The sequence below is a fragment of the Bos grunniens genome, chromosome 21 (assembly GCF_055505025.1).
Source record: "Bos grunniens cultivar Pamir isolate PY7600 chromosome 21, Bosgru_T2T1.0, whole genome shotgun sequence".
Lineage (NCBI taxonomy): Eukaryota > Metazoa > Chordata > Mammalia > Artiodactyla > Bovidae > Bos > Bos grunniens.
In genome coordinates, this window is record NC_141185.1 from 31662980 (window position 1) to 31723927 (window position 60948).

General features: G+C 37.1%; 1 long non-coding RNA gene across 1 annotated transcript; it reads left to right on the top strand.

The window, feature by feature from the left end:
* The first annotated feature begins 13083 nt into the window (after positions 1–13083).
* LOC147349335 (uncharacterized) lies at positions 13084–60721 on the top strand. The gene is made up of 3 exons (XR_015150198.1): positions 13084–13123; positions 59230–59344; positions 60502–60721. It is a non-coding gene; the product is annotated as an uncharacterized LOC147349335 (long non-coding RNA).
* The last annotated feature ends 227 nt before the right edge of the window (positions 60722–60948 follow it).

Genomic DNA, 60948 nt, shown 5'->3' on the forward strand with positions numbered 1-60948 from the left:
GATGGTTGGATGGCATCACCGACTCAATGAGTTTGAGTAAACTCTGGGAGTTGGTGATGGACAGGGAGGCCAGGTATGCTGGAGTCATGGGGTCATAAAGAGTCAGACATGACTGAGCTACTGAACTGACTGAAGTAAATATTAAATATGAACAATTTAATATTTTCAGTCAGAAACTATGGTGCATTGTATGTATTAATGATAGCACATTTATCTATAATACAGTATGCCAGGTTTTCTTCTATTAGCTTTATATATATTCATTAAATTATCTTCAACTACTCTTAAGGAAATTACTATAAGTCTTCTGTTTTACATATGGGAAATTGTTATACAGAGAAGTTTGGTAACTATCCCTATCATATAAATTGTAAGTGCAGATGGAATCAGAATCTCTTTGTTTAACCATGATCAAGATTGCCTTCCTATTCTCACACAACAATGGGGCAAAATAAAAGGAAACAAGGATTAAGTTATGGGAAAGAATAATGAGGCCAAAAATGCAGAAACAAACTTGTGGCAGTAAAAGGCAAACTAAGAATACACAATAAACTTGGAAACACTTCTAAAATACATAGGAATTGAAGAATAGTGAAAAGAGTAGAGTGGAGATAGAGGACAAGAGAGAACAAATCTTGAAGATGTAAATATTAGCTATTACATAATAAGCAAAAGTAAAATCCAATGCTGTAAGGAACAATACTACATAGAAACCTGGAATTTTAGGTCTGTGCTGCTGTTGCTAAGTTTTTCAGTTATGTCCAACTCTTTGAGATCCTATGAATCATAGCCTGCCAGGTTCCTCTGTCCTTGGGGTTCTCAAGGTAAGAATACTGCAGTGAATTGCCATGCCCTCTTCCAGGGGATCTTCCCAATGCAGGGATGGAATCTGTATCTCTTACATCTCCTGCATTAATAGGCAGGTTCTTTACCACTAGCACCACATGGGAAACCCCATTAGGTCCATGAATCACGGTTAATTGAATGTTGTCAAGCAGGAGATGACAAGATTAAACATTGACATCTTAGGAATCAGTAAACTAATATGGATGGTAATGGGTAAATTTAACTCAGATGACCATTATATCTACTACTACAGTCAAGAATCCCTTAGAAGAAATGGAGTAGCCCTCACCATCAACAAAAGAGTCTGAAATGCAGTACTTGGGTGCAGTCTCAAAAACGATAGAATGATCTTGGTTCATTTCCAGGCAAACTATTCAGCATCACAGCAATCCAAGTCTATTCCCCAACCACTGATGCCAAAGAAGTTTGAGTTGACCAGTTTTATGAAGACCTATAAGACCATCTAGAACTAATACCAAGAAAAGATGCCCTTTTCATCTTAGGGGATTGGAGTGCAAAAGTAGGAATTCAAGATATACCCAGAATAACATGCAAGTTTAGCCTAGGAGTGAAAAATGATGCAGGGCAAAGGCTAACAGAATTTTGTCCAGAGAGCACAATGGTCATAGCAAACACCTGTTTCCAACAACCCAAAAGAGGCTCTACCCAAGGGCATCAAAATATCATCAATGCCCAAATCATATTGATTATGTTCTTTGCAGCCAAAGATAGAGAAGCTCTGTACAGTCAGTAAAAACAAGACCTGGAGCTGACTGTAGCTCATATCATGAACTCTTTATTGTAAAATTCAGGCTTAAATTAAATAGGGAAAACCACTAATCCATTCAGGTATGACCTAAATAAAATTCCTTATGATTATGCAATGGAGGTGATGAACAGATTCAAGGGAACAGACCTCATAGACAGAGTGTCTGAAGAACTATGGATAGAGGTTTGTAACATTGGCGGCAGTGACCAAAACCATTTCAAAGAAAAAGAAATAGAAGAAAGCAAAGTAGTTGTCTGAGGAGGCCTTACAAATAGCTGAGGAAAGAAGAGAAGTGAAAGGCAAGGGAGAAAGGGAAAACTATACCCAACTAAATGCAGAGTTCCAGAGAAAAGCAAGGAGAGATAAGGCCTTCTTAAATTAAAAATTCCAAAGAAATCAAGGAAAACAATACAATGGGAGAGACTAGAGGTCTCTTCAAGAAAATTGGTGATATCAACGGAACGTTTCATCCAAGGATAGGCATGATAAAGGACAGAAAGGGTAAGGACCTAACAGAAGCAGAAGAGATTAAGAATTGGTGGCAAGAATAGACAGAAGAATTATACAAGAAAGATCTTAACGACCCCGATAGCCACAATTATGTGGCCACTCATCTAGAGTTGGATATCCTTACGTGTGAGGTCAAGTGGGCCTTAGGAAGCATTACTATGAACAAAACTAGTGGAAATTATGGAATTTCTGCTAAAGTATTTCAAATCCAGAAGATGATGCTGTTAAAGAGCTGCACTCAGTATGTTAGTAAACTTGGAAAGCTTAGCAATGACCACAGGACTGGAAAAGGCCAGTTTTTCATTCCAACCCTAAAGAAGGGCAATGCCAGAGTATTCAAACTACCGCACAATTGCACTCATTTCAAATGCGAGCAAGGTAATTCTCAAAATTCTTCAAGCTAGGTTTCAGCAGTACATGAACCGGCAACTTCCACATGTACAAGCTGGTTTTAGAAGAGTCATAGGAACCAGAGATTAAATTGCTACCATTCTGTGGATCACAATAAACTGTTAAAAATTCTTCAAGAGATGGGAATACCAAACCACCATACTTATTTCCTGAAAAACATGAATGCAGGACAAGAAGCAGCAGTTTGAAACAGACATGGAACAACAGACTGGTTCAAAATTGGGAAAGGAGTATGACAAAGCTGTATACTGTCATCCTGCTTGTTTAAATTATACACAGAGTACATCATGCAAAATGCTAGGCTGAATGAATCCCAAGCTGGAATCAGGATTGCCAAGAGAAATTTCGACAAACTCAGATACCACACTAAAGTCACAAAGTGAAGAGGAACTAAATGACCTCTTGTTGAGGGTGAAAGAGGAGAGTGAAAGCTGGCTTAAAATTCAGCATTGAAATAAATAAGATAATGGCAGCCAGTCCCATCACGTCATGGCAAATAGAAGGGGGAAAAGTGGAAGCAGTGGCAGATTTTATTTTCTTGGACTCCAAAATCACTGTGGATGTTGACTGCAGCTGTGGAATTAAGACATTTGCTCCTTGGAATGAAACCTATTACAAATTAGACAGTGTATTAAAAAGCAGAGACATCACTTTGCCAACAAACTTTTGTATAGTCAAAGCTATGGTTTCCCCATTAGTCATGTATGGATGTGAGAGTTGGACAGTAAAGAAGGCTGAACATGGAACAATTGATGCTTTCAAATTGTGCTTGGAGAAGGAGATCCAACCAGTCACTCCTAAAGAAAATCAACCCTGAATATTCATTAGAAGGACTGATGCTGAAACTGATTTTGGCCACCTGATGTGAAGAGCTAAGTCAGAAAAGACCCTGATATTGGGTAAGATTGATGCAAGGAGGAGAATAGGGCAACAGACACTAGAGGGTTAGATAACATCACTGACTCAATGGACATGAATTTGAGCAAATTCTGGGAGATAGTGGCTGAAGAGAGGAGCCTGACAGGGTGAAGTTCACGGGGTTGCAAAGAGTCAGACATGATTTAGCAACCGAACAATAACAACAATAAAGAAAATGAGAATATGGAATAGAAATTTTAATTAAAAATATTAATAGGAGAAAACAGCAGCACTTAAACATATTCCAAATCTCACAAAGACCAGACAGATTCTGAGCAGGTTTCACTATGTAACAAACTAATTAAAAGAAAAAGAATGCAACACACAGATGTATACACACACAGACACTCAAAATACAGACTAGTAAAAAATTGTGAATAAAAACTAAGTTTATTAAAAGGAAAGTAAAATAAAGGTAGAACTTTTTAAAAACAGCCAATTATGGACAAAAATGAAATACTGCTTTTATAGCTTTGAGTGAAAAATGATTGTGATCCAAGAATTTTTTCCATCCAGCTCAGTTACCATCCAGAAATTACATTTAAAAAAAAGGCTCAAAGGCCATTTATGATGCGATTACTGATCTGCATGTCAAAATAAGTTAATGAAAGTATCAAAGATATAAGAAAACTGATGATATGCATTGAAATTAATTAAAAATGTAGGTATTCATACTTCTTTAATACCATTCAGTTCAGTTCAGTTGTTCAGTTGTGTCTGACTCTTTGTGACCCCAGTAAGCTCTGCTTAAAATATATGGGTGCTAATTAGCATAAGTAATCAAGATTGCCAGGAGAAATATCAATAACTTCAGATATGCAGATACACCACCCTTATGGCAGAAAGTGAAGAACTAAAGAGCCTCTTGATGAAAGTGAAAGAGTAGAGTGAAAAAGTTGGCTTAAAGCTCAACATTCAGAAAACTAAGATCATGGCATCTGGTCCCATCACTTCATGGGAAATACATGGGGAAACAGTGGAAACAGCAGTTGACTTTATTTTTCTGGGCTCCAAAATCACTGCAGATGGTGGTTGCAGCCATGAAATTAAAAGACGCTTACTCCTTGGAAGGAAAGTTATGACCAACCTAGACAGCATATTCAAAGCAGATACATTACTTTGTCAACAAAGGTCTGTCTAGTCAAGGTTATGGTGTTTTCCAGTGGTCATGTATGGATGTGAGAGTTGGACTGTGAAGAAAGCTGAGCGCCGAAGAATTGATGCTTTTGAACTGTGGTGTTGGAGAAGACTCTTGAGAGTCCCTTGGACTGCAAGGAGATCCAACCAGTTCATCCTAAGGGAGATCAGTCCTCCTGGGTGTTCATTGGAAAGACTGATGTTGAAGCTGAAACTCAATACTTTGGGCACCTGATGCAAAGAACTGACTCACTAGAAAAGACCCTGATGCTGGGAGAGATTGGGGGCAGGAGGAGAAGGGGACGACAGAGGATGAGAAGGTTGTATGGCATCACCGACTCAATGGATATGGGTTTGGGTGGACTCCAGGAGTTGGTGATGACAGGGAGGCCTGGCATGCTGAGGTTCATGGGGTTGCAATGAGTCGGACACCACTAAGCAACTGAACTGAACCAACTGAATACCTATAACTTTGTAAGATATTTACTATGAACAAATTAAAAAAATACATTGTTCAAATGTGTTCAAATATATTTCCATTTATGGTTTGGAAGTATTATTATTTAATAATTAGACTTAATATTTCCTCAGATGTCATGAAATTTATAATAAAAACTGCTTTGTCTTGAATTTTCTAAATTGTACATTTTACCCTGTGCAATATAAATATAATAGACTTTGTCTACAGGTATTTTCATATATTTTAGCATACTGCTAATAATAAGATAAAGCAGTATGGCCTAGAGAATAATTATTTGTTCCTGTTTCTCTTGAAACCTGGAGATAGTGGTTCTAGAATTGGAAAGTGAAAGTGAAACTGTTAGTCACTCAGTCCTGTCTCTTTGTGGCCCCATGGACTGTAGCCTACCAGGTTTCTCTGTCCGTGGAATTTTTCAGGAAAGAATACTGGAGTGGGTAGCTGTCTCCTTCTCCAGGTGATCTTCCCAACTCAGGGATCAAACCCTGGGTCTCCCACATTGCAGGAAGATTCTTTACCACTGAGTCACCAGGGAAGCTCAAGAGTAGGGGTTAAATGCCATCAGGACTTAGGAAAGTTATGTGGTGTTTAAGGGAATAGGTCCTCCTGTATTCAGAATTTAGCCCCAGTTCTATGTAGAAGTGTGGCCCTGGGCAGATAACCTAACTTCTCTAACCTTAAATGTCTTCATTTATATAATTAGGACAATAATAGTGATGGGCTACAGTCCATGGGATTGCAAAGAGTTGGACATGACTGAGCAACTAAGCACAGTACTCTTAAGGTTTTTATAAAGACTAATGATAAAATGTCTAGCTGACAGTAAGGGAGCAATAAATGATAGCTAATGCTGTTATTATTAATATTTTGGCTACTGTTATTATTAGATAAATATACTGCTGAGCTAATCATGGCTTAAATATTACCTCCTCAGATAGGTTTTCTGTTTTCTCTTATTTCTGCATTTAAGTAGATTTATTTTGCTGTGCCCTGTCCTCATGTACCATGTACATTTCCTTCATGGTACACATTATTTCAGGGCTTCCCAGGTCGCTCCATGATAAAGAATACACCTACCAATCCAGAAGATGCAAGAGATTGGAGTTTGATCCCTGGGTTGGGAGGATCCCCCATATGAGGAAATGGCAACCCACTCCAGTATTCTTACCTGGAAAATTCTGTGGACAGAGGAGCCTACATAGCTACAGTCCATTGGGTCACAAAGAGTCTGATATGACTGAGCACACTTGCATTGCTAATGGTTAATAAGTGCATAACATAAATGATCAAACAAGGAAACAAAACTTTTGAGTTATTGAATCAAGTTCTAGAAATATTGATGTTATAGCCTGGTTTGAAATACATATTGTTAGAAATTAATAAATAATTGAATTGTGATGGTATGGAATAATGAAAATCAGAGTGAACTTTATTATCTAATTCTGTAATTATAAGTGGAGGGTGAAACATTTTTTATTAATTATCAGATAAGGTTAATTAAATGAAAGTTAATGAAGTTTTCCTGTCAATTTCATTAAAGATGCTTAAATGGTGGAGAATAATAAATCACAGTAATGGAAAGAAGTCTAAATCAATAAAGTGTGGTACCTGACTTGGCTGATTGGGGTGATAGTCCATATTCTTTCCCTTAATACTAGTTGATGGAAGTTTCTTATGTCACTATTGCGAGCTCTGTAATATGTTGCATTTCCAGTAAATAAGCATCAATCCTCAGAGACAGTCATCTCGCCTTTACAATAACAAGTTTACATTTTTTCCTCTCAATAGGATTCTGGTATGATCTGGGAAGCAATGTACTCAGTTAAATGATAATTTTCCATCTTCCTATGTAATTCAAAGTGGACAGTAAAGTATGATAAGAAATTATTGGGTAATAGTCTAATGAAAGGATGTTAAGATTGTTCATGTACTGTGCTGGCATCTTCCCGAAACCACCTGTGCTCAGAATTCAGACAGGATTTCTCAACAGTCATCTGAGACTATAATACTGCATTAGAAAGAAACTTCCAGGGCTAAAAATGGTAAGATAGCTAAAGACTGTATTTCTGATAACTCATGGAGACTCCATACCAATCCAGAAACATCTACTTGTTGTTTAAGTAGAAAGACCATTAAACATTTAAGTCCTAAAGTGTAGAACTAACAGACACAATGGCAGATGTTCTCTTTGACAAAGTACCACATCTTTATATAGTAGCACTTTATACCCATTGCCTCTTTCTCATTCATTTCACTGTCAGGTGTTTTCTCTTATTAAATCTTTGAATTTTGATTTCTTTATCTTGTAGTTAAATATATATTTCACAGTGCTATGATATTGTAATGACAAATTTATGTGTAAAAGTACTTACAACTATTAAGTTTACTGTGAAAACTATAAGATTATGTGAATTGGAAATGGTAGTAGTCAAGATGAATGTGGGAAAGGTAAACTATTCTTAGCCGCATATTTTGTTTTATTCTTATTTCACCCTAAAGACAATGTTACTAAAATAACTTCAAAACTAACCATTAATATACAGTTAAAATTTGAAATAAAATGTTAAAACAGAATGAGATAGTGAATTAGAGGGAAAGGAAAGGAATATTTGTGGATGACTTCTACAGGACAGTTACAATGATAGGTGCATTTACACATACTTCCTTATCTAATCTATAGAAACTCCCTGCAAAATAGGTATCATTATGCTTACACTAAGAATATTAGGATGCTAAGTTTCAAATATATCAGTTAATTTGCTTAGGCTCATACAGATAGGATTTGAAAGCAAAGTTCTTCTCTCCACTGTTTGACCGTAAATATGAAATCAATTTGGATATAATTATAAATAATTTCATGTCCTAGCAGATGGATATTCTAGCTAGTTGTGTTTTATTTGGTTATAATAAATTCTTCACAACAAAAATTCTGTAAATAATAAATTGTACATCTAGTTTCTAGTCTCATGCAGTGTACTCTGTAAATCAGTGGGTAACATTTTTTTTTCACAGAATATTTCTGACTAGCTAATTCTTTATGAAAATTTTACACTAGTCAGAAAAAGATAAATCTGAGTTAGATTATTTTGCAATATCAAGAAATGTGGTAGCATTGAGTTTTCTGGACCACTATTCTACTTACTGTGATATTACATGTAGTTACAAGACTATTACAAGACTTTCTGAATAAGTCAAGTTTTGGTTAACTGATCACGATAATGTCATTGTGAAAACCAAAGAACTAGATTTTTCTGTGCAAAAAGCTATGTCAGGATACTGAGAATATTTTGTAAAAGGGAACTAAATAAATCTTATGGCTTGTAAAACTAATAAAAGGAAATGTCTTAAAATTTTACGTTATGAAACATGATATTTTAAAATTTACAAGAATTAAGACATACAAATATCTCATTTAATTCTCACAATTGCATGAAGAGTACATTCTAATTACAGAGTTTGGAGAAATGACTTTTTGAAGATCACATAGTAAGTAACCGACATGCAACTTGAATTTAAGCCTTTTGACCTAACTAGCGGAGAAGGCAATGGCACCCCACTCCAGTACTTTTGCCTGGAAAATTCCATGGACAAAGGAGCCTGGTAGGCTGCAGTCCATGGGGTCGCTAAGAGTTGGACACAACTGAGCGACTTCACTTTCATGCATTGGAGGAAATGGCAACCCACTCCAGTGTTCTTGCCTTGAGAATCCCAGGGACGGGGGAGCCTGGTGGGCTGCTGTCTATGGGGTCACATGGAGTCGGACATGACTGAAGCGACTTAGCAGCAGTAGCAGCAGACCTAACTAGATCCTGAACATTAAGATATTATGAAAACTTCCAGAAGCAATGGTACCCTGTCAAATATTTTTAGCTCTAGAGTATTTTATTTCTATTAATTCATCTTAGAATGTCATTGCAAGACTGTCGACTTATGCATCGATTTATTGATTCTTTCACTGAATATTGATTGAACACCTACTATGTGTCAAGCACTTATATAGGTTTTGAGGTTATAGAATCAGACAAAAATGAATGAATCAGACAAAAGAATGAATCAGACAAAGAATGAATCAGACAAAAATGCCTGCCCTCATGGAACATACATTTAGTGCAGAGAATACAGAGTAATTAATAAGAAAAAGAGTGTTATGCTTTATAATATAGCCATTCAGAGCTCAGTCTCACTAGTCTTGCTGTCTGGATTCAAGTCCCAATGGTTGCAGCATTGCAAGGCATATAGTTTGCTTCATAATTTCTAATCTGTATAACATGGAAAAAGAGTAGTAATTACCTCCTTATTTTCAAGAGAAATTACACTCAGGCATCTTTGGAGATTGAGTTAAATAGTGGAAGTAAAGTTATAGAAGAATCAAAACAACCCCTTGATAATGTCAATTATTATTTAAGAGACTTATTGAAGATTTTTTTCCTTTCCTTTTCTTTTTTCCTTTGATGTTGCAGTCATGCACCTGGCACGGAAAAGAAAGTCTACAAAAATGCCTAGAATGTTACTTCTACTATGATATACTCTGGTGGGGGTAATTTTAGACAGTCAAATGGTAATGAAGTGTCATAATACAGGTAATCTACAAGGCCCTAAGAGATATGACTAAGAGACTCCTAAATGCTTGGACTGGTGTTGGTTTCTCAGTTGTTATAACACAAACTGGATGGCTTAAGACAACAAAGACAACAGAAATTCATTTTCTCAATAGTTTTGGAGGCTAGAAGTCCAAAATCAAAATGTTTATAGTGCCATGCTTATAGGGCTCTGGAATTGCATCTAAAATGTTATCACCACATCCAAGATCATTTACATTTTCTCCTAATTTACTTTTTAGAAGTTTTATAATTTTTCATCTTACATTTAAGTCTGTGATCTATTTTGAGTTTATTTTTGTGGGTGCAACATCTGTGTCTACACTTTTTTTTTTGCATTTGAATAGGCAGTTGTTCCAGCATCCTTTGTTGATTAGACTATCTTTGCTACCTAGTATTGCATTTGTTTTTTGTCAGAGAAAAGTTGACTATATTTATATGAGTCTATTTCTGAACTCTATCCTGTTCCATTGATTTATTTATCTATTCTTTTACCCATGTCACAGTCTTGATTAATGTGTAGTACATGTTGAAACTGTATAGCATCAGTCCTCTTTCAATATTGTGCTGGGTCTTATGGGTCATTTGACTCTACATACAAACTTTAGAATCACTTTGTCAATATTTTTTAAAAAATTACTTGCTGGGATTCTGATTGGGATTGTATTGGAAACCCCTATCAAACTGGAAAAACAGACATCTTGATAAAGTTGAATCGTTGCATTCATGAATGTAAACTCTCTCATTTATTTAATTCTCCTTTCATTTCTTTATCAGGATATTGTTGTTAACTTTGTATAGACCACGTATGTATTTTGTTAGATTTATACCTAAGTATTTCATTTTTTTGGTATACTGTTCTTAATTTCAATTTGCACTTGTTTCCTGCCGATGTATAGGAAAAGAATCAACTTTTGTTTATTAACCTCACATCCAGCAACTTGGCTATAAAGTTCTAGTTTTTTTAGGAGTGTTTTTGGTTGATTCTTTGGCTTTTCTGCATTGATAATGATGTCATCATGTAATCTATAAACAAAAACACATTTTTTATTCCCAGCATGTATACATTTTAATTATTTTTATTATCTTATTATATTAGTTAGAACTTCCAGCACAATGTTGAAAAGCAGTAGTGAGAAGGGACATCCTGCTTTATTTGTGATACTAGTGGGAAAGCTTATTGTTTCTTACCATGAACTGTAATGTTAGACTAGGTTTTTCATAGGCGTTTCTTATCAAGTTGAGGAAGTTTATTTCTTTTTACTGAGAATTTTTATCATGGACAGTTGTTGGATTTTGTAAAATGTTTTTTCTGTATTGACCCATATCATCATGTGTTTGTTCTTCAGCTTTTTAATAAGAATTATGTTAATGGATATTTTAATGTTGAACCAGTCTTGCATACCTAGGATAAACCACTTGTTGGTAGTATTATATTCCTATTTATATGTTGCTGAAATCAGTATTCTAATATTTTGTTAAGGACTTATTTTTATTTTATGTTACATGAGAGATTTTAACCTATGGTTTTGTTTTCTTGTTACATTTTGTCCCAAGTTTTGGTTTTAGGGTAATGCTGACTGCATAGAATGAGTTGGGTAATATTCTTTCTGCTTCTATATTCTGAAGCAGAGAATTGTATCTGTAGGTTCTGCACCCATGGATTCAAGTAACTGCAGATCCAAATTATTTTTAAAAATTCCAGAAAGCTTCCCCAAACAAAACTTGAACTTTCTGCATACTGGTAACTATTTAATAGCATTTGTACTGGGTTTAAAGCTATTTAAAAGTATACCTCAAAGATATAGTGGATTTGCTTCAAGACCACTGCCATAAAGTGCAATGTAGTAAGTCCTATAAATTTTTGGTTTCCCAGTACATATAAAAGTTATGTTTATGCTGTAGTCTATTAAATGTGCAAAAGCATTTTATCATAAAAAGTATTTGCCTTATTTTAAAAATACTCTATTACTAAAAAACATTAACCATCATCTGAGCGTTCAGCAAGTCAAAATCTTTTTGCAGTAGTAGAGACCACCTGACCTGCCTCTTGAGAAACCTATATGCAGGTCAGGAAGCAACAGTTAGAACTGGACATGGAACAACAGACTGGTTCCAAATAGGAAAAGGAGTACGTCAAGGCTGTATATTGTCACCCTGCTTATTTAACTTCTATGCAGAGTACATCATGAGAAACGCTGGGCTGGAAGAAGCACAAGCGGGAATCAAGATTGCTGGGAGAAATATCAATAACCTCAGATATGCAGATGACACCACCCTTATGGCAGAAAGTGAAGAGGACCTAAAAAGCCTCTTGTTGAAAAGTGAAAGAGGAGAGTGAAAAAGTTGGCTTAAAGCTCAACATTTAGAAAATGAAGATCATGGCATCTGGTCCCATCACTTCATGGCATATAGATGGGCAAACAGTGGAAACAGTGTCAGACTTTATTTTGGGGGGCTCCAAAATCACTGCAGATGGTGACTGCAGCCATGAAATTAAAAGACACTTACTCCTTGGAAGAAAAGTTATGACCAACCTAGATAGCATATTCAAAAACAGAGATATTACTTTGCCAACAAAGGTCCATCTAGTCAAGGCTATGATGTTTCCAGTGGTCCTATATGGATCTGAGAGTTGTATTGTGAAGAAAGCTCAGTGCCGAAGATTGATGCTTTTGAACTGTGGTGTTGGAGAAGACTCTTGAGAGTCCCTTGGACTGCAAGAAGACCCAACCAGTCCATTCTGAAGGAGATCAGTCCTGGGTGTATATTGGAGGGACTGATGCTGAAGCTGAAACTCCAATGCTTTGGCCACCTCATGCGAAGAGTTGACTCATTGGAAAAGACTCTGAGGCTCGGAGGGATTGGGGGCAGGAGGAGAAGAGGACGACAGAGGATGAGATGGCTGGATGGCATCACTGACTTGATGGACATGAGTTTGAGTGTACTGTGGGAGTTGGTGATGGACAGGGAGGCCTGGCGTGCTGTGATTCATGGGGTCACAAAGAATTGGACACAACTGAGCGACTGAACTGAACTGAACTGAAACAACAAAGATGAATTATCACACATCATCATAACACATAAAGTAAAAATGCAAATGTTTGAAAAATTATTGACAGTTACCAAAATGTGCAACAGAGATATAAAGTGAGCAGATACTGCTGAAAAAATGCTATTAATAGTCTTGTTTAATGTATGGTGTCCCAAACTTTCAATTTGTAAAAAATGCAATACCTGCAAAGTACAATAAAGTGAAGCACAAATAAAACAAGGTATATGCATTCATAGCATTTACATTGTATTAGGTATTATAATCTAGAAATGAGTTAATATATACCGGACGATGTGTGTAAGTTATATGAAAATACAATGTTTTAAATAAAGGACTTTAACATCTCATTTTAATATTTTCCAGAGTCCTGAAACAAATCTCCTGGATACATAAGGATGACAGTAAGTGTTGAGAATTTCTATAATTCTTTCTTAAAAGTTTGGTAGAATTCACCTGTGAACCATTGGGGCCTAATATATTTTTGTTTCTAAAGATACTAAGTTTTTTCATAGATAGAGTCCTATTCAGATTATCTGTTTCCTTATGTGTGAGTTTTGGAACATTGTATCATTGAACAAATTGATACATTTCATTGCTTTGCTATTGCTAAGTCGCTTCAGTCGTGTCCGACTCTGTGCAACCCCATGGACTGCAGCCTACCAGGCTCTTCCATCCATGGGGTTTTCCAGGCAACAGTACTGCAGTGGGGTGCCATTGCCTTGTGGGTATAGAGTTTTTCATAGAATTTGCTATTATCCTTCTAATGTTTATGGAATCTGTAGTGGTGTTTCTTCTTTTATTACGAATATTAGTAATTTGTACAGAGAAGGCAATGGCAACCCACTCCAGTACTCTTGCCTGGAAAATCCCATGGACAGAGGAGCCTGGTAGGCTGCTGTCTATGGGGTCGCATAGAGTCGGACACGACTGAGCGACTTCACTTTCACTTTTCATTTTTCACGCATTGGAGAAGGAAATGGCAACCCACTCCAGTGTTCTTGCCTGGAGAATCCCAGGGAGGGCAGAGCCTGGTGGTCTGTCGTCTATGGGTTCGCACAGGGTCGGACACGACTGAAGCGCCTTAGCAGCAGTAGCAGTAGTAATTTTTACCCTCTATCTCTTTTTTTTTTTTCTTAGTTAACTTGATAGAGCCTTATTTCTTTATTGATGTTTTCAAGGGACCAGCTTTTGGTTTCATTGATTTCCTCCACTGCTTTCCTGTTTTCAGCTTCAATGACTGTCGCCTCTAATTTTTACTATTTCTTTTCTTCTATTTACTTTGGATTTATTTTTTTTTCTTTTACTTTCTAGTTTTCTAAGGTAGAAAGTTAGATTACTGATTTTAGATATTTCTTATTCTTTAATACATACTTTCAATGGTATAAAATTTTCTTTCTGCACTACTTTCACTGCATCCTGCAAATTTTGATGTCTGTTTTCATTTGGTTTATGATATATAGTATTTTTAAGAAAATCTCTTGTGATTTCTCTTTTTGACCCATACGTTGTTTGAAGTGTATGTTTTAATTTCCAAGTATTTGGAGATTTTCCAAGCTATCTTCAATGTTTAGTTTAATTCTATTGTACTCTGAGAACAAACATTATACAATTTCTTTTTTTTTTAAGTTTTTTTTTTTTTTTTTAATGTGGGCCATTGTTAAAGTACTTATTGCAGTTGTTACAATAGTGATTATGTTTTATGGCTTGACTTTCTAGCCTTGAGGCATGTGGTATCTTAGCTCCCTGACCAGGGATCAAACCCATGTCCCCTGCATTGAAAGGCAGAGTCTTAACCACTGTACCATTAGGGAAGTCCCTGATTTCTATTATTTTAAATAAGTAAGAGTTGCTTGTATATTTTTGAGATTAGTTGTTTGTCAGTTGCTTCATTTGCTATTATTTTCTCCCATTCTGAAGGCTGCCTTTCACCTTGCTAATAGTTTCCTTTGTTGTGCAGAAGCTTTTGAGTTTAATTAGGTCCCATTTGTTTATTTTTGCTTTTATTTCCAATATTCTGGGAGGTGGGTCATAGAGGATCCTGCTGTGATGTATGTCAGAGAGTGTTTTGCCTATGTTCTCCTCTAGGAGTTTTATAGTTTCTGGTCTTATGTTTAGATCTTTAATCCATTTTGAGTTTATTTTTGTGTAAGGTGTTAGAAAATGTTCTAGTTTCATTCTTTTACAAGTGGTTGACCAGATTTCCCAGCACCACTTGTTAAAGAGATTGTCTTTAATCCATTGTATATTCTTGCCTCCTTTGTCAAAGATAAGGTGTCCATATGTGCGTGGATTTATCTCTGGGCTTTCTATTTTGTTCCATTGATCTATATTTCTGTCTTTGTGCCAGTACCATACTGTCTTGATAACTGTGGCTTTGTAATAGAGTCTGAAGTCAGGTAGGTTGGTTCCTCCAGTTCCATTCTTCTTTCTCAAGATAGCTTTGGCTATTTGAGGTTTTTTGTATTTCCATACAAATTGTGAAATTATTTGTGAAATAATTTCTAGCTCTGTGAAAAATACCTTTGGTAGCTTGATAGGGATTGCATTGAATCTATAAATTGCTTTCGGTAGTATACTCATTTTCAAAAATATACAAGCAACTCCTACAGCTCAATTCCAGAAAAATAAATGACCCAATCAAAAAATGGGCCAAAGAACTAAATAGACATTTCTCCAAAGAAGACATACAGATGGCTAACAAACACATGAAAAGATGCTCAACATCACTCATTATCAGAGAAATGCAAATCAAAACCACTATGAGATACCATTTCATGCCAGTCAGAATGGCTGCAATCCAAAAGTCTACAAGCAATAAATGCTGGAGAGCGTGTGGAGAAAAGGGAACTCTCTTACACTGTTGGTGGGAATGCAAACTAGTACAGCCACTATGGAGAACAGTGTGGAGAGTCCTTAAAAAACTGGAAATAGAACTGCCTTATGATCCAGCAATCCCACTGCTGGGCATACACACTGAGGAAACCAGAAGGGAAAGAGACACATGTACCCCAATGTTCATCGCAGCACTGTTTATAATAGCCAGGACATGGAAGCAACCTAGATGCCCATCAGCAGATGAATGGATAAGAAAGCTATGGTACATATACACAATGGAGTATTACTCAGCCATTAAAAAGAATACATTTGAATCAGTTCTGATGAGATGGATAAAACTGGAACCTATTATACAGAGTGAAGTAAGCCAGAAAGAAAAACACCAATACAGTATACTAACACATATATATGGAATTTAGAAAGATGGTAACAATAACCCTGTGTACGAGACAGCAAAAGAGACACCGATGTATAGATCAGTCTTATGGACTCTGTGGGAGAGGGAGAGGGTGGGGAGATTTGGGAGAATAGCATTGAAACATGTATAATATCATGTATGAAACGAGTCGCCAGTCCAGGTTCGATGCACAGTACTGGATGCTTGGGGCTGGTGCACTGGGACGACCCAGAAGGAGGGGAGGGGAGGGAGGAAGGAGGAGGGTTCAGGATGGGGAACGCGGGTATACCTGTGGTGGATTCATTTCGATATTTGGCAAAACTAATACAATATTGTAAAGTTTAAAAATAAAATAAAATTTAAAAAAATAAATAAATAAATAAGTAAGGCCTGCCTGTGGCCCAGGATGTCCCATGTGAGCTTGAGAAGAATGTATATTCTGTTACTGTTGGATGAAATACTCTATAGATGTCCACTATATCCAGTCAACTAGTGATATTGTTGAGCTTAACTATGACTTTATTGATTTTTCTGCCTTCTGACTCTGTCCATTTCTGACAGAAGTGTGTTGAAATCTCCAACTCTAATAGAGGATTCATTTGTGTTTCCTTGTAATTTTATTAATTTTTATCTTAATGTTTTGATGCTTTGTTGTTAGTTGTGTACACATTAAGTATTATTATGTCTTCTTGGAGAACTGACCTCTTTATCATTATGCAATGCCACTCTTTACCCCTGATAACTTTCCTTGGTGTGAAGCCTGCTCAGTCTAAAATTAATATAACTGTTCCACTGTCTTTTAATTAGTGTTAATATGGTATATCTCTCTTCATATGTTTACTTTTAATTTACAGAAGTATTTATAGTTAAAGTGGGTTTCTTGTAGATAACACAAAGTTGGGTCTTGTTTTTAATCCACTCTGACAATCTCTTTTAATTGGTGCATTAAGCTGGTGATATTCAAAGGATTTCTATATATTGCAATTAATATTTCCCATATTTATTTTTATTTTTTATTTGTTGCTTTTCTTCTTTATATTTTTGCCTTCTACTTTTATTCTTCCTTTGTGGTTGTATCTGAGCAATTTATATGTTTCTGTTTTTCTCTCCTTTCTTAAAACATTAGTTGTTGTACTTCCCAGCCCACCTCCACTTTTGGTGGTCTCTGCTGCTGCTGCTGCTGCTGCTAAGTCGATTCAGTCGTGTCCAACTCTGTGCGACCCCACAGATGGCAGCCCACCAGGCTCCCCCATCCCTGGGATTCTCCAGGCAAGAACACTGGAGTGGGTTGCCGTTTCCTTCTCCAATGCATGAAAGTGAAAAGTGAAAGTGAAGTCGCTCAGTCGTGTCAGACTCTCTAGAGGATTCATAATGTATATTTTCAATTAATATCTCCTACTTTCTAAAATTCATAGCACTTTATGGGTAAGAACCTTAAAATAACAAAAAAATTCTAATACCCCCTTTCCAGGACTTGTATTACTTTATTCATTTCACTTATACATAAGCATATAGGTATCTATAAGCATATATATATATATTCAGATGTATTATGCTATTATATTTTGAACAAAATTTTATCAGTTAGACCAAGTAAGAATATTTTTTTAAAAAGGTATATTTAATCTTCATTTATTCTGAGAATTCTCTGGTGGTCCAATGGTTCGGACTCAGCATTTTTACTGCCAGGACCTGGGTTTGATAAAGCGGTGCAGCAGGTCAAAAAAAAAAAAAACAAAAACCCACTTTATTCCATGTTTGATGCTCTTCCTTACTTTACATAGATCAGGTTTCTGACTCATCATTTTCTTTCTCTCTAAAAATTTCCTTTTCTGTTTCATACAAGGCAGATCTACTGGTAACAAATTACTTTTTTATTTTTCTGAGAAAGTCTTTATGCATCACTTATTCCTTTTTGTTTCACTTATGTCTCAAAATAGCACAGTTTATTCATCCATTCATCTATGGAAGACTGACTGTCTTGGTTGCTTTCAAATTTTGGTAATTATGAATAAAGCTGCTGTAAACATCCATGTACAGGTTTTGGGGGTAAAAATATATTTTCAGTTTATGTGGGTAAATACAAAGGAGTGCAATTGCTGAATCATATAGTAAGAAAACGTTAAGTTTATAAGAAATTGCCAACCTGTCTTCCAAAGTAGCAGTGTCATTTTCATTCTCATCAGCAATGAATGGGAGTTCTTGTTGCTCACATCCTCACCAGCATACAATGTAGTCAGTGTTCTGGATTTTTGCCATTCTAATACATGTGTAGTGGTATCTCATTGTTGTTTTAACTTACAATTCCTAATGTAGTGTTGAATACCTCTTCATATGATTTCTTGCCATCCTTATATCTTCTGAGGTGAGGTATATTTTCAAGCTTTTTGCCCATTTTTAAAAATTCAGTTGTTCTTTTTCTTATTGTTGAGTTTTTAGCATTCTTTGTATATTTTGGATAGCAGTCTTTTATCAGATGCTTCATTTGCAACTATTTTGTCTCAGTCTGGTTTTCTTCTCATTTTCTTGATGTAATGCTTTACTTACAATGCATATTCTAAAACTTTGCCTAAAGTTATGTAGTAAATATAATTTTATACGATTTAATTTTGGATAAATAATCATTACAATCTATAAAGTACTCTCATAGAATTAGATTTTATTTATTTTATTTTTATGTATTCATGCATCAATTATAGGGTAAGTGCAACATAAATTATATTTACAGTGTTTTCTTTAATCCTGAAAACTTAAATATTTCAAGTTCAAGGAGTTAGAATTGCTAAGTATACAAATTATAGTGGCTATTAAATTCATAATTAAACAGAAATAAACATAATTTAAATTTATTTTACAATAAAAAATTATCATTTGAAGTAAGAGGAGAAAGCTTTTGGATCATAAATAGACATATATTTCATAACTGTCAAACCTTCTTTTCCACAGATAATTATTTCCACACTCACCAAAACTTATCAATGTTTCCAGTGAATTGTATTAGATAAGCAGGAGTTTCAGTCTTTATCTTGCTCACCTTCTAAAGGCACCAAGTTTCAGAGAACTAAAAGGAAAGATACTAGATGAAGAAAGGAAGAATCCATATTAGATCATCATAACTCATGGAAACTTGTCTATATTGACAAAACTGTGTAACAGAATATTAACCCAATTTATATACTTAAAACAGCATTGTGAAATGAAAGGGAAACTTTTAATCAAGGATTATACTCAGAATTATGATTAGAAATACAATGTAACTTCCATGCAAGTTCTGGAGTAATAAAATTATAGTTGTTCCCACAAGTATTATTGGCATATCATAAAATGCACATCTTGATATCTCTTTGAAAAGGTGAAAATCCCCTGATAATATGTTAGCAGTGAATAAGTGCAGTCAACCCTTAAGGAATTAAGATAGATGAGAAAAATATAAGAATAGATCTCTTGAGCCCAGCTGAGAAACTAAATTCATTTACTGAGTGCAAGAAGCTTATAGGAATAAGCAAAGCAATCTGAAAAGCAGAATAAAGAATCTGGACACATAAAAGTCAAGATGACACAGAAATTCTCTGAGCTATGAAATAAATTTTCCACACATTCTGTCATTGATGGGTACAAAGGATTCCATTTGAAGAACTATACTAGCTTGTTTATATTGATGGTGTCAAAGTTAGTTTTCTGTAGGGAGTCTTATCAACAATGATGAGAAAGAAGGTGAATCTGTTTATTAAAAAAATAACTACACTGAATGTGCACAAAGATAGTCTCCTACATTTTGGGGATATGTAACCATTACAAGTAAAATGTATATATGCTATGTAAACATACAATCACCACATATGAAGAGCTCATACCTTATGTATACATGTATGCACATACACAGTATTACTTCCTACTGTCTGGAAAATGTATTTCTGTTTTCTTCAGTAATCTATCATATAAAAATGGTATGCGGTATTGGAATCCAGGACTAAGACTATGGAGTCAAATAGATCAGGAGTGTAATGAAAAGTGAAAAAATATTCAAACAGACCATCCAGTGAGTTATTCTCTGCCACTGAGTAAATAAGAGGTAAGCAAAGAGTTTTGTATGTGAGGAAGTTTGAAGATTGATTTTTCTGTGGAAAAATCACCCTATCCTCAGCAATTACTTAATAATATTCAATATAGTAATGTTCTGAATTTGTCCATCAGACAACTACTTAGAAAGGCAGTTAAGTCCAATAGTAACAGAGCAGTACCCCAAGTTGGGATCCCTTTACTTGTGAAAATTATACAAGTCCAGAGATATTCTTTGAAATGTAATTTACTCATAAATATTTTAAAAGACTGGATTCCTGTGTGACCTAAGTGAAAATTCAAAAGCATCTCACATTGCATAATTCACATGTTCTTTAAAATGTGGATTTAAATTGATGTTTTCTAAATTGACCTATTGAGTTGTATTTTCAATCTGAGACTGATTTTTGTGTATAGAAATACAATTTAAAGTGGCAATCTATTCAGTCAAAAAAATAATAATAATAGGAACATTTTTGCAGAGAGTTATCACACCTTTTCTTTGTGTCTAAATGTTCATGAAAATTAAAGAAATAATTTAGTATGCTAAATATTCTGCTACATAATCTTCATTTTGTTTCCAAACTCTGTTGAGTTTTCTAATTATGTGTGACAGACCCTTGCAGCACTCTAGTGGTCATGGGACTTTTTCTTTTGAATATAGAAAAAGCTCAGTGATAGTTTCTTGACTCAAATAGTATGAAATGCTTTGTGAAGGGAGCCTGTGACTATAATTTTGTTCATAATGATGATGATTATTAATATTAGACTCTGTCTTATTTCTAGAGTTTATAATAAATAAATACTTCTAACAACTTAGATCACTTCAGTTTTCAGAATAGCATCAAGTTATTCTGAAAGGACAGATCAGCATCAACACATTTATGAAAAGTTTAGTAATGTGGGATTTGGCTTTAAACCCTCTGGTGTCTGTTTGTCTTTGTGTCATAGTCATGGAGTCCTGTATTTTTCTATTTGTTTTCACTTCGCCTAAAAGCCAGTCTGGTGAACTAAGAATTGAGAACCCTTCCTTGTCCTTTTCAGAATATTTTATAAGAATAGAGTCAATTCTTGAACATCAGTGTAACTGAAGTCAACATTTTATGTTTATATTAATACATATTTGGCAATAAGGAGTTCATGATCTGAACCACAGTCAGCTCCTGGTCTTGTTTTTGTTGACTGTATAGAGCTTCTCCATCTTTGGCTGCAAAGAATATAATCAATCTGATTTCGGTGTTGACCATCTGGTGATGTCCATGTGTAGAGTCTTCTCTGGTGTTGTTGAAAGAGGGTGTTTGCAAAATCACTGCAGATGGTGACTTCAGCCATGAAATTAAAAGACGTTTACTCCTTGGAAGAAAAGTTATGACCAACCTAGATTGCATATTGAAAAGCAGAGATGTTACTTTGCTAACAAAGGTCCATCTAGTCAAGGCTATGGTTTTTCCAGTGTCATGTATGGATGTGAGAGTTGGACTGTGAAGAAGGCTGAGCACCAAAGAATTGAGCTTTTGAACTGTGCTGTTGGAGAAGACTCTGAGAGTCCCTTGGACTGCAAGGAGATCCAACCTGTCCATTCTGAAGGAGATCAGTCCTGGTTGTTCTTTGGAAGGAATGATGCTAAAGCTGAAACTCCAGCACTTTACCCACCTCATGCGAAGAGTTGACTCATTGGAAAAGACTCTGATGCTGGGAGGGATTGGGGGCAGGAGGAGAAGGGGACGAGAGAGGATGAGATGGCTGGATGGCATCATGACTCAATGGACGTGAGTCTGAGTGAACTCTGGGAGTTAGTGATGGACAGGGAGGCCTGGCGTGCTGCAATTCATGGGATCGCAAAGAGTCAGACACGACTGAGCGACTGAACTGAACTGAACTGAATACATATTTGAATCTCTAAATAAGATGCTTTCTTAAATTTTTCATGCCCCCATATAAGACTCTCCCATCAGGTTCTTTTTAAAATTCTCTCAGGCCAAATGCTTCTCTGTTGTAATAACCCTAGAATACTATGTTCTTCTTAATGGGCAGATGATCTTGAATTATGCCTGAACTTGTTAGCTCAGAGCTTGGCTGCCCTAGGTTGTAAGTTTAATTTCAGATTTTTGTACCACCTGATCTGTCCTTTCTTCAACTGTTAAGTAGAGAGTTATAACTGATTCTATTCTGAGACAGGTCCCTCAATTCCAAAATAATTGGGGGCTGGATTAACTTAACTCATCATTCTTATCTACCCAGATTTCTGTCATAATTCCCGAGTCTCCTACCTAGAATTTAAAGCCGTCCAGCTAGTTTCTGAGTATAAATTTTGAAGAAGCTGACCATTTGCTAAACAGCATTTCGCATGACCGTGTGAAATATCTGCCCTTGAAATGGCTGCCATTTTGTACCAACTATGCTATTAGTAGGCTTTCACAGTCCTAGCTGTCTGGATCTTCTGTGAATCTCGCCTTTCTTCCTCTCAAATAATAATTGGAGGTCTCTCATGGATTGTAGGTGGATTCTTTATCTGCTAAGCCACTGGGGAAGTGCCTGAAAGTCTCTAGGAACTGCTAGCTACTGGATGTTCTAGTTCCTCCACTTTGAAAAGCAGGCATTATAGGCTTCCGTGATGGCTCAGATGGTAAAGAATCTGCCTACAATGCAGGAGACCCAGGTCCATCCCCGGGTCGAGAAAATCTCCTGGAGAAGGGAATGGCGACCCACTTCAGTATTCTTGCCTGAAGAACATGGACAGAGGAGCCTTTGTGGGATTCACAAAGAGTCGGACATGACTAAGTGACTAACACTTTCACTTTCAGCTCAGTTCAGTTTAGTCCCTCAATCGTGTCCAACTCTTTGCGATCCCATGAATCGCAGCATGCCAGGCCTCCCTGTCCATCACTAACTCCCAGAGTTCACTCAGACTCATGTTCATCGAGTCAGTGATGCCATCCAGCCATCTCATCCTCTGTCGTCCCCTTCTCCTCCTGCCCCCAATCCCTCCCAGCATCAGAGTCTTTTCCAATGAGTCAACTCTTCACATGAGGTGGCCAAAGTACTGGAGTTTCAGCTTTAGCATCATTCCTTCCAAAGAAATCCCAGGGCTGATCTCCTTCAGAATGGACAGGTTGGATCTCCTTGCAGTCCAAGGGACTCTTAAGAGTCTTCTCCAACACCACAGTTCAAAAGCATCAATTCTTCGGCACTCAGCCTTCTTCACAGTCCAACTCTCACATCCATACACGACCACAGGAAAAACCATAGCCTTGACTAGACGAACCTTTGTTGGCAAAGTGATGTCTCTGCTTTTGAATATGCAATCTAGGTTGGTCATAACTTTCCTTCCAAGGAGTAAGCATCTTTTAATTTCATGGCTGCAGTCACCAACTGTAGTGATTTTGGAGCCCCCCAAAATAAAGTCTGACACTGTTTCCCCATCTATTTCCCATGAAGTGATGGGACCGGATGCCATGATCTTCATTTTCTAAATGTTGAGCTTTAAGCCAACTTTTTCACTCTCCTCTTTCACTTTCATCAAGAGGCTTTTGAGTTCCTCTTCACTTTCTGCCATAAGGGTGGTGTCATCTGCATATCTGAGGTTATTGATATTTCTCCCTGCAATCTTGATTCCAGCTTGTGTTTCTTCCAGACCAGCATTTCTCATGATGTACTCTGCATAGAAGTTAAATAAGCAGGGTGACAATATACAGCCTTGATGTACTCCTTTTTCTATTTGGAACCAGTCTGTTGTTCCATGTCCAGTTCTAACTGTTGATTCCTGACCTGCATACAGATTTCTCAAGAGGCAGGTCAGGTGGTCTGGTATTCCCATCTCTTTCAGAATTTTCCACAGTCTATTGTGATCCACACAGTCAAATGCTTTGGCATAGTCAATAAAGCAGAAATAGATGTTTTTCTGGAACTTTCTTGATTTTTCGATGATCCATCAGATGTTGGCAATTTGGTCTCTGGTTCCTCTGCCTTTTCTAAAACCAGCTTGAACATCAAGACGTTCACGGTTCACATATTGCTGAAGCCTGGCTTGGAGAATTTTGAGCATTACTTTACTAGCATGTGAGAATGAGTGCAATTGTGCAGCAGTTTGAGCATTCTTTGGCATTGCCTTTCTTTGGGATTAGAATGAAAACTGACCTTTTCCAGTCCTGTGGCCACTGCTGAGTTTTCCAAATTTGCTGGCATATTGAGCGCAGCACTTTCACAGCATCATCTTTCAGGATTTGAAATAGCTCAACTGGAATTCCAACACCTCCACTAGCTTTGTTCGTAGTGATGCTTCCTAAGGCCCACTTGACTTCACATTCCAGGATGTCTGGCTCTAGATCAGTGATCATACCATAGTGATTATCTGGGTCATGAAAATTTTTTTGTACAGTTCTTCTGTGTATTCTTGCCACCTCTTCTTAATAACTTCTGCTTCTGTTAGGTCCGTACCATTTCTGTCCTTTATTGAGCCCATCTTTTCATGAAATGTTTCCTTGGTATGTTTAATTTTCTTGAAGAGATGTCTAGTCTTTCTCATTCTGTTGTTTTCCTCTATTTCTTTGCATTGATTGCTGAAGAAGGCTTTCTTATCTCTTCTTGTTATTCTTTGGAACTCTGCATTCAGATGCTTATATCTTTCCTTTTCTCTTTTGCTTTTCACTTCTCTTCTTTTCACAGCCATTTGTAAGGCCTCCACAGACAGCCATTTTGCTTTTTTGCATTTGTTTTCCATGGGGATGGTCTTGATCCCTGTTTCCTGTACAATGTCACAAACCTCATTCCATAGTTCATCAGGCACTCTGTCTATCAGATCTAGTCCCTTAAATCTATTTCTCACTTCCACTGGATAATCATAAGGGATTTGATTTAGGTCATACCTGAATGGTCTCGTGGTTTTCCCTACTTTCTTCAATTTAAGTCTAAATTTGGTAATAAGGAGTTCATGGTCTGAGCCACAGTCAGCTCCCGGTCTTGTTTTTGTTGACTGTATAGAGCTTCTCCATCTTTGGCTGCAAAGAACATAATCAGTCTGATTGTGGTGTTGACCATCTGGTGATGTTCACTTTCAAGTCCTACCTAAATCCAGCAACTCATTGACTCTGCTGTCTTATTGTGAGATTTTACAATGTCTAATAACTATTCTTTCCATTACCTAGAAATACCTATATAGCAAAGAGCTGAAGGCTCTTGCACATGTCCTAGGTCATAACTGTGAAGCTGTTAGTGTAAACTCATATCTCTATATAAATCCTGAATATTCATGTCCTGTTGCCTTGTGTGTGGAGTGAGTAAGGAACTAGCTGTAAGGAAGAGGAAAAGGGATTCCACATTTTCTACCTCTTCTTCCTGCTTCTTCACTTTCCTCATTAATAATTGATACTTAAATATTAATATTTAATACTCAATACTTAAGCTTCCCTGGTAGCTCAGCTGGTAAAGAATCCGCCTGCAATGCAGGAGAACTCTATTCAATTCCTGAGTCAGGAAGTTACCCTGGAGAAGAGAATAGCAGAAGATAAAGAATATGCCTGCTGTGTGGGAGAACCAGGCTCTATCCCTGGTTTGGGAAGATCCCCTGGAAAAGGAAATGGCAACCTCCTTCAGTATTCTTGCCTGGAGAATCCCAACGACCAAGGAGCCTGGTAGGTTATAGTCCATGGGGTCACAAAGAGTCGGACATGACTAAGTGACTAACACTTGCACACTACACTTTCTAGTATTCTTGCCTTGGAAAATCCCGATGGAGAGAGGAGCCTGGCAGGCTACAGTCCATGGGGTCACAAAGAGTCAGATATGACTGAGTGGCTAAGCACACACACACACACACACACACACTTAAGTATTACTAATTAATACTTAACCTGTTTAATACTGGCATTTAGCTGTTGGACAGAGGAACCTGGAGAAGAATTCTATCTAACGCAGGAATAGTTGACCATCAGCGATGAGGACTACAGGTGAACTTTTCATGAAGAGCTTCATTGTATCTATTAGGTACAGCTGTCTAATTACTGAAGCAATGAGAGGATGGCAACAGACAGCAACTCCATGCAGCTGCTGATTTTTAAATATGTGAATATCCTTTTTAGCTTTGTGCTATCACCCACTAAATCATCTGTCAGCTGATGGGAAGAAAAGAATTGCTGTGGGCTTCTATAGCCTCTAACCAAAATAAAACTGAGAGAGTCAAGATCATTGAGTATAGCTATGAAAGGATTTTAAAACATTATGGTAACCCCAAAACATTAAGACTGAACTGATTTGTAGTTCCTAGTTCAATCCAGGAAACCATTTCTTAATGTTCATTTCCTTGGATATTACAAAAAATAATGGGTTCAAGAACACTAGAGTTACTCTGCTATTAGTGAGGCAAATGGCCAGAGATTCAGTTGAGGCCTTTACACAGAGGGGCCTAATACATTTCCAACCTCATTTATCTTCCCAGGAGTCATAACTACAGAATTTAGAGTTGGGCACATATAGGTGGCTATAGCTGGGGACCCTTGCTTAATTTAATGGATTGGATAACTGGTAGGTCCAAACAACACTGGATAATTTGACATTTTTGAGAAACATTCTAATAGGTATATGCATTCAGCTATGTCAGGCTTTTATTGTGCTTACTCCCAACAATAGTAGTTTTTTGTAACTAGAAGGAACAGTCACATTAATGAAAGTGAAATAGTGATGAAAGTCACTAAATAAATGTTAAGTTGTATTCTGTGTTATTTTTAGAAAGACTTAAGAAGTCCTAAATAAGACTACTTATCTTCATCTCAACATGCAGCCATAAAAGATGCTCTTTGATAATCTAGAAAGTCATTCAAGTATCAGTTATTTCACTGGTTGTTACAAACTTCCATCTGGTGAAACAGCAGCCCCAAATAAACAGATGTTTTGAGTTTTTCATCAGGGAATAATGGCCTTAATACACACTTCACGGCTGCTGGGCAAGGAGCAAGTTCATCGTAGGCTGGATCCTCTCATGTCCATCTGCTGGGCTGGCTGGTTGCCTGCTCAGGAGTTGGTCAAATATTTGCCATGTGGCAGAGTTTTCAACTTTGGATCATTTACATGGATAGTCTGAATTTGAATAAAAGTGTACATCATCCAAATATGGGGGCATCTTTTGTCATGTGATTTTTTTCATTCTTTATTCAGATGGTTGTATTTTTCCTTATGCATGCTTTTTTTCCCATTCTAAAACATGATCAAGCAAAAAATTTTAATTTAGTGTCTCTAAAAATATTGTTAATAAGTTAGGAATAGATAACCTATTTATTTGGAGGTTATTACTTTCAATTAGAAAAACATTCTCAGAAATTATGTCTATGAAATTGATCAGCCTCCCAACAAGCAGTTCATAGAGTAATAATTTCTGTTTCAGTTATTATTAATTCAATATTACTAAAAATCTTTAACATGTTAATTTAATAGGAAATAATACCTTTGAATTGCCAAGAAAGACATCATTGAAAAGCTCATGATTTGCCTCATGGCTTATAACTTTGGGAAGTACCCTAAGACTTTCATAATGAATCTAATTATTTAAGACACAGTTTGAAGAGGCTTGATTATTCGGTTTTCATTCCAAGATAGATTACTAACAAATAGGAAGGACAGAAAGGAGGTAGAGCAGAAGGAGGGCTATTTGTTCTTTAGTATTTAGCACAGAAACTGTGGCAAGGAAGTCAATGGAGACTGGAAGTAGATGGACCAGCCAAGTGAGTAAGGGTCTTCCTCAGTTCAGTTCAGTTCAGTTGCTCAGTCATGTCCGACTCTTTGTGACCCCATGAATCACAGCACGCCAGGCCTCCCTGTCCATCACCAACTCCCGGAGTTCACTCAGACTCACGTCCATCGAGTCAGTGATGCCATCCAGCCATCTCATCCTCTGTCGTCCCCTTCTCCTCCTGCCCCCAATCCCTCCCAGCATCAGAGTCTTTTCCAATGAATCAACTCTTCGCATGAGGTGGCCAAAGTACTGGAGTTTCAGCTTTAGCATCATTCCTTCCATTGCTGCTGGATGGTGGTCTGCCCAGCTATATTATGCTCTGATCATCTGATGAACATATCAATATTTGGTAGCCTTTTTTCTCAGACTTATGTGGAGATAGCTAAAATTTTGAAAATAATTGCAAAGCATAAATGGGAAAGAAAAAAAAATTGGGAACTCAAGAACCAAGGCTTTATTCTAACAATGGAAGTACAAACTATAGTTGTGATGATTTTAAACTAAATTTTAATATAATACAATACAGTTTTAGTTATTCAGAATTCTTAGTGGATAAAATATTCTTTTAAATTTTGTTTTTTGGTGATGGCTTTCTAGTTGGAAACTCTCATGTTTTAAATGTTACAAAACTTTATTAGTCTAACCTTAATAAGAGTAATAAGGTGAAGATAATAAAAACATTGTTTAATTTTGCAGGAGATTATTGTGCCTTTAGGCTCTCAGTTTAAACATCAATTTTCATTATGGTGTTCTATAGTTAGACAAGGTCTACGTAGTTCATGTCAGCCTGAACTAAACCTTTTATGTTCCATATTATTGCTAGATTTTAAATGTGCTTTGGGAAATACTTTTTCTTTCTTTGAAGACTTTTGATGAAATGATTTGATATTCTGTTTGGTTGAATTCTGATTTAGTTAGGTGTCACTGAATTTTTCACAAGAATGTTTTTGAAAGTCTTCAATTGACAGAGAAAAAGAACTGTTTAAAAACCTTTCAAAAGATTTTTAAAATGCCATATGATCCTAAATAAGTGTTAATGTCCCAAACAGAAAATTATCAAGAGTATAGGCTTGAAGAGCTGCATTAGGTTTAGTCTAATTGAAAAATAATTTAACATAGTAATAATTGAGATTGAAGTGTTGAGGAAAACTATTTCTTTAGAGTTGTTGTAATAGTGCTTTTCTTAGAATTTTATATTAAGGCAGGATCATTAGGTATTTTAATAATGATGGTATATTATATGTTTAACAATATATTTGACAATTCCTTGTGACATTTACTGAGAAAATTGTGTTAGTAAATATCATATATATTTAAAATTTTTACCTGCACGTAAAGATGCTTTTCTATATAAGAAAATACTGAAATTCTGTATAAGTTTTATATAAGAAACTACTGAAATGAAAGTACATTCTGTAATATATACAGAATGAATATTTAGTCCTGGATGGGCCATTAGATCTTAAAATATAGTGGAAGAATTTTCATGAGAAAAAGCAACAGTGGGGCTCTTAAAAGTGAATAAATTATATAAGTTCATGAAACAAATTGCATAGAGAGAAAAAGTTTATATTTGAATTATTTTATATTCAATCTTCCCTTCTAATGGTAGAAACAATCCACCTCAGAATAATGAATTTTGTTTTTTAAGCAATAAATTCCCAATCCCCACTGTATCAATAATTCCAAATCCCATTATGAATCTACCTGTTCTACAAATTATGAATCATGCCTCTGACCACTGCTTATTCCTCAGTCAATATATAAAAATCCATTTTCATTGTTCTTTATAAAAATAACTTAATATTTAAATTCTATTTTTGTGTAACCCCCTCAATATTTTTTTCACTCACATAAAAATTCTAGTTCTAGTCTCAATTATTTTCCATGACTGTGATTATTATCCTCTCACTTGCATTTCTATACAGTAATTTCCTTCTCCCCATCTCACTTTGGTTGCTAAGTTTAGAACTGGATGCAGGTTTCCATTGGTGATAAAAGGTCATTTTATTGTTTACTTGGACTGCCAGATATTATTTTGCTGTGTATGTAGGCAGTAATCTTGAAATTTGTGTAGATAGCTTTGTCTCAGACAAATGATTGGAAGTGAAGAAGGAAAGGGTCATTATATACATTTTAGTTTTTAATAGAAGGTCATTAGAGACAAAGAACCTGATAAATGAATGGATGTAACTTCCTGAAGTTTGAATTCATTAAAAAATGTATTTATTTATTTTAATTGGAGGCTTATTACTTTACAATATTGTGGTGGTTTTTGCCATACATCTACATGAATCATCCATGGGAGTACATGTGTCCCACCATCCTGAACCCCTCCTTCTACCTCCCTCCCCACCCCATCCCTCTGGGTTATCCCAGAGCACCAGCTTTGGGTGCCTTGATTCATGGATTGAATCTGCAGTAGTTATCTATTTTACATATGGTAATATACATGTTTCAATACTATTCTCTCATATTGTCCCACCCTCACCTTCTCCCACATAGTCCAAATGTCTGTTCTTTACATCTGTATCTCTTTTGCTATCTTGCATATGGGGTCATTGTTACCATCTTTCTAAATCCCATATATATGCATTAATATACTGTATTGTGTTTCTCTTTCTGGCTTACTTCACTCTGTATAATAGGCTCCAGTTTCATCCACCTCATTAGAACTGACTCAAATGTATTCTTTTTTATAGCTGAGTAACACTTCATTGTGTATACGTACCACACAACTTCCTTATCAATTCATCTGCCAATGGACATCTAGGTTGCTTCCGTGTCCTGGCTATTTTAAACAGTGCTGCAATGAACATGGGGGTACATGTGTCTCTTTCAGTTCTTATTTCCTTGGTGTGTATGCCCAGCAGTGGGATTGCTGGGTCATATGACTGTCCTATTTCCAGTTTTTTAGGGAATCTCCACACTGTTCTCCATAGTGACTGTACTAGTTTGCATCCCCACCAACAGTGTAAGAGGGTTCCCCTTTCTCCACATCCTCTCCAGCATTTATTGTTTGTAGACTCTTTGATGGCTGCCATTCTGATGAATTCATTTTTAAATATAACATTTTCCAAGACATTCTTTGAATAAAATGACAAAAAAAAAAAAAAAACCCTCAAAGATCCTGCAGAGAAAGGAAAAACACATATAAAAAGAATACAGCTGGCTGGAGCCTAACCTTCAGGGCTTTTGTTCCAGCAATTTGGAATCAGAGCCAACCCCTGACAGGTTGGTGATGACCACTGAGCATAGAAGAAGTTCTGCCTCACACCCAGGGCTAACTCTAACTTCTCTATCTCCAACCCCACAAACCCCAAGAACCTTCGATATGCTGCCTACAAGAGACTCAAGGCAAAAGACACACAGAGACTGAAACTGACTGGATGGAAAATAATAGTTCATGTAAAGGGAAATGACAAGAAAATGAGGGTAAGCAATATTCACCACTGACAAAGTGGACTTTAAAGCTTTGAAGAAAGAAAAAAAAAAAAGACATTATATAAAGATAAAGGGATCAATACAAGAAAAGCATATTATACTCATTGGCATATATCCACTCAATACAGGAGCACCTAAATATATAAAGGAAATACTAACAGATTTTTAATTGCAGCCATGAAATTAAAAGATGCTTGCTCCTTGGAAGAAAAGCTTTGACCAACCTAGACAGCATATTAAAAAGCAGAGACATTACTTTGCTGACAAAGGTCTGTCTAGTCAAAACTGTGGTTTTTCCAGTGGTCATGTATGGATGTGAGAATTGGACTGTGAAGAAGGCTGAGCACCGAAGATTGATGCTTTTGAACTGTGGTGTTGGAGAGTTCTTGAGAGTTCCTTGGGAGGGCTCTTGAGAGTCCCTTTGGGCTGCAAGGAGATCAAACCAGTCAATCCTAATGGGAATTAGTCCTGAATATTCATTGGAAGGACTGATGCTGAAGCTCCAATACCTTGGCTCCCTGATGTGAAGAACTTACTCTTTAGAAAAGACCCTAATGTTAAGAAAGATTGGAGGCAGGAGAAGGGGACGACAGAGGATGAGATGGCTGGATGGCATCACCAACTCAATGGACATGAGTTTGAACAAGCTCCTGGAGTTGGTGATGGACAGGGAAGCCTGGCGTGTTGCAGTACATGGGGTTGCAAAGAGTAGGACACGACTGAGTGACTGAACTGATCTGAACAGACAAGAGAATTTGACAATAATACAATAATAGTAGGGGAGTTTAACACCCCACTTACATCAATAGATAGATTGGGCAGAAAATTAATAAGGTAACAATGATTTTCAATGATGCAATAGACTGGCAATACGTAATAGATACCGACAGGACAATATATTTAAAAACAAGAGAATACACATTCTTTTCCAAGTGCACATGGAATGTTCTCCAGGAGAGATAATGTGCTAGGCCAAAAAACAAATCTCAAGAAGTTTGAGAGGATAGAAATTATATCAAAGATATTTTTTTCCAGTCACAGTGGTATAAGGCTAAAAATCAACTAGAGAAAGAAAAATGGGGGAAAAAAAAAAAAAAAAACAATATATAGAGACCAATGATATTCTCCCAAAAAGCAAGGGGTCAATGAAGAAATCAAAAGGAAAGTCAGAAAATATCTCAAGACAAAAGAAAATGAAAATGCAACATTCCAAAATCTGTGTGATATAGCAGAAGGAGTTCAAAGAGAGTTTATAGCAATACAAGCCTTCCACAAGAAATAAGAAAATTCTCAAATAACTTAACCTGCTACTTAAAAGAACTAGAAAAACAAGAACAAATAGAGCCCAAAGTCAGCAAAACAAAGGAAATACTAAGATCAGAGAGGAAATAGAGATAAAAAATAATAGAAAACATCAATGAAATCAGGAGCTAGTTTTTTAAAAAGACAAAGAAAATTGATAAACCTTTAGCCAGGCTCATCAAGAACAACAACAACGAAAGACCCAAATAAACAAAATAAGAAATGAAAGAAGATAAATAACTACTGATATTACAGAGATACAAAAATGTCATAAAAATTACTACAGCTACTTGTGAACAAATTGGACAACCTAGAAGAAATAAAGTTCTAGAAATATATGGCTATTTGGACAGCTGTACATGCAAAGAAATAGAGGAAAACAACAGAATGGGATCTCTTGATCTCTTGAGATCTCTTCAAGAAGATTAAGATACCAAGGGAATATTTCATGCAAAGATGGACTCGATAAAGGACAGAAATGGTATGGACCTAACAGAAGCAGAAGATATTAAGAAGAGGTGGCAAGAATACACAGAAGAACTGTACAAAAAAGATCTTCATGACCAAGATAATCATGATGATGTGATCACTGACCTAGAGCCAGACATCCTGGAATGTGAAGTCAAGTGGGCCTTAGAAAGCATCACTACGAACAAAGTTAGTGGAGGTGTTGGAATTCCAGTTGAGCTATTTCAAATCCTGAAAGTTGATGCTGTGAAAGTGCTGCACTCAATATGCCAGCAAATTTGGAAAACTCAGCAGTGGCCACAGACCTGGAAAAGGTCAGTTTTCATTCCAATCCCAAAGAAACACAATGCCAAAGAATGTTCAAACTACTGCACAATTGCACTCATCTCACATGCTAGTAAAGTAATGCTCAAAATTCTCCAAACCAGGCTTCAGCATATGTGAACCTGATGTTCAAGCTGGTTTTAGAAAAGGCAGAGGAACCAGAGATCAAATTGCCAACATCTGCTGGATCATGGAAAAAGCAAGAGAGTTCCAGAAAAACATCTATTTCTGCTTTATTGACTATGCCAAAGCCTTTGACTGTGTGGATCACAATAGACTGTGGAAAATTGTGAAAGAGATGGGAATACCAGACCACCTGATCTGCCTCTTGAGAAACCTGTATGCAGGTCAGGAATCAACAGTTAGAATTGGACGTGGAACAACAGACTGGTTCCATATAGGAAAAGGAGTACATCAAGGTTGTATATTGTCACCCTGCTTATTTAACTTCTATGCAGAGTACATCATGAGAAACGCTGGGCTGGAAGAAGCACAAGCTGGAATCAAGATTGCCAGGAGAAATATCAATAACTTCAGATATGCAGATGACACCACCCTTATGGCAGAAAGTGAAAAGGAACTAAAAAGCCTCTTGATGAAAGTGCAAGTGGAGAGTGAAAAAGTTGGCTTAAAGCTCAACATTTAGAAAATGAAGATCATGGCATCTGGTCCCATAACAGTGGAAACAGTGTCAGACTTTGTTTTTTGGGGCTCCAAAATCACTGCAGATGGTGACTGCAGCCATGAAATGAAAAGACGCTTACTCCTTGGAAGGAAAGTTATGACCAACCTAGATAGCATATTCAAAAGCAGAGATATTTCTTTGCCAACAAAGGCCCATCTAGTCAAGGCTATGGTTTTTCCAGTGGTCATGTATGGATGTGAGAGTTGGACTGTGAAGAAGGCTGAGTGCTGAAGAATTGATGCTTTTGAACTGTGGTGTTGGAGAAGACTCTTGAGAGTCCCTTGGACTGCAAGGAGATCCAACCAGTCCATTCTGAAGGAAATCAACCCTGGGATTTCTTTGGAAAGAATGGTGCTAAAGCTGAAACTCCAGAACTTTGGCCATCTCATGCGAAGAGTTGACTCATTGGAAAAGACTCTGATGCTGGGAGGGATTGGGGGCAAGAGGAGAAGGGGACAACAGAGGATGACATGGCTGGATGACATCCCTGACTCGATGGACGTGAGTCTGAGTGAACTCCAGGTGTTGGCGATAGATAGGGAGGCCTGGAGCGCTGCTATTCATGGGGTCACAAAGAGTCGGACAGGACTGAGTGACTGAACTGAACTGACATATATGTGTTCATGTTTAATCTTGTCCAACTCTTCTTGACCCCATGGACTGTAGCCTGCCAGGCTCCTCTGTCTATGGGATTTTCTAAGCAAGATTACTGGAATGGGTTGCCATTTCCTCTTCCAGGAGATCTTCCTGACCCAGGGATCGAACCCACATCTCTTATGTCTCCTGAATTTCAAGACATTTTCTTTACCAACTGTGCCACTATATAGCCTCTGTTATTTGGGTAACATCAGATTGACTAATCAATGACACTTGTTGAATAAAACGTCTGTAGGCGAGTAATAGCTAATGTAGTTTGTGGCAAAAAGGCAGAGAGGTATGTTTTGAGAAGTTACTGCAGTCCCATGGTCTACAGGTCAAATATATTTGTATGTGATGACTAAGTATGGACCAAGTAAACAAGAAAGCCACCCTGGGGTCATTTACTATTACTCTCCAAAATGGTAAGAAAGAACAGCAGTGAAACCATGAAAGGAAAAGGCTGGAAGCTCTGTGATAATTGTGTTGACAAAATGCATTTTGCCTGCATCAAGAAAGGTGTAGTGAGAGATTTTTAGTTACATGCTCATTGAAAAAGCCATATAAACCTCACAAAAGCAAAAGTCAGCTTTAAACATTTACCATGGACAGAATAAGTGTAAATCAAATTGTTTTACGTTATACATATTTTTTGTCCTAGTAAATCTCTCCCTTCTACCTCCCAGTATCTGCCCCAACCCTCCAGGGGACATGTATCATGGCTTACTAGGCAGGAGAGGCGATGTCTACAGGAGTGAATGCTAGGAAATAAGAATCCATAGGCAACACCTTTTCTTCTGGGCAGTCTTTCAAATGTTTTATATTCACTGAATTATTTAATCCAGACAACCATCTAATAAGAGGATTTATTTTACCAAGGTCATAGATTTAGTAAATGTCAGAGTTGACCTTCCTTCCTGGGTGATCTGGTTCAAGTCAATGCTCTTATGTAGCCTGCTAAATTATCTCTTTCTCTTATAATGCACACCTCAACTTCAATCCTAGTGGAGGCAGGCCAATCTGTACTACTTTCCTTCTGCAAACTTCCTACCTGGGGCATGTCAGAACAGGTACAGAAAAGTTTTAACTTTAAATGAGAATTCAGAATTTTGAATATTGCATGGAATTGTGAATCATATCGGAGAAGGCAATGGCACCCCACTCCAGTACTCTTGCTTGGAAAATCCCATGGATGGAGGAGCCTGGTAGGCTGCAGTCCATGGGGTCGCTAGGAGTCGAACATGACTGAGCGATTTCACTTTCACTTTTCACTTTCATGCATTGGAGAAGGAAATGGCAACCCACTCCAGTGTTCTTGCCTGGAGAATCCCAGGGATGGGGGAGCCTGCTGGGCTGCTGTCTATGGGGTCGCACAGAGTCGGACACGACTGAAGTGACTTAGCAGCAGCAGTGAATCATATTTATATGAGGTTGTTTTATCACTCGAAGTCACTGAAGGACTTTTTACTAACAAAGAGTGACAAGACATGTTAATGTACCTGTGTACAGTTTCACCCAAATGGCAGGCAATAGTTCACTTTACAAAATGGTTTTGAATGCATGTGTTGGGAGAATGCAAGGGTGGGGATTAAAGTTACTTTCTGATTGTACCTTACAGTTCTATGTGTTCATGTGCCTCAGTTCAGTTCAGTTCAGTTCAGTTGCTCAGTCGTGTCCAACTCTTTGTGACCCCATGAATCGCAGCACGCCATGTCTCCCTGTCCATCACCAACTCCCAGAGTTCACTCAAACTCACGTCCATCGAGTCAGTGATGCCATCGAGCCATCTCATCCTCTGTCGTCCTCTTCTCCTGCCCCCAATCCCTCCCAGCATCAGAGTCTTTTCCAATGAGTCAACTCTTCGCATGAGGTGGCCAAAGTATTGGAGTTTCAGCTTCAGAATCAGACCTTCCAATGAACTCCCAGGACTGATCTCCTTTAGAACAGAGTGGTTGGATCTCCTTGCAGTCCATGGGACTCTCAAGAGTCTTCTCCAACACCACAGTTCAAAAGTGTCAATTCTTTGGTGCTCAGCTTTCTTCATAGTCCAACTCTCATATCCATACATGACCACTGGAAAAACCATAGCCTTGACTAGACGGACCTTTGTTGGCAAAGGAATATCTCAGCTTTTGAATATGCTATCTAGGTTGGTCATAACTTTCCTTCCAAGGAGTAAGCATCTTTTAATTTCATGGCTGCAGTCACCATCTGCAGTGATTTTGGAGCCCCAAAAAACAAAGTCTGACACTGTTTCCACTGTTTCCCCATCTATTTCCCATGAAGTGATGGGACCAGATGCCATGATCTTCATTTTCTAAATGTTGAGCTTTAAGCCAACTTTTTCACTCTCCACTTGCACTTTCATCAAGAAGCTTTTGAGTTCCTCTTCACTTTCTGCCATAAGGGTGGTGTCATCTGCATATATGAGGTTATTGATATTTCTCCCGGCAATCTTGATTCCAGCTTGTGCTTCTTCCAGCCCAGCATTTCTCATGATGTACTCTGCATATAAATTAAATAAGCAGGGTACAATATACAGCCTTGATGTACTCCTTTTCCTATTTGGAACCAGTCTGTTGTTCCATGTCCAATTCTAACTGTTGCTTCCTGACCTGCATATAGGTTTCTCAAGAGGCAGGTCAGGTGGTCTGGTAGTCCCATCTCTTCCAGTGTGCCTATTGCCATGTAAATGAAGATTTCTTTATGAACTTGAACCATATTTCTAGATTTGAATAGCTAAGTCCTAAGCAATAAATTGTGTTGTTATATGTATTGATAATAGAGTTAAGGGATGGCTTTAAAGACAATAGATAAAATTTAAAGAAGTTAAAATAAGAAAATGATCTAATGGAAAAAAAAAATGCTTAGCTTCAACAGTATCCAAAAAAATGCATTCATCATTTTCAATACCAAGCTAGATGACCAAATACAGTTAATATTCATTATTGTAGTGTGGAGAGATGGAAAATCTCAAACATTACTGTTGAAGCTGTAAATCAGAATAATCACTTTGAAATCAAATTTGACAATATATATCCAGAAAAACCAAAAAATATACATACGCTTTTATACTATTCCATCCTAAGTTTATTTTGTTCAGTCAGTCATGTCTGACTCTTTGCAACTCCATAGATTGCAGCACACCAGGCTTCTCTGTCCTTCACTATCTCCTGGAGATTGTCCAGACTCATGTCCCATGAGTCAATGATGACAACCAAGTATCTTGTCCTCTGTCACCCCCTTCTCCTCCTGCCCTTAGTTTTTCCCAGCATCAGTGTCTTTTCCAAAGAATCAGCTCTTCCCATCAGGGAGCCAAAATATTGGAGCTTCAGTTTTAGCATCAGTCCTTCCAATGAATATTCAGGGTTTATTTCCTTTAGGATTGACTGGTTTATTCTTCTTACAGTCCAAGGGACTCTCAAGAGTCTTCTCCAGCACCACATTTCAAAAGCATCAATTCTTTTGTGCTCAGCCTGCTTTATGATCCAACTTTCACATCTATACACGACTACTGAAAAAACCATAGCTTTGAATATATGGACCTTTGTCAGCAAAGTGATGTCTCTGCTTTTTAATACACTCTAGATTTGTTATAGCTTTTCTTCCAAGGAGCAAGTGTCTTTTAACTTCCTGGCCGCAGTCACCATCCACAGTTATTTTGGAACCTAGGAAAATAAAGTCTGTCATTGTTTCCATTGTTTCCCTATCTATTTGCCATGAAGTGATGAGAATGGATACCATGTTTTAAATGTTTTTTAAATGTTTAGTTTTAAGCCAGCTCTTTCACTCTCTTCTTTCACCGTCATCAAGAGGTTCTTTAGTTCCTCTTCACTTTCTGCCATTAGGGTGGTGTCATCTGTATATCTAAGGTATTGATATTTCTCCCGACAATCTTGTCTCCAGCTTGTGATTCATCTAGCTGGGCATCTTGCATGATGTACTCTGCATAAAAACAAAGTAACAATATACAGCCTTGATGTACTCCTTTCCCAATTTTGAACCAGTTCATTGTTCCATGTCTAGTTCTAACTGTTGCTTCTTGACCTGCATGCAGGTTTCTCAGGAGGCAGGTAAGGTGGTCGGTGTGGTATCCCTATCTCTTTAAGAACTTTCTCCAGTTTGTTGTGATTCACAGAGTAAAAGGCTTTAGCTCTGTAGCAAATGAAGCAGAAGTAGATGTTTTTCTGGAATTCACTTATTTTTTCTATGATCCAACAGATGTTGGTAATTTGATTTAAAACAAAAAACTAAAGAGTTTTCACCTAAGTATTACATATGATATTGAAACATTGGAAGAAATCAATGACTAAATGTCTAGAAATAGGAAATTGATTATGAAACAACATAAAGTCAGTATTATATAGACTATAATTCAATCATAAATTGTTTAAGGAGACTATGCCTATGTGGAGAATACTAAGAATATTGTAATACTACATGGAAAAGAAAACACTGGAAATTGGGATATGCAATTGTATATATGTAAGTATAAATACATAAGCATCATATTATATAAAAAACTGAGAAAATACAATAAAGCCTTCATGATTTTTTTTTTTAGGTGCTAAAATAAGGGGTAGCTTCCCCTTTTTTCTTCATATAAACTTTACTCAAAATGTAATAATTGCTAAAGTATAAAAGCTACTATGGATCATGCTATTGGCTTACATGTAGCAAAAAATTGTATGCTGCTGCTGCTGCTAAGTCGCTTCAGTCATGTCCAACTCTGTGCAACCCCATAGACGGCAGCCCACCAGCTCCCCCATCCCTGGGATTCTCCAGGCAAGAACACTGGAGATGGTTGCCATTTCCTTCTCCAATGCATGAAAGTGAAAGTGAAGTTGCTCAGTCGTGCCCGACTCTTAGCGACCCCATGGACTGCAGCCCACCAGGCTCCTCCGTCCGTGGGATTTTCCAAGCAAGAGTACTGGAGTGGGGTGCCATTGCCTTCTTTGAAAAAATTGTATAAAAGAATATAAATCATGATGTATAAGAATGATGGGTGAAAGAACATACCATGAAAATACTGAAAAACGGGAATGATGGATTATGTTCCTTGTATTACACAGGATCTATTGTTGTGTTTATAAGATAAAACATTTTCAATATTTTGTCATCACTAATAGTTCCACCTGGCACATTTATAAACGCCATATATATAGCACCTGTGCAAAACATATAAAACACATATAAAAACATAATGAATATCATGTGTGCATGCATGCTAAGTTGCTTCAGTTGTGTACAACTCTGTGTGACCCTCTGGACTGTGGCCCACCAGGCTCCTCTGTCCATGTCTTTCTCCATAATCCATGTCAATATTAACATGATATTTATATACTGTATATATGTTCATATATATAACAATATACATTAACGTATCATAAATGTTAATTTACACACACACATACAGTTCATCTTTACTCCAGTTTTTTTTTTTTATTAGAATTCCAGAAGGTTTATAGAGTGTATTTCAGCTCACGTCTGGAAAAACCTGTATGAATTTATAGTATATTTATTAATCTTATCTTTCTTACCTAAATTTACAAACACTCCTTGTTTTTTCACCATTTTCATTTATTAACTTAGTTATCACAAATGTAATTTATAAATATGTCAAATATAATAGGAATTCAACCAATAAAGATTTATCTATAACACAAATAATCTACATATGCATATTTTTGCTGATATGTAGTAGGATTCTATAATAATGAGAGTAGTAGTAGTCTGTGGGTCAGGAATCCTAAATTCTTATAAATATGTTGCATAATGTCTTTAGGGCTTTGTCTTCATTTGTAAGTTAGGCAGATAGCCAAGGAGTTTCCAAATTATTATTTGTCCTTACAAATACTCTGAAAGTAAGTGGTACATGATTCAATGGATGGAGAAAAGTGATACAGCATAGTTTCTTTAACTTATATTCCAAAATGCCCTTGAAAAAATAAGGAAAAGATAATATATTGTTGATAAGAAAACTCAACATAATGTAAAGGCTGAAATAAAAAGTAAAGTAAAATAGAAAAGAGATTACCTTCTAATATTGATCAGAAGAAGAAGTAGTTTATTGATATCAAACAAAGTAGATTTAGGCACAAAAAATGTTGCTCAGTTCAGTTCAGTTGCTCAGTCGTGTCCGACTCTCCGCGACCCTATGAATTGCAGCACGCCAGGCTTCCCTGTCCATCACCAACTCCCAGAGTTCACTCAAACTCATGTCCATTGAGTCGGTGATGCCATCCAGCCATCTCATCCTCCATCGTCCCCTTCTCCTCCTGCCCACAATCCCTCCCAGCATCACAGTCTTTTCCAGTGAATCAACTCTTTACATGAGGTGGCCAAAGTATTGGAGTTTCAGCTTCAGAATCAGACCTTCCAATGAACTCCCAGGACTGATCTCCTTTAGAATGGACTGGTTGGATCTCCTTGCAGTCCAAGGGACTCTCAAGAGTCTTCTCCAGCACCACGGTTCAAAAACATCAATTCTTCGGTGCTCAGCTTTAGAGTGATCATATTGTTCAAGAAGTGCATATATTCTCAGTCACTAAGTTGTGTCTGACTCTTTACTACCCCTGGGACTGTAGCCCACCAGGCTCCTCTGTTCACAGGATTCTCTAGACAAGAATTCTGGAGTGGGTTGCCATGCTGTCCTTCAGGGTATCTTCTTGAGCCAGGCATTGGACTTGCGTGTCTTATGTCTCCTGCATTGGCAAATGGATTCTTTACCCCTAGCACCACCTGGGAAGAGCATCAAGTAAATAAGGCCAAATTTGATACAACTGCAAATGGAAACACAAAACTACAATTATTATCATGTAACTCACCATATAAACAAGGTGAGAACAAAATAAAATACATGATCATTCCAGTAGATACAGAAAAAGCATTTAAGAAGATTCAAAATCTATTCCCACTAATATCTTTCAGCAAATTCGGAACAGAATGGATTTTCCTCAGTCTGAGCAGGGATAGCTCCAAAAACATTTTATAATTAATATCATATTCAAATGCTAAAATATTGACTGTTTTTAACCTAAAACTAGAAATAGGAATAGAATAATTGTTCTGTTTACTTCTGTTTAACTTTCAACTTTCAACTATTAATAGAAGATCTTGCCAGTGTAATTAGGTAATAAAAATAAATAAATTCATCCATATTTGAAACCAAAAACTAAATCTCTACTTGCAGAGCAGTTGAACATCTATGCAGAAAATCCTAAAGAGTGTACAAAGAAAAGCTACTTGAAATAAATAACATTAGCAGGGTTTCAAGATATAATATTAAGACGGAAAAATCAATTTTATCTCTGTGTACTAGGAACAAGGCCTTGCTAGCTCAGCTGGTAAAGAATCTGCCTGCAATGCAGGAATGCAGGAGACCCCAGTTTGACCCCTGGGTCAGGGACATCCCCTGGAGAAGGAATAGGCTACCCACTCCAGTTTTCTTGGGCTTCCCTAGTGGCTCAGACGGTAAAGAATCCACCTACAGTGCAGGAGACCTGGGTTCTATCCCTGTGTTGGGAAGATCTCCTGGAGAAGGAACAGCTACCCACTCCAGTATTCTTGCCTGGAGAATTCCATGGATAGAGGAGCCTGTCAGGCTACAGTCCGTGGGGTTGCAAAGAGTTGGAAATAGAAATGGAAACTACCATTTACATCACCATCAGAAATATGACATTTGGGATAAATTTAAGGAAAAATGTTCAAGATTGTAAAGTGAAACCTGCAAAATATGTTAAAAGAAGCCAAATATATAAATAAGTGGGGGAAAGAGATTATGCAAAATGTTAACAAACAATATTCAACTGAGTAAACCTTAAAAATCTTATTGGCTTCATTCAACAGGTTATGTATGAATTGAGCAGCATCCAATCTAGCACATGGAAAGGTGTTCTGAGGTGCTTTATAAAATGAAATGAAAAGGAGTGGGAAAAAAGAACTTATTATAGGCAAAAAAGGGTATTGGTTATGACAAAGTCACTTTCTTTTGGAGGGTGACAGGGATTTATCAGGCAGATTACCTGATTAGTGCTGACTAGGTGATTCCCAATTGTCTGGTTTAAGGTTCCGTTTCTGGAAGAGCTGAAACTGTAAGTCTCAGTTTGGTTATGTGGGATTTAGCCACAGTGACTCCATTTGGGGTTTGCTGTCTTGTTTTTAGTAAATATATCCAAAAACTAAATACTATTAAGATAGCATTTCTCCTTCATGCAATCCCAATCCCAATCCCAGGAGATTTTTATTTATTATTTTATTTTTATTTTTTTGAGGACAGGGGATTGACAAGTTGATAATAAGATTTATGTGAAAATTCAAAGGATCTAGAATAGCCAAAAAGTTTTGAAAAGTAAGGATAAAGTTGAAGGACTTTAACTATCTATTTTTAAAGTCTTATTTTAAAGCTTCAGTAGTTAAGTCATCGTGATATTGGCATAGATAAGCAAATTTATCACTATAAAGAATCAGGTTGTTCAAAAATAGATCCTTACATATATGTTTAATAGATTTTTGACAAAAGTCAAAGGTAATTCAATGGATAAAGAACAGTGTTTTTTTTTTTTTTTTTTTCAGATAACGCTAGAACAGTTGGGCTTCCATATGCAAAACAATAAATCTTGATATCTTTTATACTGAAAGATTAACTCAAAATACATTGTATAAATAAATGTTAAACTATAAAACTCAAGGATACAACATATGAGAAAAAATTAGTAATCTCAAGTATTTTTTAGATTTCATTAAAATTCAAAATGTCCACTCTGCAAAACACTGTTAATAGAATATACGAAGAACAAAATGATAAAAAGTGCTTGCAAATAATATGTCTAATAAAGAACTTGTATCCAGAACATAGAAAGACTTGAATAGGTTCTTCCACAAAGAACATATACACCAGTGGTAGGAATGTAAAATGGTAAAAACACCTTAGACATAATTTTAGAGTTTTCTGAAAAAGCCAACAATTTTCTCTTCAAGGTATTTACCAAAGAAAACCAAATCATATATTCATACAAATACTTGCACATAAATATCAAAACAGCTTTATCTGTAATAACCTCAAACTGGAAACAACACAAATATCCATCAACAAGTGAATGGGCATACAAATTCTACTGTAGAAAGAAAACGGAATAATATGCAACAAAAAATAATGAACTATTGATACATGCAATAATGTATACACATCTAAACATGATTATGATAAATGAAAAGAGCACGACATAAAGCCCCATCGCAAATATTATACTCTAAATGATTAGTTTTAAATCAAGTTCTATACATCAGTGTCTCTTCAGTCTTTTGGACTCTGTGGGAGAGGAGGAGGGTGGGATGATTTGGGAGAATGGCATTGAAATACATATAATATATATAGAATGAGTTGCCAGTCCAGGTTCGATGCACGATACTGGATGCTTGGGGCTGGTGCACTGGGACGACCCAGAGGGATGGTATGGGGAAGGAGGAGGGTTTAGGATGGGGAACACATGTATACCTGTGGTGGATTCATTTCGATATTTGGCAAAACCAATACAATAGTGTAAAGTTTAAAAATAAAATAAAATAAAAAAAATAAATCAAGTTCTAAAATATTCAAACCTTATCTATCATAACAGAGAGAAAACAGGTCAATTGTTATCCAAAGGTTGAGTGAAGACTAGTTGGGCTGGAAAGACAAAAAGGCTTACAAAGAAGCATGAGGGAATTTAGCGGGGGGTGAGAGGAAGATGAGGAACATGCAAATTAATGGCATTATGGTCATGATTTTGTGGAGTTTATTTCAAACATCAGATTGTACACTTTAAAGATGTGAAGTTCAATATATATGAATTACACCTCAAGATGATAAAGAATCTGCCTGAAATGCGGGAGACCAGGGTTTGATCATCGTAAGAAATGCTGGGCTGGATGAAGCACAAGCTGGAATCAAGATTTCTGGGAGAAACATCAATAACCTCAGATATGCAGATGACACCACCCTCATGGAAGAAAATGAAGAACTAAAGAGCCTCTTGATGAAAGTGAAAGAGGAGAGTGGAAAAGTTGGCTTAAAGCTCAACATTCAGAAAACAAAGATCATGGCATCTGGTCCCATCACTTCATGGCAAATAGATGGAGAGACAGTAGAAACAGTAGCAGACTTTATTTTTGGAGCTCCAAAATCTCTACAGATGGTGACGTCCACCATGAAATAAAAAGGCGCTTACTCCTTGGGAGAAAAGTTATAAACAACCTAGACAGCATATTGAAAAGCAGAGACATTACTTTGCCAACAAAGGTCCATCTAGTTAAGGCTATGGTTTTTCCAGTGGTCATGTATGGATATGAGAGTTGAACTATAAAGAAAGCTGAATGCCAAAGAATTAATGCTTTTGAACTGTGGTGTTGGAGAAGACTCTTGAGAGTCCCTTAGACTGCAAGGAGGTCTAACCAGTCCATCCTAAAGAAGATCAGTCCTGAGTGTTCAGTGGAAGGACTGATATTGAAGCTGAAACTCCAATACTTTGGCCACCTGATGCAAAGAGCTGACTCATCTGAAATGACCCTGATGCTGGGAAAGATTGAAGGCAGGAAGAGAAGGGGACGAAAGAGGATGAGATGGTTGAATGGCATCACTGACTCAATGGACATGAGTTTGAGTAAACTCCGGGAGTTGGTGATGGACAGGGAGGCCTAGCGTGCTGCAGTCCATGGGGTCACGAAGAGTCAGACATGACTGAGTGACTGAACTGAACTGAGGGTTTGATTCCTGAGTTGAGAAGATCTCCTGGAGAAGGAAATGGCTACCCGCTCCAATATTATTGCCTGGATAATTCATGGACAGAGGAGCTTGGAGGGCTGTAGTCCATAAGGTTGCAAAGAATCAGACCAGGACTGAGCAACTCACACAACATGAGTAGTTAAACTCAAATATCAAAAAAAGTATAATATATATTATCAAACATTAAATTTCTTTTCTACAATTTCAAAGTTTTTAAACATTCTAGTATAGGCATGAGACAGTAGAATAAAACAGTCCAGACAAAACTGAAATACACTTATCATATTATAATGGTTACACTGTAAATCATAGTTGAGAGAATTGTCTAATTGATAACAGTCTACCTTTAAGAATTAAATTAGAATCTCATTTCATTAAAAAGCAATTTTGAATAGATTTAAAGGTTAACTCTAAGTCAATAAAGTTAATAAATAAGTTTATTAAACATAAGTTAAAACATTCTGAAAAAGTTGAAGTTAATATTTATCTCTTTAAAAATAGATGAATAATTATATAAGCTCAGTAGAGAAGAAAAAACATGAGACATCAATGGCAGAAATAGTGAAGAAAGTGATTACTAATTCTGAATATATAAAAAATGGAAATTCATAACATGTTTATGAACAAAATCATAATAAGCATTATTAAAATGTTAACAGTAAATGAAAGAAGTAATTTGCAAGTATCTATTAGGAATACATTTAACACTCTTAGAATGTAAAGCGGAGAAGGCAATGGCAACCCACTCCAGTACTTTTGCCTGGAAAATCCCATGGATAGAGGAGCCTGGTAGGCTGCAGTCCATGGGGTCACTAAGAGTCGGACACAACTGAGCAACTTCACCTTCATGCATTGGAGAAGGAAATGGCAACCCACTCCAGTGTTCTTGCCTTGAGAATCCCAGGGAGGAGGAGGCTGGTGGGCTGCTGTCTATGGGGTCGCACAGAGTCGGACACGACTGAAGCAACTTAGCAGTAGCAGCAGCAGAATGTAAAGAGGTCTAACACTTCAAGTGAAAGTCACTCAGTCGTGTCCAACTCTTTGCAATCCTATGGAATTCTCCAGGCCAGAGTACTGGAGCTGTTAGCTGTTCCCTTCTCCAGGGATCTTCCAGAACCAGGGATTGAACCCAGGTCTCCCACATTGCAGGTGGATTCTTTACCAGCTGAGCTACCAGGGAAGCCCTTTAACACTTCAACAAGCAATTAAAGAAGCAGCTTTCTTATTCAAAAGCAGGCAAAGAACAGATATAGGCAGTTTCAAAACATGAAATAGACATAGAGATGAGTAGCATGTGAAAAGGTCGTGTTTCAATGTGTTGACAATCACTATAGCCTAGAATTCTATTAATAGTAGAGTGTTTGTCTTGGACCTTAAGACTGAATCCTGATGACAAGCTCAATAATCCCTGAGCTAGATGTGGATGTAGGAGGCACCCAGAGTCCTAAATAATCCCAACAGGGGTAGACTTTTTTTTTCCTGGGTTTGGAGAAGTTTCTATCCCAGCTGTCAACTTAAATGTGACAAGTTTTTCTTTTGATGTGGACATATCTTTGCCATCTCAGGAAGATATCTGATACCCACCTACATCAGTGGCATCTGTATTAGTCCGATCAACTCCTTTCTCTGGGATGGACATTTTTCTTCTTTTAACATTTTAAGGAACAGAATATTTACATTTACCCATGATCAAGTAAACTGTGTTCTTCAGTGTTTTGTTTTGTTTTGTTTTCCTCCCCTGAAACCTTTGCTGTGGCCAAAATATATAGTTTCATCTTTCTTAAAAAAAAAAAAAAACAAAACAAAACAGCCATTGTAGACTGGTGTTCATTATTCCTTACTTGTCATCTCCCTAGAAAAATGTTCTCAAAAGCTGAAATCGCACAGATCCTCCTGTTGTTTGTAGATTAGCTGTAATTTATTCAGTGCCCAAAGGGTAACATAAGAGGATTAGCCAGGGTAGAGGAGGAACAGGGACAGTCCTTCAGGCTTTGTTATGTTACAGCCATGCAGATGAAACCAAAACTGGGCCAAAGTGTCACCTCTTTTTGAGATTAACTACCTAACAAGTTTCCAACTTACTCCTCCCACTATCTTATTTAATGTGATTTCCTGATATTCAAAATCACTATGAAACATGACTGCCAGCTTAATTGAAAGCTAATTACTTCCTATCAACATTATTTTTCTAAATGCTTTGTCTAAATATGTTTCTTACCACGGTAACTATTTCAATAAAATGTTGAACAGAGCTGCGCATTGTAATTCTAATAACAGTAATGCCAGTTTATTAACTTTAAAATTTTTTTAATAAATTTATTTATTTTTAATTGGAATATAATTGCTTACAATATTGTGTTGGTTTGTGCCATTTTATTTATTACTTTTAAAAAATATTCAAAATATTTTAAAATATTTTCAATGTTTAAAGCTGTGAATATTCAAAAACTGTGCTTCAAGAGAGTTACTGTTCCTTTGTTCCCACTGGCTATGTTTCTCCCTAATTCAGACCAAGCATTCTATAAAAATGTGTTCAATGATTAAATGGTTAAATGAATGATAGACTGGTTCACTCAAACTGACATGAGTTCACTCAAACTCATGTCCATCGAGTCAGTGATGCCATTCAGCCGTCTCATCCCCTGTCGACCCCTTCTCCTCCTTCCCCCAATCCCTCCCAGCATCAGGGTCTTTTCCAATGAGTCAACTCTTCACACAAGGTGGCCAAAATATTGGAGTTTCAGCTTCAGCCTCAGTCCTTCCAATGAACACCTAGGACTGATCTCCTTTAGGATGGACTGGTTGGATCTCTTTGCAGTCCAAGGGACTCTCAAGAGTCTTCTGATTTCCACAGACTATGCCATTAAAAATACTGTATTTCAGGTTTTTTTTTTTTCACACTTTCATTTATCTAACATAAGAATTATTTTTAATCAGTATCGTTCAAACAGCAATCATGATTTAACAGCTTTGGTTCTGAGAGAGTCAATCCCTAGGTAGGTTGATAAGAACTCCAGGGTCCCCAAGGAGGAGAAAGTGATCCAGAGTCCCTGAGGAGGAGATAGGGGTCTGGAGTTCTCAAGAGAAAAGGACAAATGTTTTTGTTTGTTTGTTTGTTTGTTTTGTTTAAGCTCAGAGCGGATGATGGCACAACAAAACGACTCATCTTGCTCAAGGATATGCTTTTCCTTAAACTCTGTATCAATGATTATGTAACAACAACCTATATTGCTTGAGGACATGTTTCTCCTTCTTGAGAACTTTCTGACTAATCCTGTCTTCTTAAAATATATGTTGTGGGAGTGGGTCTAGTTCAGTTCAGTTCAGTCTTTCAGTCTTGTCCAACTCTTTATGACCTCATGAATGGCAGCACGCCAGGGTTCCCTGTCCATCACCAACTCCTGGAGTTCACTCAAACCCATGTCCATCGAATTGGTGATGCCATTCAGCCATCTCATCCTCATTCGTCCCCTTCTCCTCCTGCCCCCAATACCTCCTAGCATCACAGTCTTTTCCAATGAATCAACTCTTCACATGAGGTGGAAAAGTACTGGAGTTTCAGCTTCAGCATCAGTCCTTCCAATGAACACCCAGGACTGATCTCCTTTAGGATGGACTGATTGGATCTCCTTGCAGTCCAAGAGACTCTCAAGAGTCTTCTCCAACACCACAGTTCAAAAGCATCAATTCTTCAGCACTCAGCTTTCTTCACAGTCCAACTCTCATATCCATACATGACCACTGGAAACACCATAGCCTTGACTAGACGGACTTTTGTTGGCAAGGTAATATCTCTGCTTTTGAATATGCTATCTAGGTTGGTCATAACTTTCTTCCAAGGAGTAAGAGTCTTTTTATTTCATGGGTGCAATCACCATCTGCAGTAATTTTGGAGCCCCAAATAATAAAGTCAGCCACTGTTTCCACTGTTTCCCCATCTATTTCCCATGAAGTGATGGGACCAGATGCCATGATCTTAGTTTTCTGAATGTTGAGCTTTAAGCCCACTTTTTCACTCTCCTCTTTCACTTTCATCAAGAGGCTTTTTAGTTCCTCTTCACTTTCTGCCATAAGGGTGGTGTCATCTGCATATCTGAGGTTATTGATATTTCTCCTGGCAATCTTGATTCCAGCTTGTGCTTCTTCCAGCCCAGTGTTTCTCATGATGTACTCTGCATAGAAGTTAAATAAGCAGGGTGACAGTATACAGCCTTGATGTACTCCTTTTTCTATTTGGAACCAGTCTGTTGTTCCATGTCCAATTCTAACTGTTGCTTCCTGACCTGCATACAGGTTTCTCAAGAGGCAGGTCAGGTGGTCTGGTATTCCCATCTCTTTCAGAATTTTCCACAGTTTATTGTGGTCCACACAGTCAAAGGCTTTAGCATAGTCAATAAAGCAGAAATAGATGTTTTTCTGGAACTCTCTTGCTCTTTCTATGATCCAGCAGATGTTGGCAATTTGATCTCTGGTTCTTCTGCCTTTTCTAAAACCAGCTTGAACATCTGGAAGTTCATGGTTCACGTACTGCTGAAGCCTGGCTTGGAGAATTTTGAGCATTACTTTACTAGCATGTGAGATGAGTGCAATTGTGCCGTAGTTTGAGCATTCTTTGGCATTTCCTTTCTTTGGGATTGGAATGAAAACTGACCTTTTCCAGCCCTGTGGCCACTGCTGAGTTTTCCAATTTTGCTGGCATATTGAGTGCAGCACTTTCACAGCATCATCTTTCAGGATTTGAAATAGCTCAACTGGAATTCCATCACCTGCACTAGCTTTGTTCGTAGTGATGCTTCCTAAGGCCCACTTGACTTCGCATTCCAGGATGTCTGGCTCTAGGTGAGTGATCACACCGTCATGATTATCTTGGTCATGAAGCTCTTTTTGTACAGTTATTCTGTGTATTCTTGCCACCTCTTCTTAATATCTTCTGCTTCTGTTAGGTCCATACCGTTTCTGTCCTTTATCGAGCTCATCTTTGCATGAAATGTTCCCTTGGCATCTCTAATTTTCTTGAAGAGATCTCTAGTCTTTCCCATTCTGTTGTTTTCCTCTATTTCTTTGCATTGATCTCTGAGGGAGGCTTTCGTATCTCTCCTTGCTGTTCTTTGGAACTCTACATTCAGATGCTTATATCTTTCCTTTTCTCTTTTGCTTTTCGCTTCTCTTCTTTTCACAGCTATTTGTAAGGCCTCCTCAGACCTTGGTTTTTTGTTTTTTTACATTTCTTTTCCATGGGATGGTCTTGATCCCTTTCTCTTGTATAGTGTCAGGAACCTCCATCCATAGTTTATCCAGCACTCTGTCTATCAGATCTAGTCCCTTAAATCTATTTCTCACTTCCACTGTATAATCATAAGGGATTTGATTCAGGTCATACCTGAATCGTCTAGTGGTTTTCCCTTCTTTCTTCAATTTAAGTCTGAATTTGGCAATAAGGAGTTCATGATCTGAGCCACAGTCAGCTCCTGGAATTGTTTTTGCTGACTATATAGAGCTTCTCCATCTTTTGCTACAAAGAATATAATCCATCTGAGTTTGGTGTTGACCATCTGGTGATGTCCATGTGTAGAGTCTTCTCTTTTGTTATTGGAAGAGGGTGTTTGCTATGACCAGTGCGTTCTCTTGGCAAAACTCTATTAGTCTTTGCCCTGCTTCATTCTGTACTCCAAGGCCAAATTTGCCTGTTACTCCAGGTGTTTCTTGACTTCCTACTTTTGCATTCCAGTCCCCTATAATGAAAAGGACATCATTTTTGGGTGTTAGTTCTAAAAGGTCTTGTAGGTCTTCATAGAACCTTTCAATTGTTAGTTTTAATCTTGTTAATTTATGATATATGTTATGGGAGTGGGTCTTGTAAAAGTGTGTAAGATCTTGCTAAGACTAGAGAGTGGGGGCACTCTCTCTTCCCCTTCTGATATTATGTTAGAAACTTTCTCTGTCCCTTTTTATACTTAAAAAAAAATCTGCTACATAAAAGCTCTTGAGTTCAAGCCTGGTCCCTTGTCCTGAAGTTAAATCTTCTTCGGAGACCATGAATCCGACATAGTTCACCATAAACTATCAGTTCCTGTGCATATTTGTTAAGAGCTGTTCATGTGTTCATCACTAGAATAGAGTGCGGAGAAGGCAATGGCAACCCACTCCAGTACTCTTGCCTGGAAAATCCCATGGACGGAGAGCCTGGTAGACTGCAGTCCATGGGATCGATAAGAGTCGGGCATGACTGATCGACTTCACTTTCACTTTTCACTTTCATGCATTGGAGAAGGAAATGGCAACCCACTCCAGTGTTCTTGCCTGGAGGATCCTAGGGACGGGGGAGCCTGGTGGGCTTCCGTCTACGGGGTCGCACAGAGTCGGACAGGACTGAAGCGACTTAGCAGCAGCAGCAGCAGCAGCAGAATAGAGTAAGTACAATTATGTATACTATGCCAATTAAAGGTAGGTGAAAGTATCAAATCCCTTGGAGTAAATGAAAGAAATTTCAGAGCCCCTCGAAGTTGCTGTCTAATTTATGCATGGCTTAAGTCAGTCATTAGTGTGTCACACATCAGTTCATAAAACTTCATGCAAATTTTGAATGGAAACTGCTTGACTTCCACAGACTTATATTTCAATAGAAGAAAAAAAAAATCTCATGTTATTAAAGTACAAAAGTGCCAGATCAAAACTTACAGCATGAGTGAAAGAAAAAAAAATCACAGAAACTGGAGTGAAATACTTACAAGAAATAATGAATCATCAGTGGTAGCCATACTACAGGAAACATTATTGTGTGGAAAATGCAATATTAATTAATCTACATTTAAAAGTATTTACAGTTTCCAATTAAAGATTAGGAAATGTGATTCAATCGTTTTAGTAATGATAGCTAGAAAAAGATCATAATGTAATGACATTTGGGTGCTCATAAGCCAATAAATTCCAAAGGAAAAAGAAAACCCAAGGTGGTTAATTTGACTTTTGGGGTAGATTTTCCCTTGCAGAAGTCTGCAAGATTACTGAATATGTGACCCTGAGAAGTAAGCAGAGCTACTTGGGCCTCAGTGAATCTCTGGGATGAGGCAAAAATATTGGAGTCTAGGGTACACCAAGAATGGGTAGCTTGCTGCTGCTGCTGCTAAGTCGCTTCAGTCATGTCCGACTCTGTGTGACCTCATAGACGGCAGCCCACCAGGCTCCCCCGTCCCTGGGATTCTCCAGGCAAGAACACTGGAGTGGGTTGCCATTTCTTTCTCCAATGCATGAAAGTGAAAAGTGAAAGTGAAGTCGCTCTGTCGTGCCCGACTCTTAGCAACCCCATGGATTGCAGCCTTCCAGGCTCCTCCATCCACGGGATTTTCCAGGCAAGAGTACTGGAGTGGGGTGCCATTGCCTTCTCCATGGATAGCTTGCTGCATTGCTTCAGTCGTGTCTGACTCTGTGCGACCCCATAGATGGAAGCCCATCAGGCTCCCCCATCCCTGGGATTCTCCAGGCAAGAACACTGGAGTGGGTTGCCATTTCCTTCTCCAATGCATGAAAGTGAAAAGTGAAAGTGAAGTCACTCAGTCATGTCCGACTCTTAGTGACCCCATGGACTGCAGCCTACCAGGCTCCTCCATCCATGGGATTTTCCAGAAAAGAGTACTTGAGTGGGTTGCCATTGCCTTATGGATAGCTTAGTTAAACCAATAATCTTTCAATCCCCACTTCTAAAAGGCAGAATCCTAGGAGAAAAGGCATATCATCAATTACTTGCTCTTACAGGAAGGAAAGCCATACTTAAAAACATCTTAATCTCTAATCAAATTAAGGTATCCTATATTGCTATTGTCTGATCTGCCTGGTACGGGCAAATATAATTCCTTCCTGGACAAAGATGATAACATACCAAGCCTTCGTTGCTTCTACAAATTTTCAAATACAATATCTATGACTCAATCAAAACTCTGTAGATTAGCTAATTTAGGAAGGTGTACTCACACTCATGTGAGTGTGAGTATACCAAGAAAAACAATAAGTAATACATATAGACTCACAAAGTACCTAGAAAAGCAGATTTAAAAATAACTATGTTAAATAAAACTTAACAATTGTTTTCAGATAACTATAAAAAGAACAAAATGAAAATCTTAGACTGAAAAATATTATTATTGAAATAGAGAGCTCAATGAATGGGTTTAATAGTAAAGTAGTAAAGGAAAATTAATAAACTTGAATGTTCAGTTCAGTCTCTAAGTTGTGTCTGATTCTTTGTGGCCCCATGGACTGCAGCACGCCAGCCTTCTCTGTCCATCACCAACTCCTGGAACTTGCTCAAACTCATGTCCATCAAGTTGGTGATGCCATCCAACCATCTCATAGATTAGAAGAAATTTTCCAGAATAAAACATGGAGAGAATAAAGGATAGAAAATAAATATAGAAAGCAGATTAAAAGATGCAAAGGATCCTGCAGGAAGACTCTAACATACATGTCATTGGAGTCCCAGAAGAAAAGGAGAAAGAAAGTGAAGCAGAAGCAAGATAATAGCTGACAACCTCTCAACACTAATGAAAGAACATCACGTCATAGACTCAGAGAGTCCCAGGAATGTACTGACCAATGTTTGCAACTAAAACAAAATGACCTAAAAGACAATAGCATGATATCTTCAAGTCCTAAATGAAAATGACTGGAAACCTCAATTCTTTGTCCAAGAAAAATATCCTTCAAAGATGATTGCTTCAAGGCAAAATAAATATGTTTTTTAACATTAAAATCTGAGAGAATTAGTAACCAATAAAACTACATTAATATAAATGTTAAGAAGTATTACTTTCAGGGATAAGGAAAATGTTTCCTATGAAAAGATATTTGTTGATACAGAAAAGAATGATATTCTATAGAAAGGGTAAATACATGTGAAAATCTAAAGGCATATTGACTACAAAGATGATAATGTTCAGTACTGCATAAAACATATGGAAAATTAAAAATAATGTAACAGCATATAAGCTGAGTGGGATTGTTGAGTTAAACTGTCATGAGATTTTGTGTTTTTATACTGAAACCAACATCGGTTAGGAAAATAGAAAGTAAAAAACTAAAATGCACACTTGTTTGATTGCAGATTGATTAAAAGCTTTAAGTAAAATTTGAAGATTACCAAACTATGTTAAAAAAAAAACAAAACTGTATGCTGCTTCCTAAAGACACCTTTAAAACATAAGAATACAGAATGGTTGAAAGTAAAGGTAATGAAAAAATATACTATGTAAGTGCTAATGAAAAGTAGGCTGAAAAAGTAATAGATAATAAGGCAAAAACCATTACCAGAAATGAAGAGAAATAAAAATTCTTTAAGATAAAAGTATTCTTTCATAAAGAATATGTGTTTGTGGTGGTTTAGTTGCCAGGTTGTCTCCGACTCTTTGTAACCCCATGGACTGTAGCCTGCCAGACTCCTCTGTCCATGGGATTTTCCAGGCAAGAATACTGGAGTGGGTTGTCATTTCCTTCTCCAGGGGATCTTCCCCAACCAGGGATCAAACCTGGGTCTCCTGCATTGCAGGCAGATTCTTTACCAACTGAGCTACCAGGGAAGCCCCCTGGTAACAAATCTAAATCTATGTGGAAATCTAAGGAAAAATATGTTGATTATAATGGGATGATTAATACTCCTCTCTCTCAGAAACATACAACACAAAAGTCATTAACAACAAAAATATTGGAACTAAATGATTAATAAAATTATATGTGGAATTATTTGTCCAACTTTTACATAGTTATTCAAATATACTTGAAATATTTTCTTAATTGAACATAACTTGGGCCATGAAGTGAGTCCCAAAATTTCAGTTTTAGAAAACTTATTTTTCCAAGTATTCTTGGAAGCTTTCAAAACAGGTGAATAATACCGGTCTCAACATTTCAAGTAATTGACCTTTGAGAACAAATATTCTCATCACGATGGGACTGTTTGAAATTAGTAGCTAAATTTTAATGAATCTTTTCTTATATGCTTAGTAATTTACTTAGCAAGTTTCTACCTAAGCAATTGGTCCTGCAAAGAATAAATGAAAAATAAAATGTAGCATATATTTTGAAGAAAACCATTAATTAAAATATCATGTAGAAAACTTACATGCAGGTAAAAAGTTCTTAGATAAAAATCCATAACTTTAAATTCAAATATTAGAAAGGAAGATAACCTGTAAGTCAGTAATCTATAAATTCCTAGAAGTTATAAAATGAACAGAAAATTAAATCCCATCATGAACCAAAGAATAAAATAAATCATAAAGTTTATAAATTTGAGAAATTCTTGAAAGACCTGATCAGTGAAATAATTGAGATAAAGCATAAAAACCAATGTCAGTATTGTAAAGAGTGATATCATTTCTGATTTTTGTATTTAAAAAGTTAACTGGTTGAACAAAGTTGATTTAACATTTGAAGAGCAATCAATGTAACTTACCACATAATAAAAAGAGAAACCATATCATCATTACAGCATTACACTAAGTGAGATAAGTCAGAGAAAGCAAATAGTGTTTGATAGTACTCTATATATGGAATCTGAAAAAGTCAACTTGTCAAAACAAAGAGTAAAATGAGAGACTCCCCACACCAGAGACTGGGGTGGGGATATTAAAAAAATGTTGGTTAAAGGACCCAAAATTGGATGCAAGAGATGAAAAAAAAAAAAAAGAAAAGAAAAGAAATGTTGAGGAAAGGCAAATTTGTAGAAATGGAAACTAGGCTGATGTTTGAATGGGGTGGTGATAGTGGGGGCCTAGTGGGGATTAACAGTAATGGCAAGAAAGATCTTATTGGGGTGGTGACTATGTTCTAAAACTGACTTGTGATGGTTGCATGACTCAGAAAATTTATAAAAAACCATTGAACAGTAAAATTAAAAAGAGATTGTCCATTTTCAAATGAGTTTCGGAAAAAATGGTTAATAAAAGTAAAGCAAGTTTTGTTCATAAAACCTTTTCCTCATTACTACAGATGTATTAATGTAAGCCACGAATCTCTAAGGAGGGATGAAGTATATGTTTTTAAACATTTGTGTGTGTGTTATGCTGGAAAAGTATCAAGGAACTTAGTGGGAGACAGATTTATAGAGCAGTCTTTAATACTAACCATTCTTATACAAATATTTTTCGTCTTCAATAGCCAGGCACTATTCTAAGATACAACAGTGGAAAGAAGAGTCAAATATTTTTGCCCTCATTGAGTATACATTATGTGGGAACTCAGACAGACTCCGGAGAAGGCAATGGCACCCCACTCCAGTACTCTTGCCTGGAAAATCTCATGAACGGAGAAGCCTGGTGGGCTGCAGTCCATGGGGTCTCTAAGAGTCGGGCACGACTGAGAGACTTCACTTTCACTTTTCACTTTCATACTTTGGAGAAGGAAATGGCAACCCACTCCAGTGTTCTTGCCTGGAGAATCCCAGGGACGGGGCAGCCTGGTGGGTTGCCGTCTATGGGGTCGCAAAGAGTCAGACATGACTGAAGCGACTTAGCAGCCGCAGCAGCAGACAGAATCAAGGTAAATAAGCAACAGATAAAGTATGTTAGTCATTGATAAGTGAAGTGAAATTCGCTCAGTTGTGTCCAACTCTTTGTAACCCCATGGACTATACACTCCATGGGATTCTCCAGGCCAGAATACTGGAGAGGGTAGCCTCCCTTCTCCAGGGGATCTTCCCAACCCAGGGATCGAACTCAGGTCTCCCGCATTGCAGGTGGATTCTTTTATCAGCTGAGCCACAAGGGAAGCCCAAGAATACTGGAGTGGGTAAACTATCCCTTCTCCAGTGGACCTTCCTAGATATTGACAGGTAAGGCAAAAATAAAATATAGAAAGGATACAGTAATTTTTGAGGTTGAGTGGATGTTTTCAATAAGATTACCTGAGAAATTCTGAGAAAGTATCTTTAAAGCAAAGTTCTAAAGACTGAGCTCTAGAGATATCTGCGGAAGAGCAATCCAGGTAGAAGGAACAGGACTGTCTTTGTGATAGAAGTATGACTGACATGTTTAGGAACAAAGAGTCTATTATGAACAGAATGAGTCATTAAAAATTGCTCACAAAATTAACAGAAGAGACAGCAGAAGTCTATTCATGTGGGCCATTGTAAAGATGCTGGCTTTGACTCAGATGGAGAGTTGTTGGGGGATATTGAGAGAGGAAGAGCAAAATCTGATTTACATTTTGGTACACTTTACTTGTGTTGAGAATATACTAAAGGAGGTCAAGTCTGGAGGCAGGAAGATAAATTTGAAGTGAGAGGTAATGGTGAGTAGGATAAGAGTGATAGCAATTAAGCAGTAAGACATAAAATGTAGATTCTTAGATATATTTTGAAGGCAATCCCCACAGAATGACTTTTCATATACAGTGGAGACTGTAATTATATTCCGGTCCTATAAGAAAGGTATTGCTATCCTCTCCTTTTTGATCTCAACATTTTAAACCCTTCTGATTTGAAACACAAAGTGCTTGGCTCAAAATGGAAGAGCATACCACATTAGTTCTGCAATCATGTGCCAGGATACAGAGAAATTGTTCTCTAGAGTATCCCATCATTTACTGGAAAAATATTATTAGCTGCCAAATTTTATATAAAAATTTCCTATGTGCATAGAAATTGCTTTTTCCCCACTCAGATTCCATCTCTCTGACATGTATAATGACTTCTTCTGTGTGTACTAAAACTTTGCACATACCTCTATTTTCAATTATATCATTGTATTGTTGCTATTTTTTGATATATATTTCCCTTCCATCTGACTATGATTATCAGCTCACTCATTTTTAAGATTCCCTGGCCATAATCCACTGACTTACACTAGGTATTATTGAGTAAATTTTCAACTTACTGAACCAGTTCTTGAAACATTTAACATTATATAATTCAGCCCATATTCTACTGTAAAACATAGAACTCAGAGACCTAGTCTGATGATTTTAAATGCTGTAGTAGTATTGCCTCAAGTTTTAGTTTGTATCAGGATACTTAGCGAAGCCTTCTAAAAGTCAGACTTGTGGACCCCATTCACAGAATTCATGATTCAGTTGACTCAGTAAGTTTGAAGCTGACTTTAAGAATTTTCTAGTTGTGGTATATATATAGAGAGAATATATATAATAGAATATATGTATAGTAATAGAATATTACTCAGCCATAAGAAATGAGGAAATCCTACCATTTGTGACAACATGGATGGACTTTGAAAGCATTATGTGAAGTGAAATAAGTCAGACAAAGTCAATAATGTATGATCTTACTTATATGTGTAATCAAACAGAACAAAACACACAATTTATAGAAAAAGAGATCTGATGTATGGTTATCAGAGGCTGGTGGTAGGGGATGGGTGGGTTGAAGGAAGATGATCAAAAGATACAAACTTCAGTTGTAAGATAAAGAAGTACTAGGGTGTAATATACAACATGATGAATATAGTTAATACTGCTGTATAATATATAGGAAACTTGTTAAAAGAGTAAATCCTATAGGACTTCCCTGGTGATTCAGTGGCTAAGACTCTGCATTCCCAATGCAAGGGGCCCCGGTTCGATCCTTGGTCAGGGAACTAGATCCCACATGCTACAACTAAGACCCAGTGCAGCCAAATAAATAAATAAAAGTAAAAAAGAGTAAGTCCTAAAAGTTCTTATCTAAAGGACAAAAATATTTTACTTTATTCTTTTCTTTTTTATTGTATCTACATGAGAAGATGGATGTTATATGAACCTATTGTGGTACTCATTTCATAATATATTTAAGTCAGACCATCATGCTGTATACCTTAGACTTATACAGTGATATAATTTCATTATTTCTCAATAAAACTGGAAAAAATTGTACTTCTAATATGTTTCCAGGTGATGCTGATATGGCTGTTCCAGAAGCCATATGTCGAGAACCACTGCCCTAAGGATTTCCTTAGAACTGTCTATGCAAAAGGAATTGGAGTAGAGAATAGCAGGACTATACCAGGTAAAATGTCATTATATTCAATTTATTGATTTATAGGCACCACTAATAGATTCTCTGTGTGAAACTGTTTCTATCATGAGACAGAATCACACAGGTCTTGCTATGCTAAAAAGGAGAGTTTATTATAATGACTTATTACTTGTATAGATCAGAATAAGAAAGAGATCAAGATTCAAGGTAGCTCCAGGAATTTATCTCTCCTTCTCTCTCTTGCTGTTTCTTAACCTTCCTGCACTTTTTCACAAAATAAATCTATTTTTTACTTCATTCTTCATTCTCTATCTAGTAAGTGGAATTGTCCACTTATTTTTTATTCTTCAATGGAAATCAAGAAAGAGACTGTCTAAATAGTTCAGCTCATTGGCATTTTATTTCAAAAAACTCATAAGAGTGCATAGGTGGAGCCCTGCTGACCCATTCCTGGGTTACTCATGCATTAAGTTCAACTTAATTAACTTAATTAAGTTCACTGTTTCACTGAGTAGAGATCTGCAGGTAGGACTGCATCTGCTAGAGAAGGATGTTGGGCATTTTGGACCCGGTGACAGACATATCTGGAAGAATATTCCTAAAACCCAGATTTTAGGGGGAACAGGAAATCAAGCAGGAAAATTCCTGTTGAATTAGTGAGAGATATGGATATGAAAAGAGATGTCACAGTTCTTGGAGAAAGGATAAGAAAACAAACATATTCAGCTTTATGACATGTCCTTGTCTTGACAAACAAGATTTTCCTGTTCTATTTATAAATGATGTTGGAGTGCAGAGACAACACATAGATCTTATGTTCTTTCCCTTTACTTTTGAACTCACTTGAAAGTCACATGAGGAAGCACTTGTTATACACAGAAAAAAGAAACCTGTGAGGAGCCAGATGCTGTTAGGCGATATATTTGCCTACTGGGACTGCAGAATGTGGACCCCTAGCAAATCTGGCTCTAGAGTGTTAGTGTCTTTTTCAAGTGTAAATCATCCTATGATTCCTGCTGAAAAAAACTGACAGTGATTAGTTGATCTCTTTCTTGAAAAATAAGATTTTTGCACAGAAAATAAGTGTATGCAGTCTTGGTAGGAGGCCTATTGCAGATTCCATTGCATGTTAGGATGATGGGAAAGACAAGTGATTATATTCATTATAAACTTTTTTTTCCCCATAGGAGCCAGCTGCAAGAGGACAGGTGGCGGTTTGCTAAGGGAGCTCTAGCATATTTTTCTGTGTCTGTTAGAAAGATAACCATTGATTCTTTTCCTTAGGGAAGGTTTGTGATCACATTTGAACTTGGTGTCGTCTACTGGAATGGAACTGGACTTTGATTTCCTTTCACCTGTCTGAATAGTTTTGATTTAATGTTGATAGTAAAAGACAAATTGAATGAATCTTCCTCCTTCACTCTCTTGGAATCAATTACTTCTGCTCAAATAGCTTACTTCAGGAAGATTTAGGGCATCCGATAAATTCATTTACATACTCTCAAGAAATGATTAGCATCCTGGTGGAATAAGAGAACAGAAAGGACTGATTTACCTCAGTGTTTCTTTCCTTGTGGCTATCTGACCAGTAATAAGAGTTCATACGTGTTGAACTGGGTACAGTGGTCTCTCGC